This window comes from Ranitomeya imitator, chromosome 5, assembly GCF_032444005.1.
Source record: "Ranitomeya imitator isolate aRanImi1 chromosome 5, aRanImi1.pri, whole genome shotgun sequence".
Lineage (NCBI taxonomy): Eukaryota > Metazoa > Chordata > Amphibia > Anura > Dendrobatidae > Ranitomeya > Ranitomeya imitator.
This window is the reverse complement of record NC_091286.1, coordinates 355,564,170-355,636,258: the sequence shown is the minus strand read 5'-3', so window position 1 is coordinate 355,636,258 and position 72,089 is coordinate 355,564,170.

Sequence of the window (72,089 nt, the reverse complement as noted above, 5' to 3'; positions counted from 1 at the left end):
TGGAAACACCATCATGTGTTTCTCAACGCAGTGACCCAGAACACTGCTCCCATCCCTTATGGGAAATATGCAAATGCATATAGAAAAGCCACGGAGACACCATCATGTGTTTCTCAATGCAAGCAATAAATAGTCAGGTCTTAGGAAACTGGCTATTAGGAAACTGATGTACTGTTGCCGAAACGTGCATTGGGGTGGATGGCGCCACAGTCTTCACAGGTAATACTCCCAGGCTTTCATACACTTTTGGTTTACGGTCTTTGCTCCATATGATCTTTGATTATAGCTGCTTTATCTCCATGCATTTTGCTTGTGTTTTAGATATACCCTTTACTTGGCTACACGCTCTATTTTCATTTACTCTTCTGGGTACCTTTCATTGCACGATGCACTTGCACTTTTGAGCTGGCCAATATATTTTCATCCATTTACTCTGCCTGTGGCTTTGTTTGCCTAGCTATTTAACGTGGCTCCACCCTTGTTTTGGTGTTTCATTGTAATTTCCCTGTCATCTTTTCTGATTTTATATTGTGTATTTATTGCCACATCAATAAAGTTTTGTACTTTTAGTATTTTGGTCCTTTTGGTTCTTTTTTCTTGTTTTGATTTTCCTGCTTATGCACTGAACCGTTGCTACACACATCCTTACACCCCTATATATATTGACCATGTGATCAGTGATACTATTTGTGGGTATCAGCTTGGTGTATATGCTTTGTTGCCAGATAAATATAGGCTTGAGCCTAAGAGAGGACTCACGTTAGATAGGTTTCCAGCAACGAGAATTGCCTTATAGTGGCTACTTGGTATACATTAATTGGCCAATTTACGAGCTAAGAATTCTCAGCTTTTCCTATTTTCTAGAGCAGTAATGCAATTTATATTTCATACATTTCACTTTAGGACAGGATGTGACTAGGTCTTGGAGGTCACAGTGCATTGTGATGTCCTGATATTATGACAGTGCCATGACCTGTGAGGTCAAGTTATGGCAAGGAGTCCTAGTCTAGAGTGAAGACATAGATCTGTGACCGTGGAAAGAAGATACCGAATGGAGGGTAGATGATGCTTAAAGTTAAAGCAGTGAGGGTGTAAGGAGAGGTGAACAGTGAGGTGAGTTTTGCATGTTTAACATTTTGCCAACCCTCTATGGTGGCTGAAACTGGCAGCCATTTTGCTGAATTTGTGCAGATTCTGGAGAAAACAGATTTTTGTAAAATGATAGTAGAATTGATTTCCACTAAATTGGATATTTAGTCAAAACAACTTGATTTGCATATGTGCAATCTTCTTGAGATTCTTTTAGCTTTGTAAGGCTCTGAAATGTAAAGTGGCTAAAATAAGTAATCTGATCTTTCTTCAGGTGGTAGTCACTCACTTGTGTCAGAATTCTGGATTCCCTGTTCATCTTTGTTGCTTTCAAGATGGCGTCTGCTGCCTCGCTCCTGCTCATGTGATCCGCCTTCCCTGTCTTTATAACCCTAGTTTGCCTTCCAGTCCATGCTTGTGTATTCTGCTTGAAGCACAGGCTCAGTTCTGCAAGAGACTGCTCCTCTCCACAAGATCCGGTTTAGCCCTTACAGCAAACCTCTCAGTTCTCAGTGTTGCACCTGCGACAAGCTGTGTGTGTGTTTTCTGCATCTGCCTCAGCCTGCCCGCTTTGGACACGCAAGCTTGGCCTGCTTCAGCTGATTTTGTTCATGTGCAGTGGCAGTATATTTGACTGTTCTGGACTTCCTAAGAGTCTCACAGCTCTGCATTGTTTTCGGGACTCTTATTCAGAGACTGCCTGCCCTGTTGTGAACTGTGTCTTCTGATCAGCATTCCCTAGTGTGTCCCTCTCCCAAGAGACTTTGCTTGCAGCAGTACTGCATAAGAACTACTTCCAGTATCTCCCTGTTTGCTGTGTTTTCTTGAACTGTTGCTCACTTGCTGCACCTACGTCTATTTGTGTAATACACACTTGTTATCGTACTCTTGTTCAGTTGACTCATTTGTCTCAAGCCAAGAGGTTCCTGAGTGTTCCACTAGAATTGTTACAACTAGTTTAAATATACAATTTTTTTAAAAAGACGCTGACCACAAAACCATTTAAAAAATGACCAGATCGATGCCAAACAATATGCTTCAGCAAAAAAATCTTCCGCTTCAAAAACTCAGAGTACACCAGCATTTAAAAGATGCTTTCTATATATCCTTAAGAGTCTTTAGGGTGATAAACACAAGTAGAAGCTGTGCGTCCTTACCATAATCAAAAAATAGTTAAATCATTAAATCAGTAGTGTCCATTGAAGTACTTTTATTGGTCCAGAGTTTGTCTTACTGTATTGTCCATAATGGCATCCATTGTCTTTGTTGTTATTTGGATGATATGATATAAAATGCCTAAAAACATTATTTTTGGCTACAATGTCTGCAGAGATAGTAAGCCATAAAGCTATTTAGTTTGTGTAAAAAGATTAAGCTTGGCCATGAAAATAAATGCTTGGGCTATGTAAATAGGATCTGTATTAGGATTTTGCATAATGCCTTGGTTACATTTTCGTGCACACAAAAAATTACAGAAATTAGGATGAAGGTTGCAAATAAGTTTTCAGCAAATGTTTTATTAATAGAATCATGGTCTATGAATTAATCTAAGAATTTTAAATTTTGTGTTCTAGAGAAATTACTATGGTCTTAAAATTTTTGAGTAAAAGGCCAAAATTATTAGTATATACACAGGTTCTCGTTAATTTCTAGCAGCTGTTATAGATTCTCCTGGTGAAATTAATTTGCTAAGCCATGGTGGAGCTGGACTAGCCAGATGGCAAGTGGAAGAGTGACAAGCAGTAGAGCTGGATATATAAGCAAGAACGTGGATCACATGAGCTTGAAGTGATAGATGCAGCAGAGCCAACTGTGGACAGAGCCTTGATTTAGCAGATGTGAATAGGAAAGGTAACTTTATGCAGCAGAATTGAGTGTGAAAACAATATTATGAATCTGCATTGATGAGAAGAAAGGCATCTACAATGATGGAAAAGAGTGTCTGGATAACACCTTGAATCTGCAGTGATTGGTAGGCAGGCACCTTGATGCAGCTGAGTTGAGTGTGTATATAGCACCTTGAATCTCCATAGATGAGTAAACAAGTAGGTACCATGATGCAGATAGCATTTAGGAGGAGCAGAGCTAATAAGACAAATCAGGGTACATTGTTATAGCGGAACTGAATTTGCAAATAGCCACTCAGGAACAGCATGGCATACAATCTGACACGTTGTTGTAGTGCGCTGGATGTGTAGATAACATTCACGAACAACAGAGCTGAGTAGACTATCAGGTACGAAGCTGAAGCAGAGCTCAATGTGAAGATAGCACTCAGAGTAGTGTTAAGCAGACAGTCAGGCATCTTGTACTGCAGAGCTGGATGTGCAAACAGTACTCAGGAACAATTCATCTAAGTAGACAATTAGGCACCTGGTTGTGACAGAGCCCAGTAGGATATTATCTGCAATACTGAGTAACACATGGTAGTTGTGGGCGCCTGCCGGGTGCCGGCCGGCAGATCTCGGCAGGCGCACTGCACATGCACCCGACATTTTCTCCCTGAAGAAAACGCTGGCGGCCTGAGGGACATCACTGGGGCATGCAGGCGCACCAGAGGTACCGGGGGGGTGATCAGGGGACCGTGGGACCCTATTTCTCTCTCCTCTGATGTACGATCACATCAGAGAAGAGATAAATTAAATGGAAAATCTGGCTTTTCTTTTTTTTTTATGCGGTCGCTGTTATACCATTAATAACGGCGATCGCAGCACTGGGGTCGGTAAAAACCAGCCCAAATCATGTTCTCTGGGGTCTCAGTCACCCCTGGTAGTGAAGACCCTGGACAAATTCCAACTCTGGGAGGTGCTATGCACTTTTTCCACAACACCGTTAAAAAGCGGCGCTGTGTTTTAAGTACCCTTAGCTGCAGCCATAAAAAGGTGTATCGGCAGTCGTTAAAAGGGTTTTCCCATTAACATACCTAATTTTAATCAACATTTTAATCAATAGATCTTGAAATAAAAATAAATTCCACAACTGGATGCATTTAAATAAAATGTCCCTGTGCTGAGATAATCTTATAAATGTGCCCCTGCTGTGTACTGTGTAATGGCTTTGTCTAACCATACAGGGACATGGTCTGATCATACCACTCCTGGGCAAGGGGGAATCAAAAGAGTAAACAGACATTATAGCAGGGGATCGCAGCTGATTCTTTCTTTGCCACAAAAAATTCCCTAAACAAGCAGTGAAAAGTCTTGCCTCACAAATAAAATCAGATGTGATCCCCTGCTCTTCTGCTTGTATGTTCTTTTGCCTCCTCCCCTGGCCAAGAGATGTGGTATGATTAGTCCATGTTCCGTGTATGGTCAGCAGGGTCGGCGTTAGCGGCAGTCAGAACAGGCAGCTGCCTAGGGCCCCCGCTCCACTAGGGGCCCCCCAGCCAGTCGCCTGCCATCAGCACAACTCCCCCTGCCAGAGCTGACTGCCCCCCACGCCAACTCCTTCAATTATACCGGCTTTTAAGACACCGGTACAGATCAATGCAATGATGGAGGAGAAAGCGTCAGCTGTCGCTCCCTCTCCCATCATTCCCCTCTGCCTCTGACACTGTGGGTGTGTGATGATGTCACATCATGACATACCTGCTGTGTGCCAGGCAGACTGCAGCTGTTGAGACCGAAGCACTGAGTCGGGAGCAGTGCGGGGCATGAGGAGAAGTGAGGACTGTGTTTTTTTTAAATATATGAATGAGTGAGTACTGGACTGTGGGGCCATTCTGTGGGGTTACATTATATTCTTTGGGGGGCTGTATCAGATTCTATGGGGGCCTACATTATATTCTATGGGGGGCTGTATTAGATTTTATGGGGGTCTACATTATATTCTATGGGGGGCTGTATTAGATTCTATGGGGGCCTACATTACATTCTATGGGGCCTACATTATATTATATGGGGGGACTGTATTAGATTCTATGGGGGCCTACATTATATTCTATGGGGGCTGTATTAGATTATATGGGACCTACATTATATTCTATGGGGAGGCTGTATTAGATTCTATGGGGGGCTGTATTAGATTCTATGGGGCCTACATTATATTGTATGGGGGTCTGTATTAGATTCTATGGGGGCCTGTATTAGATTCTATGGGGCCTACATTATATTCTATGGGGGGCTGAATTAGATTCTATGGGGGCCTACGTTATATTCTATGGGGGCTGTATTAGATTCTATGGGGGCCTACATTATATTCTATGGGGGGCTTTATTAGATTTCTATGGGGGCCTACATTATATTCTATGGGGGGTATATTTGATTCTGTGGGGGCCTGCATTAGATTCTATGGGGACCTACATTATATTCTATGGGGGCCTGTATTAGATTCTATGTGGGGGCTGCATTATATTCTATGTGGGGGCTGTATTATATTCTATGGTTGGCTGTATTATATTCTATGTGTGGGTTGTATTATATTCTATGGGGGCTGTATTAGATTCTATGGGAGCCTACATTATATTCTATGGGGGGCTTTATTAGATTCTATGGGGCCTGTATTATATTCTATGTGGGGGCTGTATTATATTCTATGGTTGGCTGTATTATATTCTATGTGGGGGCTGTATTCTATGGGGGCTGTATTAGATTCTATGGGAGCCTACATTATATTCTATGGGGGGCTTTATTAGATTCTATGGGGCCTGTATTATATTCTATGTGGGGGCTGTATTATGTTCTATGTGGGGGCTGTATTATATTCTATGGTTGGCTGTATTATATTCTATGTGGGGGCTGTATTAGATTCTATGGGGGCCGTATTAGATTCTATGGGGGCCTGCATTAGATTCTATGGGGGCTGTATTAGATTCTATGGGGGCTGTATTAGATTCTATGGGGGCCTACATTATATTATATGGGGGCTGTATAAAATTCTATGGGGCTGTATTATATTCTATGGAGCTATTAACTATTAGTAGTGTATTATACCATATGGAGGACTGAGCAGTGTATTATAATATATGAAGGACTATGAGGGGTGTATTATACTATATGGAGGACTGATGAGTGTATTATACTATATGGAGGACTAAGCAGTGTATTTTAATATATGGAGGACTATGAGGAGTGTATTATACTATATGGAGGACTGAGTAGTGTATTATACTATATGGAGGACTGAGTGTATTTTAATATGAGGAGGACTATGAGGAGTGTATTATACTATATCGAGGACTATGAGGAGGTTTTTATACTATATGGAGGACTGAGGAGTGTATTATACTATTTGGAGGACTGAGTGTATTTTAATATATGGAGGACTATGAGGAGTGGATTATACTATATGGAGGACTATGAGGAGTGGATTATGCTATATGGATTACTGAGAGTGTATTATACTATATAGATGACTATGGGGAGTGTTTAATACTATAGGGAGCACTTTGAGGTGAGTATTATATTATATGGAGGAGTGAGCAGTGTATTTTAATATATGGAGGACTATGAGGAGTGTATTATACTATATGGAGGACTATGGGTAGTGTATAGTGATGAGCGAATATACTTGTAACTCGAGATTTTCCGAGCACGCTCGGGTGTCCTCCGAGTATTTTTAGTGCTCAGAGATTTAATTTTCTTTGCTGCAGCTGGATGATTTATAGCTACTAGCCTGCTTGATTACATGTGGGGATACCCTAGCAACCAGGCAACCCTCACATGTACTTAGCCTGGCTAATAGCTGTAATTCATTCAGCTGAGGCGATGAAAACTAAATCTCCGAGCACTAAAAAATACTCGGAGGACACCCGAGCGTGCTCGGGAAATCTCGAGTAACGAGTATATTCGCTCATCACTAGTAGTGTATAATACTATATGGAGGACTATGGGTATTGTGTAATACTATATGGAGGACAGAGGAGTGTATTTTAATGTATGTAGCACTATAGGGAGTGTATTATACTATAGGGAGTGTTATACTATATGGAGGACTATGGGGCACAATATATCATATAGAGGACTATGGGGTTTGCATTTTACAATATGGAGGACTGTGGTGCACGTTATATTATGAGGTGTATTATACTAAACAAGCAAAATGCTGCATATTCATCATTGTTCTCAGCAGCACATCGCAGGTGTAAACTGTAGATACACTGCTGATAACATGATACTGTATGGGGACAGATTGAGCTAATAGTGATTATTCCGTCCCCATCATTATTCATCAGCCGGTGTAAAGAGGTCGGGACACACGTGTCGAATGACTTCAATATTGTCGATCACACTCGTTTAGCGGCCTGAACTCAGCGCATGTAATTACAACAGAAATGCTTCTGTGTGATGTACAATATGTTAGCATTTGGGGCCTGATTTTAAACTATTGCCTATTTTTTTGAGATTCCAATAAAATCAGATAGAAACCAGGCAGAATACACTAATGCACTTCATTCAAGCCCTAGAGTTTGTAATCATAGCAAAGTGAGAGTGGAATGGAAGATGAATAAATTCTCATTGCCAACCAATCACAGTAGGTAAAATGCACCACATGATACTGTACATACCCAATAAAAACAAAGAATCAACTGCATGATAAAAAAGAGGGTTAAGACAATTACAAAGTGTAACAATTACAAACATTTGCACTTTGCTGCTCAGTCATCTCTAGTTAATCATTTTTGCAATACCCCCATTCTGATGCATCATTCTTTGCCATCACTGTAATTGCTGTTTAGTGAAATTCATTAAATACTTTAGTTTTAGAAAAAATGGTTATAAGTACAGTACCTCTAAAATGATAGTGCCAGGCTAAAATTCTCCCATATAGTAGGCTACATATTAATGAACCCATCTTTGTACACCACAAATTTATAATGCTTCCTTATTGCTCCCAATAAAATGTGTCCCCATAGTGCCTCTTCGCAGTAGTAATATTCCTTTTGTTTCCCCTTGTGAGACAGTGTCTAGGCATTGTTGTAAATGGCCAGTATGTGTCACAGAGGAGGAGGTGCTCTGCGCTGTAAGCCTGAAATGTTGCTCTGGGACCTGTAGAGCCTTGTTTTTGTTTATAAAGGGGGTCTTACAGGGTTACTCGGAGAGCTAGGCAGGACTTGCTAACCACACAAATCTCCCACCTATGTGGGTGGTTTCAGCTACATAATGTGACTGTGCTGTGGTCACATGATCTGTGTTGTAAGGTCCTGAAAGAGGACAGGCCTATGTGTGTTGGAAGGTCCTGCGAGGGGACCGGATTCCTGAAGAGCACGTGGTGAGATCATGTACCTGCAGAGTCTGTGACAGCTAACTGCATTGGGGAAAATACCAATCTTCTGAGGGTCTGGAACTGTTGGGTGGCCTGTGGAGCAAGTCATCATCCGGGACAGTGGTCCCAGTTAGGCAGCTTCCCTGGGAACATAGGACTGACAAGGAGTCAGCATGTGGAGCGGAGCTCATGGAATGTAACCCAGAGTATGGGGGACTGTGTGCACTGGCGAGGGTCACTGAATGAACTGTGCAGCCACCCACAGTAACTGGACGAAGTGAGGTCCAGCATGTTTAGAAACTGCAATCTAATGTCGTGTGTCATGGAGTAAAGTTGTGAGAGGCATTGGCACAGCGTGCGGTCACCCATGGTAACTGGACAAAGAGAAGTCCGGCGTGTTTAGTGACTGCAATTTAAAGCCGTGTACTATGAAATGCTATGGACGCTGTGGTAGGTCTGTGATTTGTAACTTATGCTGAGTTTAAATAAACCACATGGACTGTTAAAGTGAGAAACCGTTCCTGTGTGCCTTAAACCTGTTGCCAAGTGAGTGTTCCGGTAACAAAGCAAAAAATCTGTATATAGAATGTGAGTCATACAGATGATCCCACTAATAATTAATCATAACAAAGCAAAAAAGTGGAAAATAAAACATAACTTTTAATACACTAAAGTCATAAAATCACGTCACCCAAGTGAACATAAAACACAGAAGGGCTAAGTCTCAACCATATGTGATGGATTAGAGATACAAATGAGCCCAAAATAGGATTAGTAAAATTCCGACAGTAATTGCGGAACCTCTATAACTGAGACAGGGATCACAAGGTGCTGTACCCAGAAAAATGAGAAACAACACCAATCCCTATATCCTCAGGTGCATACATAGACAATAAACAATTTGCTTAGCATGTACTGTAAGAGATGCTTATTGTAACTTTTAAACAAACTAAAAGGAACGGTCTCACCAATTCCATCAGGCAGGCATAGGAGCACCAGATGTTCCCACGTCCGATAAACACTCGGGTAAAGCAAAGATGACAATCCCTATGTCAATCTCTATGAGGCTAACAATAAACTATCCCCAAGGCTCCTGCCCTTACACGGGCAGTCCACAGCTACCCCTGTATGCACATGCCCTGCACTCTCCCTTTCTTGTCGTCCCGACGCGTTTCTTCCAAGCTCAAGTCATCAGGGGACCTGCTTGTAAAGGAGGTGTTGCTAAGTGCTGGTAAAGGAGGGACAAAAAGTCCTGCCACCCTCTATCCTGTCCTGTCCTGCTCTGCTCTGCAGGACAGCATAGAGGGTGGCAGGACTTTTTGTCCCTCCTTTACCAGCACTTAGCAACATCCCCTTATACAAGCAGGTCCCCTGATGACTTGAGCTTGGAAGGAACGCGTCGGGACGACAAGAAAGGGAGAGTGCAGGGCATGTGCATACATGGGTAGCTGTGGACTGCCCTTGTAAGGGCAGGAGCCTTGGGGATAGCTTACTGTTAGCCTCATAGGGATTGACATAGGGATTGTCATCTCTGCTTTACCCGAGTGTTTATCGGACGTGGGAACATCTGGTGCTCCTATGCCTGCCTGATGGAATTGGTGAGACCGTTCCTTTTAGTTTGTTTAAAAGTTACAATAAGCATCTCTTACAGTACATGCTAAGCAAATTGTTTATTGTCTATGTATGCGCCTGAGGATATAGGGATTGGTGCTGTTTCTCATTTTTCTGGGTACAGCACCTTGTGATCCCTGTCTCAGTTATAGAGGTTCCGCAATTACTGTCGGAATTTTACTAATCCTATTTTGGGCTCATTTGTATTTCTAATCCATCACATATGGTTGAGACTTGGCCCTTCTGTGTTTTATATTCACTTGGGTGACGTGATTTTATGACTTTAGTGTATTAAAAGTTATGTTTTATTTTCCACTTTTTTGCTTTGTTACAAGTGAGTGTTCCCCAACACATACAGTGAGCACTACACTACATATGGTTCTAGACTGCAGGCAAGGGTCCAGGAAGCACGTGATTGCTGTGGATCGGCGGGTCCACGAAGATTTCAAGCTTCTGGCGGTAACTCGGCAAGGTTTCAAATTTGGCTGGAGCCATTTGGAGGTTCACAGAGCCGTCTGGAGCTGTGTGGAACTTGGCAGAGTAGTATGGAGCCATGCAGAGAGGTGCAGAACCTTGCGGAGCCGTGCAGAGCCTGACAGAGCGATGCAGAGCTTCACTGTACAGAGCCGTGCAGAGCCCTGTGGAACCAGACAGAGCCTGGCAGAGAGGTGCGGAGACTTGTGGAGCGGCTGCAGGAGCAGTAGCAGTGGCATGTGAACAGCAGCCAAAGGTGCCAGGAGAGCTAGTGTCTGCAGCAGGAGCTGTGGCAGTGCAAGCAGGAGCTGATGAGGTGTCATAAAAGGACATTGGTGGTCCAGGTCGCACAAACTCTTAAAGGGCCAGCGCAAGTCCAGAGAGATATCAGTGTACTGTGCAAACTTTGGCCTGAGTGTCTTGGGGAGTCCACGGGGTGTAACCCAGAGAGGGGTGGTGTTCCAAAAGGGGGCGGTGACCCAAACAGGGATGGTTGCCCTGAAAGAAGTGGAGTCCCAAAAGGTGCAGTGACCCAAATAGGGGTGGTGGCCAAAAAAGGGCGGCGGTGAATGCCACATTAGACTATACCGGGGAACAGCAAAGTTCATGCTATAGTTTTGATTGCTCGGCCAATGAGGTGACACGACAGTGTCCCTTCTGGCTGGAGGGAGAATGTGTGATGGACTGATAGACCCAGGGAGTTGAGTGTCTTTACTGAGGACCCTTCCTGGACCTTCAATGTTGCCTGGGACAAAGTCAAAAGTAAGTGGCACATGTGAGGATGTTAAAAGACTTTTGACAGTCCTCCTCTACATTGACGCAACTGAGATTTCCAGGTACCACGAAGTGGTGGTAGTTCCGGACTTGCTGTATCCTATGGTAATAGGTCGGGATTTGGAAGCACTGTGGGACTGGTGGACAAAGGGAGAAGTGTCTGTAGAATTAATATGTATGGGAGGGAATATTATAGAGAATGTGCCCCCTAGAGTTGACAGTCCTAAATTAGTCATGACCAAGAAAAATGGTGGATTCACCCAAATTGGCGACATGATGGTGAAAGCAATACCAGAAAATGTGACCGATGGAAGGGAGGTAGCTCCAGGAGAAGGGTCCAACACCTGTTTTAATGGGGACTGCTGGTTCCAGGATGACAGATTGAGCAGTGGTGACTCCCATTCAGATGGGTCAGACATAGGGGTGACCAGAAGGAAGGGTGCGTCTGCCCAACATACAGACATGATGTCACCTGACATGTATCACAGGATGACTGAAAGTGATGTGGTAGTTAAAGAGAGGAGCTGACACCCAGATAGCGAGCAACTTGAGGGTTCACCATACTGTGGGGTGTGACAGACTCCGGGGGTGACTGAGACTCTAAGAAAGAAAGGCAATACAACAAGGAAGGGCCTCCAGGAAGGACAAGTCCTCCCATTGCCGGAGACATAAAAGGCGCAAAGAGGTGGAACCAGTTGTACCTTGTGAAGATATGAATAAAGAAAAGGCAGTGTCTTGTGCTTTTGTTCAAGATGTGGATTCTCTTCCTAACTGTACAAGGAAGGTGAATGCATTCATGTTGCCCCTAGAAACCGCTAGGTTGGAGTCTGATAATCGGTGCAATAGGAGAAGGAATCCTGGAGAGCGCTGGTGGAGCGAGAATCCACGACGGTAACAGAGAACAGACCTATCATAGACCCGCATTTGTGGTGACAGAAAAAGGTGAGATGATGGAAGATGATGAAGGCTCCAAAGGAGAAGTTGGCAGATCCCTGTTTTCTGTAGTATTTTACAAAGAACCCAGGGTTAAAAGTTGCAGAGTGCTGAATGTCTCGTGTGCGCTGACATCATATCATTACTAATTACAAGTACAAAAGTGATTTATATGCAATTATATGTACACAAATCAGTTATTTCCAGAGAAGTTTTGCTGCAAAGTCAAATGTAACTTAGGACTCAATACTCATTACCATTCATTCACTTGATATATTTACATTAAAGCATAATGTATGTAGATCGCCCCCGTAGGGTAGTGGGGTACTCGGCACTGGGCCCTTCGGTTCTCAATGGGAATGTCACGGTGGCTGACCCAGTCCGTGGCCCTCGGGAGGTCCGTTAATAATAAGGGGGGAAAGGTCTTTAAAGGGGAAATGTTCGTGATGCCACCTGTGGTATTCGGTCAGGGTGACCGACGCTGCTTAGGGGTCCACTGGGGTGATGTTATGGCAGCTAGTTGGTATACCTTCCCACAGGTGAAGTATGTCCCCAGGGCTTCCCAGAGGTGTAGATGGTGGATGGTGTGAGGCGCAGTGAAGAACGAGGACACAAGAGTGCAGTATGTTTATCCTTTTTACTGAAGGCTTTAGCATCCACAGTCCTGAGCACCAGATCACAGGGTCGGCAGAGTCCGGTCGGTCTGAAGGCAAATCCAGAGTCCCCTTTATCCAGGTGAAAATCAGTAGCCTTCCTCTAGCACCTGGATGTTGTACTTCTCATAAGGTCCTCACAACTGTTGGTGGTGTTCTAGATGTTATGTCTTTCTTTCTGTCCCCCAGATCAGATGGATAGGAACAACTCGTATGACTGATGGCCTGAGGCTTTTTACAGGGACTGTAGCACGCCCCAGCCCCCACAAGCTGCCACTGTGCCTCCTGGGTGTAGGTGCGGATGAGCAGTGTGCAATTAACTGTCCTGCTGGTCTCTGGAGCAAGGCATGGAGATAATCGCTCCCTCAGTGTTTCGGCTACCGGATCCTGTGCCTCAGAAGGAGGCAGCCTTTGCAGGGCAGAACTCCTTCTGGTTTTTCTCTCCTTTTGCTATGACTTTGTTTCTCAGCCTCTACAATACAATTCTCGTTAGTGTTCTTCCATAGGATGCTGCCGCATGCCAGGCTGACGCACCTCCATGGCCTTCTGTCTAGGCCTCTGACAGGATCCCTCCCCTGTCAGGGACCCTCTGTCGGCAACTGCTAGATGTTCCTCCTCTCCTGTGTCTGCCTGACAGGTGCTGCCTGGGTCAAGCACAGTCAGCTTCTGACTAATTTCCTATCCATACCCCCAGTTTTACCTAATTGTGAAGAGTGCTCTAATAAATAGGAGCATAGCTCCCCCTGGTGGACAGGAGTGTCAAGTGTGTTGAATGTTTTGTGATACTTGGTAAAGTGATCTCTTTTATTGCCTTCAGACGTAACATCAAATCCCATGGTGGAAGAATTACATTACTGCAATAACCAGGACCCTGGGGCGCTGCATATGTAATTAATCATGTGATTGAAGCTTTCACAATCGGTTTCTTGAGTTGCAGCTTTGAGGGGGATATGATTCCTAAGTAGCAGACTCAGATAGTTCTTAGCTATGAACTTCTGTAAACATCAAAGTTTGTCATGGATTTTTAAAGTAATTACTTTTAGTGTTTTATTTATGATGAATTGAAAATGACTATGTTCCAGTGCTATTTTATCATTTTCATGGTTATGGAGTGCATAAAAAGTCTATCAAATTGCTGAACAAGGTTTCCTGAAATTAATTCTGCTCTATTGCCGACTTTAAATTAACTGTAGCTTGCAAATAAATTTATGTGTAATATTTACAGAGGAATGAATCAAAAAGGTAAGCAGATGAAACGAAGATATTTTTCGTTGATCTGTAATTCTGAAATTATACATAACAAAACAGATAAAAACATGTAGATAATTAAAAATGGAACATGCACACTGTGAAAAACAGGCAAAAAAATGTATCCAATGCGAAAAGTATTTTTGGGGTAATTAATATCACTGTTTGGTTTTCAGTATTGTATGACTACTTTTTACATTTGTTTGTAGGGCTATTGTCTGCATTAATTACAGAGGAGCTGTCACCAGGTCAAAACTAACAATTGTTTAGTCTTATTTTATCCCTGCTTTTCCCCTGAATATTCCTCGTTTTTTAAAATCTGTCATTTGGTTCCAGAAATATGGCGTTTTAATTTAGTATGCCCAATATGCTAAATTTTATGCTATTTACCATAAAATTGATCAGAAGGAAATTATGAAGAGAAGTCTGTAGGTAAGCCCCCCAAAGAATCCTGTGAGCAATGCCCTCTCTATAAAGACCTTAAACACTAGAGCATTAGCTAGATTTTGGAACTGTGTAACGAATTTTAGAAAACAAAAAAGAAAAGTACTCAGGTGAGTTGAGAGAATAAAAAAAGAACTGGTCACACAGACCTGATGACAGGTCCTCTGTAAATAGAATGTGTAATGTCATCAGTTAATGGGAATAGGACCTTTTTATTGTGTGCATATTTCATTTTAGAAATTATCTGCATGTTTTTATCTATTTGGGTTCAGTAATAATAAATCAAAGTAAGTTATTCAAGCTCTTCATGCTTTGGGAGGGTTGTTTATTTTTGAAGGAACCTCACTGGTGTATTGTTTAGGCCTAGCGTGTGTAGTTATATTACTCAAAGACGTGGTGTACGTAAGAACAGTGCATTTATTGTCTCTAGATATCTTTAGATATCAGTAGATTATTCATACTCAGCAGAAAAGTTGTTTTAGTAAAATTATATTAATAATATTTGACAAAGAGAGAACCCTATTGATCATTAGAGTTTACAGTGAGTAGACCCCGCTGATGATAAGAGCTTACACTTTACAGGACAGCGAGAGAAGCCCCTGACCACAAGATATTACACTTTACAGGACAGCAAGAGAAACACCTTGTTAGGGCTAGCGAAACGTACCAAATAATTAGAAGGATGGTATAAGGTGCATTCGCAGCCCGGGGTCCACCGTGCAGAGATGGAACCTGCTGCTGAGTAATGACGGACTATTTGGGGTTATAATGTGGATACACTCACGGGTTAGCTTCAACCGGTATAAAGGAAGCGAACCCTGTTGAGTCACCGGGCCGCGGTAACGCACAAAGGGCGCAAGCAAAGAGTCACAGAACTCTGTCCCAAGACTAAGGGAAAGAGTCCCTCTAGACCTCTTGCACTCGACACCGCAACTGGGAGAAATAATAATAATTTAATGCACAAGAGTGCGTGCAGTGCCGCTCTGGCGGACGCCACTAACCACCTAGACTTGGGCCAGGAAAGCGCTCTATTAGCACACAGCGCCGCACTGGCGGTCACTGCTATCAGACGCTGTATCATGTGCTAGCTGTGCGGAATAGCACTGTCAGGCGCTAGGTAGCTTCCACCATTCGCAAGCAATCAACAACACTAGGGATGGGAATGATTCGGAGCTTTCATCCATCGAAAGGCATACATCCACACACACATATTGCTAAGCTTATACTACCGCATGGCCATGCGGCCATGTGAACCTTTCATAGCGGAAGCTCTCCAGGACCTTCCTAGTTGTCCAATAGGAGCTGCTACAGGACCTGAGCATGTGACCCCCGACCTCCAATGAGATGTCAACCCTTGGGCATGCTCAGAATTAGAAAAGCAGGACTTAGTCCCAGGGATGCCTGCTTGCCCCTGATCAGTACTGGTTACAATGGCTGAGCCTAGAAGGACAGTAGTAACCTGCTGCACAGTATTAGCTTGAGCCAGACGCTGGGACCGGCATCTCTACTGAGCAGGCTCCACTGAGGCTGGAGGAGAATGGGAGACTGCAGCAGAGATGGTTTGAGATTCCCCCTGTGCAGCGGCGGGATCCCGACACTTAACATTACCCCACCTCCTTGGGCCCCCCTACGCTCGAAGGCAGCAATGAGCTGCGGAGCCCGAATGTGCTCAACAGGCTCCCAGAACCTGTCCACTGGGCCATGACCCTGCCAATCCACCAAATAGAATTTTTTGCCAAGTATAACCTTACACCCCATGATGGCGTTCACCTCGTATTCGTCCGTGTACGAACCCGATGTCCTGGCAGATGACTCGGCAAACCAGGACATGTGGACAGGCTTTAGGAAGGACACATGAAAGTTGTCGGTGATGTTTTGGCTTGGAGGAAGGGTCAGATGGTAGACAACAGGATTATCCTGTTCCAGGACCTTGAAGGGAGCAAGGTAGTGAGGCGCAAACTTAGTGGATTCAATTCGCAGCCTGATGTTACGGGCAGAGAGCCACACTAAATCGTCAGGAGCAAAGGTCAGAGCGGGGTGCCGATGTGCATCAGCGGACACCCTCATTCTCTTCTTGGAGGCCCGGATAGCATCCTGTGTGCAATCCCAAATGTCACATGCCTCCACAGCCCAGTCTGCCACCCTGGAGTTGGCGGAAGGCATGGGCATGGGTACAGGGACCCGCGAATGCTGGCCGTAATTAAGGAGGAATGGGGTCTGCCCAGTGGAGTCGGCTACGGCATTATTCAGCGCAAACTCTGCCCATGGTAGCAAGGATGCCCAGTCATCCTGCTTGGCTGAGACAAAATGTCTCGGGATGGTATGCTGAAGAGACCTTCAGCTCGATGCTGAGAAGATGACAAAGCTCTCTCCAGAGCAGAGACACAAACTGGGGACCCCGGTCACTCACAATTTTGTCTGACATAATGTGTAGGCAGAAAATGTGCTTAATAAACAACTTATGACAGCTTATGCATCACGGGTGAGCTGGTTTATATTCCTTCTCTTAATAAACAATGCCGCCAAGGCCCATGCAGAGGGTAATCGTGGAAGAGGCACCAAGTGCACCATTTTGGAAAAATGGTCGGTTACTACCCAAATAATGGTGCAACTATGGGACTGGGATAAGCCCACCACAAAGACCATCCTGACCATTTCCCAGGGCCTGTCCACCACTGGCAGGTGTGTTGTGAATTCTGTGGCAGAGCTCCCTCCTGTGGTCACAAGTGGTACTTCGGCTGATTCTCTCTGGGAGCTTCCGTTTGTGGAGGAAACTGGTACTGCTGCTTCTGAGTTTCCTCCCTCAGGTGATCTGGTGAGGTCGTTAGGTGCTTCTCTACGTAACCCCACCTAATGCTTTGATTCATGCTTCCTGTCAATGTTCCAGTGTTGGACTTGTGTTTCTCTGGATCATTCCTGTGGCCTGCTGCTCTGCATAGCTAAGTGCTTCTTTACTATTTGTTGCTATTTTTTCTGTCCAGCTTGTCTATTTGTTTTGCTGGAAGCTCTGGGACGCAAAGGGTGTACCTCCGTGCCGTTAGTTCGGTACGGAGGGTCTTTTTGCCCCTTTGCGTGGTTTTCTTTAGGGTTTTGTGTAGACCGCAAAGTTATCTTTCCTATCCTCGTTCTGTCTAGAATATCGGGCCTCACTTTGCTGAATCTATTTCATCCCTACGTTTGTCTTTTCATCTTACTCACAGTCATTATATGTGGGGGGCTGCCTTTTCCTTTGGGGTATTTCTCTGAGGCAAGGTAGGCTTATTTTTTCTATCTTCAGGCTAGTTAGTTTCTCAGGCTGTGCCGAGTTGCATAGGTAGCGTTAGGCGCAATCCACGGCTGCCTCTAGTTGTGTTTGGAGAGGATCAGGGATTGCGGTCTGCAGAGTTCCCACGTCTCGTTCTATTATTTTGGGTTATTGTCAGATCACTGTATGTGCTCTGACCTCCATGTCCATTGTGATACTGAATTGCCTTTCATAACAGTACAGGAAGCCAAAAGTACTAATGATTCTCAATAGAGGGAAAAAAGAAGTTCTGAGACCATTTTTTTTTCTTGGCTTTGTGTTTTGTCTTTTTTTTCCCCTAGACATTTGGGTGGTTCAGTACACAGGTGTAGCGATGGACATTAGAAGTCTGTCTTCATTTGTGGATCAGCTCTCGGCAAGAGTACAAAAGATTCAAGACACTATTGATCAGAAATCTATGTTAGAACCAAGAATTCCTATTCCTGATTTGTTTTTTTGAGATAGAACTAAGTTTCTGAGTTTCAAAAATAATTGTAAGTTATTTCTGGCCTTGAAACCTCGTTCCTCTGGTGATCCAGTTCAACAGGTTTTGATTATTATTTCTTTTTTGCGCGGCGACCCTCAGGACTGGGCATTTTCTCTTGCGCCAGGAGATCCTGCATTGAGTAATATCAATGCGTTTTTCCTGGCGCTCGGATTGCTGTACGATGAGCCTAATTCAGTGGATCAGGCAGAAAAGAATTTGCTGGCTCTTTGTCAGGGTCAGGATGAGATAGAGGTATATTGCCAGAAATTTAGAAAATGGTCAGTGCTCACTCAATGGAATGAATCTGCGCTGGCAGCTATGTTCAGAAAGGGTCTCTCTGAAGCCCTTAAGGATGTCATGGTGGGATTTCCTACGCCTGCTGGTTTGAATGAGTCTATGTCTTTGGCTATTCAGATCGGTCGACGCTTGCGTGAGCGTAAATCTGTGCACCATTTGGCGGTATTACCTGAGCTTAAACCTGAGCCTATGCAGTGCGACAGGACTTTGACCTGAGTTGAACGGCAAGAACACAGACGTCTGAATGGGCTGTGTTTCTACTGTGGTGATTCCACTCATGCTATCTCTGATTGTCCTAAGCGCACTAAGCGGTTCGCTAGGTCTGCCACCATTGGTACGGTACAGTCAAAATTTCTTCTGTCCGTTACCTTGATCTGCTCTTTGTCATCATATTCTGTCATGGCGTTTGTGGGTTCAGGCGCTGCTCTGAATTTGATGGACTTGGAGTATGCTAAGCATTGTGGGTTTTTCTTGGAGCCCTTGCAGTGTCCTATTCCATTGAGAGGTATTGATGCTACGCCTTTGGCCAAGAATAAGCCTCAATACTGGACCCAGCTGACCATGTGCATGGCTCCTGCACATCAGGAGGATATTCGCATTCTGGTGTTGCATAATCTGCATGATGTGGTTGTGTTGGGGTTGCCATGGCTACAAGCCCATAATCCAGTATTGGATTGGAAATCCATGTCGGTGTCCAGCTGGGGTTGTCAGGGGGTACATGGTGATGTTCCATTTTTGTCAATTTCGTCATCCACCCCTTCTGAGGTTCCAGAGTTCTTGTCTGATTACCGGGATGTATTTGATGAGCCCAAGTCCGATGCCCTACCTCCGCATAGGGATTGTGATTGTGCTATCAATTTGATTCCTGGTGGTAAATTCCCAAAAGGTCGACTGTTTAATTTATCCGTGCCTGAGCACACCGCTATGCGCAGTTATGTGAAGGAATCCCTGGAGAAGGGGCATATTCGCCCGTCATCGTCGCCATTAGGAGCAGGGTTCTTTTTTGTAGCCAAAAAGGATGGTTCGCTGAGACTTTGTATAGATTATCGCCTTCTTAATAAGATCACTGTTAAATTTCAGTACCCCTTGCCTTTGTTATCTGATTTGTTTGCTCGGATTAAGGGGGCTAGTTGGTTCACCAAGATTGATCTTCGTGGTGCGTATAATCTGGTGCGAATCAGGCGAGGCGATGAATGGAAAACTGCATTTAATACGCTCGAGGGTCATTTTGAGTATCTAGTGATGCCATTCGGACTTGCCAATGCTCCATCAGTGTTTCAGTCCTTTATGCATGACATCTTCCGAGAGTACCTGGATAAATTCCTGATTGTGTACTTGGATGACATTTTGATCTTCTCGGATGATTGGGAGTCTCATGTGAAACAGGTCAGAACGGTTTTTCAGGTCCTGCGTGCTAACTCTTTGTTTGTGAAGGGATCAAAGTGTCTCTTTGGTGTGCAGAAGGTTTCATTTTTGGGGTTCATCTTTTCCCCTTCTACTATCGAGATGGATCCTGTTAAGGTCCAAGCCATCCATGATTGGACTCAGCCGACATCTCTGAAAAGTCTGCAAAAGTTCCTGGGCTTTGCTAATTTTTATCGTCGCTTCATCTGCAATTTTTCTAGTATTGCCAAACCATTGACCGATTTGACCAAGAAGGGTGCTGATTTGGTCAATTGGTCTTCTGCTGCTGTGGAAGCTTTTCAAGAGTTGAAGCGTCGTTTTTCTTCTGCCCCTGTGTTGTGTCAACCTGATGTTTCTCTTCTGTTCCAGGTCGAGGTTGATGCTTCTGAGATTGGAGCAGGGGCTGTTTTGTCGCAGAGAGGTTCTGATTGTTCAGTGATGAAACCATGCGCTTTTTTTTCCAGGAAGTTTTCGCCTGCTGAGCGGAATTATGATGTGGGCAACCGAGAGTTGCTGGCCATGAAGTGGGCATTCGAGGAGTGGCGTCATTGGCTTGAGGGAGCTAAGCATCGCGTGGTGGTATTGACTGATCATAAGAACCTGACTTATCTCGAGTCTGCTAAGCGTTTGAATCCTAGACAGGCTCGTTGGTCGCTGTTTTTCGCCCGTTTTGACTTTGTGATTTCGTACCTTCCGGGCTCTAAAAATGTGAAGGCGGATGCTCTGTCTAGGAGTTTTGTGCCCGACTCTCCGGGTTTATCTGAGCCGGCGGGTATCCTCAAGGAAGGAGTAATTGTGTCTGCCATCTCCCCTGATTTGCGGCGGGTGCTGCAAAAATTTCAGGCTAATAAACCTGATCGTTGTCCAGCGGAGAAACTGTTTGTCCCGGATAGGTGGACAAATAAAGTGATCTCTGAGGTTCATTGTTCGGTGTTGGCTGGTGATCCTGGAATCTTTGGTACCAGAGAGTTAGTGGCTAGATCCTTTTGGTGGCCGTCTCTGTCGCGGGATGTGCGTTCTTTTGTGCAGTCCTGTGGGATTTGTGCTCAGGCTAAGCCCTGCTGTTCTCGTGCCAGTGGGTTGCTTTTGACCTTGCCGGTCCCGAAGAGACCTTGGACACATATCTCTATGGATTTTATTTCAGATCTTCCCGTCTCTCAAAAGATGTCAGTCATTTGGGTGGTCTGTGATCGCTTTTCTAAGATGGTCCATCTGGTACCCTTGTCCAAGTTGCCTTCCTCCTCTGATTTGGTGCCATTGTTCTTCCAGCATGTGGTTCGTTTGCATGGCATTCCAGAGAATATCGTTTCTGACAGAGGTTCCCAGTTTGTTTCGAGGTTTTGGCGAGCCTTTTGTGGTAGGATGGGCATTGACTTGTCTTTTTCCTCGGCTTTTCATCCTCAGACTAATGGCCAGACCGAACGAACCAATCAGACCTTGGAAACCTATCTGAGATGCTTTGTTTCTGCCGATCAGGATGACTGGGTGTCCTTTTTGCCTTTGGCTGAGTTCGCCCTTAATAATCGGGCCAGCTCGGCTACCTTGGTTTCGCCATTTTTCTGCAATTCTGGGTTCCATCCTCGTTTCTCTTCAGGACAGGTTGAGTCTTCGGACTGTCCTGGTGTGGATACTGTGGTGGACAGGTTGCAGCAGATTTGGACTCATGTAGTGGACAATTTGACCTTGTCCCAGGAGAAGGCTCAACGTTTCGCTAATCGCAGACGCCGTGTGGGTCCCCGACTTCGTGTTGGGGATCTGGTTTGGTTATCTTCTCGTCATATTCCTATGAAGGTTTCCTCTCCGAAGTTTAAACCTCGTTTCATTGGTCCTTATAGGATTTCTGAGGTTATTAATCCTGTGTCTTTTCGTCTGACCCTCCCAGATTCTTTTTTCATACATAATGTCTTCCATAGGTCATTGTTGCGGAGATACGTGGCACCTATGGTTCCATCTGTTGACCCTCCTGCCCCGGTTTTGGTGGAGGGGGAATTGGAGTATATTGTGGAGAAGATTTTGGATTCTCGTGTTTCAAGACGGAAACTCCAGTATCTGGTTAAATGGAAGGGTTATGCTCAGGAGGATAATTCCTGGGTTTTTGCCTCTGATGTCCATGCTCCCGATCTTGTTCGTGCCTTTCATGTGGCTCATCCTGGTCGGCCTGGGGGCTCTGGTGAGGGTTCGGTGACCCCTCCTCAACGGGGGGGTACTGTTGTGAATTCTGTGGCAGAGCTCCCTCCTGTGGTCACAAGTGGTACTTCGGCTGATTCTCTCTGGGAGCTTCCGTATGTGGAGGAAACTGGTACTGCTGCTTCTGAGTTTCCTCCCTCAGGTGATCTGGTGAGGTCGTTAGGTGCTTCTCTACTTAACCCCACCTAATGCTTTGATTCATGCTTCCTGTCAATGTTCCAGTGTTGGACTTGTGTTTCTCTGGATCATTCCTGTGGCCTGCTGCTCTGCATAGCTAAGTGCTTCTTTGCTATTTGTTGCTATTTTTTCTGTCCAGCTTGTCTATTTGTTTTGCTGGAAGCTCTGGGACGCAAAGGGTGTACCTCCGTGCCGTTAGTTCGGTACGGAGGGTCTTTTTGCCCCTTTGCGTGGTTTTCTTTAGGGTTTTGTGTAGACCGCAAAGTTATCTTTCCTATCCTCGTTCTGTCTAGAATATCGGGCCTCACTTTGCTGAATCTATTTCATCCCTACGTTTGTCTTTTCATCTTACTCACAGTCATTATATGTGGGGGGCTGCCTTTTCCTTTGGGGTATTTCTCTGAGGCAAGGTAGGCTTATTTTTTCTATCTTCAGGCTAGTTAGTTTCTCAGGCTGTGCCGAGTTGCATAGGTAGCGTTAGGCGCAATCCACGGCTGCCTCTAGTTTTGTTTGGAGAGGATCAGGGATTGCGGTCTGCAGAGTTCCCACGTCTCAGAGCTCGTTCTATTATTTTGGGTTATTGTCAGATCACTGTATGTGCTCTGACCTCCATGTCCATTGTGATACTGAATTGCCTTTCATAACACAGGTGGTAAAGTAGCCCAGTAGGCCGTTGTCGAGGAGATTTATTCTTGGTGCAGGAGACACACGCCTGAATATAGTCTCCGACGTCACGGGCCGTATGCGGCCACCAGTATGTCCTCGCCAGAAGCTCAGATGTCCTCTTGGTCCCACAATGTCCACCCACCCTGGACGAGTGAGCCCAAGATTAACAGAAATAATAATAATTTAATTCACAAGAGTGCGTGCAGTGCCGCTTTGGCGCCTTATACTACCGCATGGCCGTGCGGCTATGTGAACCTTTCATGTGTAGCTTTCACCATTCGCTAGCAGTCAGCAGCAGTAGGGATGGGAATGATTCAGAGCTTTCATCCATCGACAGGCATACATCCACACACACATTACTAAGTTTCTACTAGCGCATGGTGATGCAGGCATGCAAACTTTTCATAGCGGAAGCTCTCCAGGATCTTCCTAGTTGTCCAATAGGAGCTGCTACAGGACCTGAGCATGTGGCCCACCGACTTCCAATGAGAGGTTGTCCCTAGGGCATGCTCAGAAGAAGAAAAGCAGGACATAGTCCCAGGGATGTCTGCTCGCCGCTGATCAGTACTTGTTACAATGGCTGAGCCTGGAAGGACATCAGTGACCAGCTGCACAGTGTCAGCTAGAGCCAGACGCTGGGACCGACGTCTCTGCTGAGCAGGCTTCACTGCAGCTGGAGGAGAATGGGAGAACACAGCGGAGATGGTTCGATATTCCTCCTGTGCAGCAGCGGGAACTTGACACCTAACACACCTTGACCACAAGAGATTACTCTTTACAGGACAGGGAGAGAAACACCTTAACCATAACAGCTTTCATTTTACAGGGGAGAGAGAGCTCCCTGCTGACCATAAGATCTTCCACTTTACAGGTGAGACAGAGAAGACCCTGTTGACCATAAGAGCTTACATTTTACAGGGGTGGGAGGGTACCCTGCTGACCATACAATCTTCCACTTTTCAGATGAGACAGAGAAGACTCTGTTGACCATAAGAGCATACAATTCTTACACTATACAAGTGGGGGAGATATAGAGATGACCCCGCTGACCATAAGAGCTTACACTATAAGATAAGCACAATTGAGAGAGAAAGACCCCGCTGATGCTTCTGCAGTGTGGGAAATAGTGCCGGATAAGATTTTTTGTGAATAGTGAATCAAATCTCAAAATTATGAAATTCACATGAAACAGTGAATTTCAGCAATTTAATTAACAATAACATAGCCAAAACCCAATTCTGAAACCATACGTATATACTCGAGTATAAGTCGAGAATTTCAGCCCATTTTTTTAAGCTGAAATTACCCCTCTCGGCTTATACTCGAGTCATACGTAGTAGAGAAGAAGCTCCTATACCGCACTCTCGTACATACCTGATGTCCTGACGGATGTAATTTATATTTTTTCTCCAATAAAGACCACAATCTTCACAGCCAATTTGGGGTGAGTGCCGCATATTTTCTTCTTCTCTACTACGTATGGTTTGCTTGTTGGATATTTGTGCAGAGCACCGGTTCCCTCGGTGATTATGGTGCCTGAATACACAGCTGTCCGTCTATAAGTCCTGTGTTTTGGATGCGCTCCACCCTAGTGCCGTTCTACTTCATATTTGTAAAGTAATTTATACTCGAGTCATACCCAGGGGTTGGCAGGGGAGGGGAAGCGGCAGCTGTGTAATAATACTCACCTGCTCCTAGCGCGGTGTCCCTGATTCTCTGGCATCGGCAGCTTCTTCCTGTATTGAGTGGTCACATTGTACCGCTCATCTACTATATAATTGTCTAAGGGTCACTTCCGTCTTTCTGTCTATCTGTCCTTCTGTCTATCATGGATATTCATTGGTCGCGGCTTCTGTCTGTCTTTGTCTAGTCGCTGATTGGTCTCGCCAGCTGCCTGTCATGGCTGCCGCGACCAATCAGCGATGGCCACAGTCCAATTAGTCCCTCTCCTGCAGTCAGCGCCCGGCGCCCGCTCTATACTCCCCGCAGTCACCGCTCACACAGGGTTAATGCAAGCGGTAATGGACCACATTATGCCGCGGGTAACTCACTCCATTACCGCCGCTATTAACCCTGTGTGACCAAGTTTTTACTATTGATGCTGCCTATGCAGCGTCAATAGTAAAAACATCTAATGTTAAAAATAATTTTAAAAAATCAAAAAATCATCATATACTCATCTTTCGCAATGCTCCGGTGACCGCTCCATGCAAGCGGCAGGTTCCGATGCCAAGGATGGTATGGGAGAAGGACCTGCCATGACGTCAAGGTCATGTGACCGCGACGTCATCACAGGCCCAGCGCTCCTGCGCGAGAAGAACCTGCCATGACGTCACGGTCATGTGACCGCGAAGTCATCACAGGTCCTGCGCGCATGTGCGAGAAGGACCTGCCATGACATCACGGTCATGTGACTGAACTACAAGGGGCCCTCGGAAGGTGAGTATATGTTTATTTTTTATTTTTTAACCTGTGACATACATGGGTGGACAATATACTATGTAGCTGGGCAATATACTACGTGACTGGCCAATATACTACATGGCTGGGCAATATACTACGTGGCTCTGTGCTGTATATTACGTCGCTGTGCAATATACTACGTGGCACTGTGCTGTATACTATGTCACTGGGCAATATACTACATGACTGGGCAATAAACTACGTGACTGGGCAATATACTACGTGACTGGGCAATATACTACATCACTGGACAATATTCTATGTAACTCAGCAATATACTACATGCCTGGGCAATATACTATGTCACTGGGCAATATACTACGTGGCTGGGCAATACACTATGTGGCTGGGCAATATACTACATGACTGGGCAATATACTACGTGGTTGGGCAATATACTACGTGGCTGGGCAATATACTACGTGGGCTGTGCAATATACTACGTGGCTGGGCAATATACTACGTGGCTGGGCAATATTCTACTTGACTGGGCAATATACTACGTGGCTGGGCAATATACCATGTGGGCTGTACAATATTCTACATGGTTGGGCAATATACTACGTGACTGGGCAATATACTACGAGGGCTGTGCAATATACTACGTGGACATGCATATTGTAGAATACCCGATGCGTTAAAATCGGGCCACCAGCTAGTTACAGTATTGAATATAGACCCCACTCCACTTCCATAGGGGTAGAGCTGCATATTCATTACTGTAATGAGCGGTACCATGTGACCGTTCACTACAAGAATAAGCTGCCGGCACCGGAGAACCAAGGACACCGTGCCAGGAGCAGGTGAGTATAATACGGTGCACGATATTCACCTGCTCCCTGTTCCACCGCCGATGCCGCTCCGTCTTCCCTCTCCTCTGCAGTGACGCTCAAATCAGAGGGCGCGATGATGCGATTAGTGTGCGCGCCGCCCTCTGCCTGAACAGTAAGTGCAGAGGACGCAGAAGACACAGCGGCGCTGTCAGAGGAATGCGGAGCAGGTGAATATAGCAAGCGCCGGGGTCCTAAGAGGTGAGTAGGTCATTTTTTTTTATCGCAGCAACAACATATGGGGCAAATGTCTGTATCGAGCATTTTATGAGGCCATGTGCAGCATTATATGGGGCAAATATCTGTATTGGCCATGTGCAGCATTATATGGGGAAAATATCTGTATGGGGCAAATATCTGTATGGGCCATGTGCAGCATTTTATGGGGCAAATATCTGTATGGAGCATCTTATGTGGCCATGTGCAGCATTATGGGGGAAAATATCTGTATGGGGCCATGTGCAGCATTATATGGGGCAAATATCTGTATGGAGCATCTTATGTGGCCATGTGCAGCATTATATGGGGCAAATATCTGTATGGGGCCATGTGCAGCATTATATTGGGCAACTATCTGTATGGAGCATCTCATGGGGCCATATCAGCATTTGTGCAGCATTATATGGGGCAAATGTCTGTATGGAGCATCTTATGGGGCCATAGTCAACATTTGTGCAGCATTATATGGGCATATTTTAATATGGAGCATCTTATGGGCCCATCATAAACTGTATGGAGCATTATATGGGGCGTATTTTGTATGCAGCATCTTATGGGGCCATCATGAACTGTATGGAGCATTATATATGGCTCCTGATTCAATATAGATATTCAAAAACACTTAACCTACTGATGTCTCAACTAATTTTACTTTTATTGGTATCTATTTTTATTTTTGAAACTTACCAGTAGCTGCTGCATTTTCCACCCTAGGCTTATACTCGAGTCATTAAGTTTTCCCAGTTTTTTGTGGCAAAATTAGGGGTCTCGGCTTATACTCGGTTCGGCTTATACTCGAGTACATACGGTAATTCAATTTAAAAGAGGTGCCTGACTGTTTTTTTTCCCTCTTTCCTCACAGAAAACAAGTGATTACAGAGCCATTCCAAGTATTCCTGTGTATGGGGAATTTGTAAAAAAAAACAGCTGTAAGCAAAACAAGCTGAAGCTGGGATCAGGCTTTTGAACCAGCACCTACACCTACCTGGTGCAATAACTGTTGTGCCAAACAGGTGGGAACAATCCCACTGGGAGCATCTAATCCATCAGTTTTTGTTAAACTCAGAATGGAAATAAGCACCTACCTTGACATGAATGTCAGACATATGTACCATCGAAAAAAGCAGAGCTGATTACCTGCTCGGGCCTCCAAAACAAATGCACTGGCAGGGTACAGCGGACCCAATTAATGACTACTAAAACACAGGTGCAGCAATACCGATGAAACAACGACTTTCAATCCAGTGTTGGCTGTTTTATTATTTTAGTGCACGAAAGGATAAAAGATACTAGTCTGTATGTGGCATTATTTACATAGGCTATGCAGAGCATCTGGCTTACAGCCTATTACTGGCGCACATACAGGCAGATTTCCTATAGACTTACATTGGGCTCAGTGCTCAGGTCGAGTACTCAAGTATTCCAATTTCCTCATCCCGAGCAACAAGCACCCGAGCATTTTAGTGCTCGCCCATCACTAATTCAGACCCTTTGCTTAGTATTGAGTAGAAGCACCCTTTCGAGCTAGTACAGCCATAAGTCTTCTTGGGAATGATGCAACAAGTTTTTCACACCTGGATTTGGGGATCCTCTGCAATTCGTCCTTGCAGATCCTCTTCAGTTCCGTTAGGTTGGATGGTGAACATTGGTGAACAACAATTTCCAGGTCTCCCCAGAGATGCTCAATTCGATTTAGGTCAGGGCTCTGGCTGGGCCAGTCAAGAATGGTCAAAGAGTTGTTCTGAAGCTACTCCTTTCTTATTTTAGCTGTGTGCTTAGGGTCATTGTCTTGTTGGAAGGTGAACCTTCAGCCAAGTCTGAGGTCCAGAGTACTCTGGAAGAGGTTTTCATCCAGGATATCTCTGTACTTGGCTGCATTCATGTTTCCTTCGAAGGCAACCAGTCGTCCTGTCCCTGCAGCTGAAAAACACCCCCATAGCATGATGCTGCTGCCACCACCATATTTCACTGCTAGGATTTTATTGGGCAGGTGAATGCATTTGTCTTTGTTGAAAGCAATGCTAAAGTTGAGAAACACATCAAAAACACTATGTGTGAACATAGCCCAAGGTATTGAGAAGCATTTTTGTTTTTGGTTATTTATTTTGCCTTATATACAAGTTATTACCCTGGAAAAGATGTTCCTTAACATATTTCCCAGGAAAATCCATTTAGGTTTCGTTTTTGTATGTTTTATTGTGAGTTTGTAAAAGTGGCGTAAGACTCTGACAACATTGTTCACAGCAGTGACCTGGGAGTCAGAAATGCTTCCAGGGGCCTTCCTGTTGTGAATTCTGTTGTCGGGCTCCCTCCTGTGGTCATGAATGGTACGTCGGCTGGTTCTGTCCATGGACTTCCTCTGGTGGGTGTTTCTGAGTTTCCTTCCACAGGTGACGAGGTTAATTCGTTAGCTGCTGCTCTATTTAACTCCACTTAGATCTTTGCTCCATGCCACCTGTCAATGTTCCAGTATTGGTCTAGTTCACTCCTGGATCGTTCTTGTGACCTGTCTTCCCATCAGAAGCTAAGTTCCAGCTTGTATTTCTTTGGTTTGCTATTTTTCTTTCCAGCTTGCTATTTAATTTGTTGTCTTGCTTGCTGGAAGCTCTGGGACGCAGAGGGAGCGCCTCCGCACCGTGAGTCGGTGCGGAGGGTCTTTTTGCGCCCTCTGCATGGTCTTTATTGTAGGTTTTTGTGCTGACCGCAAAGTAACCTTTCCTATCCTCAGTCTGTTCAGTAAGTCGGGCCTCACTTTGCTAAATCTATTTCATCTCTGTGTTTGTATTTTCATCTTTACTCACAGTCATTATATGTGGGGGGCTGCCTTTTCCTTTGGGGAATTTCTCTGAGGCAAGGTAGGCTTTATTTTTCTATCTTCAGGGCTAGCTAGTTTCTTAGGCTGTGCCGAGTTGCATAGGGAGCGTTAGGCGCAATCCACGGCTATTTCTAGTGTGTTTGATAGGTTTAGGGATTGCGGTCAGCAGAGTTCCCACGTCCCAGAGCTCGTCCTTTATTATCAGTAACTATCAGGTCATTCCGTGTGCTCTTAACCACCAGGTCCATTATTGTCCTGACCACCAGGTCATAACAGTACAGGTGGCCCAAAGTACTAATGCATCTCAATAGAGGGATAAGAGAAGTTCTGAGACCATTTTTTTTTCTTTGCAGTGTGTTTTGTCTCTCTTTTCCCCTTTACCTCTGGGTGGTTCAGGACACTGGTGTAAACATGGACATTCAAGGTCTGTCCTCTTGGATGGATAATCTCACTACAAGGATACAAAACATTCAAGATTTTGTGGTTCAGAATCCGATGTCAGAGCCTAGGATTCCAATTCCTGATTTGTTTTTTGGTGATAGATCTAAGTTCTTGAATTTCAAAAATAATTGTAAATTGTTTCTTGCCTTGAAACCTCGCTCCTCAGGTGACCCTGTTCAACAACTAATGATCATTATTTCTTTGTTACGTGGTGACCCTCAAGACTGGGCATTTTCCCTTGCGCCAGGAGATTCGGCATTGCGTGATGTTGATGCGTTCTTCCTGGCGCTTGGATTGCTTTATGATGAACCTAATTCAGTGGATCAGGCAGAGAAAATCTTGCTGGCTCTGTGTCAGGGCTTCATCCAGCGGAGATATATTGTCAGAAGTTTAGAAAGTGGTCTGTGCTCACTCAGTGGAATGAATGTGCCCTGGCAGCAATCTTCAGAAAGGGTCTCTCTGAAGCCCTTAAGGATGTCATGGTCGGGTTTCCCATGCCTGCTGGTCTGAATGAGTCTATGTCCTTGGCCATTCAGATCGATCGACGCTTGCGTGATCGTAAAGCTGTGCACCATTTGGCGGTACTATCTGAGCATGGGCCTGAGCCTATGCAATGTGATAGGACTTTGACCAGAGCTGAACGGCAAGAACACAGACGTCGGAATGGGCTATGTTTTTACTGTGGTGATTCCACTCATGCTATCTCCAATTGTCCTAAGCGCACTAAGCGGTTCGCTAGGTCTGCCACCATTGGTACGGTACAGTCTAAATTTCTATTGTCTGTTACTCTGATTTGCTCTTTGTCATCCTATTCTGTTATGGCATTTGTGGATTCAGGCGCTGCCCTGAATTTGATGGACTTGGAGTATGCTAGGCGCTGTGGTTTTTTCTTGGAGCCCTTGCAGTATCCTATTCCATTGAGAGGAATTGATGCTACGCCTTTGGCCAAGAATAAGCCTCAGTATTGAACCCAATTGACCATGTGCATGGCTCCTGCACATCATGAGGATATCCGCTGTTGGGGTGGTCTGCAAGTCAGACCCTCAGGGATATTGGATGGCTGCCAAATGGGTGAGGTTTCTCCAGAGAATGACGGACAGAGACAGGGATGAATCTGTATCTAACCGCAAGCCTTTAATTCCAGAAAGGACCTTCAGTTATATACACTTTTGAGTAGGCGTATACATCATGTACTGCACAAATCAACAGTTTATTACATATGAGATCATTCTTAATCCATCATGTTTATCCCTAATAAGGGCAGAACTGGAGACAGGTGATCCTTGCACAAGAGGGTATTTGGGTTCAACACATGTCGTGTTGGAGGTCCTAAGTCCCATCTAGATTGTCCTCACCCGTAAGCAGCTTTAATCAATAGTCAGCAGTATCGGTCTGAGTCAGGGAGATCATGCCTGGGCATATTCAGAGTCATATGAATGAATTATGAGAATACATTAAGGTGGTCCCTGATTTCCCTATCACCGCTTTCTGGTGTTGCATAATCTGCATGATGTGGTCGTTTTGAGGTTGCCATGGCTACAGGTTCATAATCCAGTATTGGACTGGAAATCTATGTCTGTGTCCAGCTGGGGTTGCCAGGGGGTACATGGTGATGTTCCATTTTTGTCTATTTCGTCTTCCACTCCTTCTGAAGTTCCAGAGTTTTTGTCGGATTATCGGGATGTATTTGATGAGCTCAAAGCCAGTGCCTTACCTCCTCATAGGGATTGCGATTGTGCAATTAACTTGATTCCTGGTAGTAAGTTACCTAAGGGCCGATTGTTCAATTTATCTGTGCCAGAACACGCCGCTATGCGGAGTTATATAAAGGAATCCTTGGAGAAAGGCCATATTCGCCTGTCGTCATCACCGTTAGGAGCAGGGTTCTTTTTTGTGGCCAAGAAGGATGGTTCTTTGAGACCTTGTATTGATTACCGCCTTCTTAATAAAATTACAGTCAAATTTCAGTATCCTTTGCCGTTGCTGTCTGATTTGTTTGCTCGTATTAAAGGGGCTAGTTGGTTCACCAAGATAGATCTTCGAGGGGCGTATAATCTTGTGCGTATTAAACAAGGCGATGAATGGAAAACATCATTTAATACGCCCGAGGGCCATTTTGAGTACCTAGTTATGCCATTCGGGCTTTCCAATGCTCCATCAGTATTTCAGTCCTTTATGCATGACATCTTCCGAGAGTACCTGGATAAATTCCTGATTGTGTATTTGGATGATATTTTGGTCGGCTGGTTCTGTCCATGGACTTCCTCTGGTGGGTGTTTCTGAGTTTCCTTCCACAGGTGACGAGGTTAATTCGTTAGCTGCTGCTCTATTTAACTCCACTTAGATCTTTGCTCCATGCCACCTGTCAATGTTCCAGTATTGGTCTAGTTCACTCCTGGATTGTTCTTGTGACCTGTCTTCCCATCAGAAGCTAAGTTCCAGCTTGTATTTCTTTGGTTTGCTATTTTTCTTTGCAGCTTGCTATTTAATTTTTTGTCTTGCTTGCTGGAAGCTCTGGGACGCAGAGGGAGCGCCTCCGCACCGTGAGTCGGTGCGGAGGGTCTTTTTGCGCCCTCTGCGTGGTCTTTTTGTAGGTTTTTGTGCTCACTGCAAAGTAACCTTTCCTATCCTCGGTCTGTTCAGTAAGTCGGGCCTCACTTTGCTAAATCTATTTCATCTCTGTGTTTGTATTTTCATCTTTACTCACAGTCATTATATGTGGGGGGCTGCCTTTTCCTTTGGGGAATTTCTCTGAGGCAAGGTAGGCTTTATTTTTCTATCTTCAGGGCTAGCTAGTTTCTTAGGCTGTGCCGAGTTGCATAGGGAGCGTTAGGCGCAATCCACGGCTATTTCTAGTGTGTTTGATAGGTTTAGGGATTGCGGTCAGCAGAGTTCCCACGTCCCAGAGCTCGTCCTTTATTATCAGTAACTATCAGGTCATTCCGTGTGCTCTTAACCACCAGGTCCATTATTGTCCTGACCACCAGGTCATAACACCTTCCCCATAATGTTCCCATGTTCCCATGTCATTTGAGCACTGTTCCCATTGATTTCCGCAATTTATGGTCCCTCTATAGCCCCCGGGGGGGGGGTAAAAATGCTCTAGTTTCCCCCAGACTTACATTGGGCTCATTGCTCAGGTAGAGAACCCGAGCATTCCACTATGCTCGACCCGAGCAACAAGCCCCCGAGCATTTTAGTGCTCGCCTATCACTATAGATGATAACTGTTTAACCACTGGGGGTCCAGTGTTGCGGACGTCCACTGATATAAATGGTGAGGTGGAGAAGATGGCATAGATTTAATGCTGAATTGTCAGAAGTTTTAACTTGAGGAAGAGGTAAAATGGGAGGTCAAGGCCTTCAGGATCCTGAACTTGCTTTGAGAGGGGTGAAACATTGGGGCGGTTAAATAATTTATTTATTATTATTAAATCAAACTAATTAAATATTCAGATAAATAAATAACATATAATTTTAGTATGAATACACTTTACAGTTGGTTTGCATGCTTTGGTGGTGGAATTGGAAAGAGGGTGCCATTCATCTCATCTGCCTAGGGCACCAAAATACTTTGTCCCAGTCCTGAAAAGACCAATAAAGGAAGGGGAATTGACAGCCTTCATATTTGGAAAATTCTACCTCTAGGCGGAAAAGCTGTCTCATAGCAAAAGCATAGCTCAGCCCTAAGGAAGGAATACACTGATTTGATGAAGCAAGTATCCCACAGAGATCTACCTGTTCACATTTTTCAGTCAATATTTAACTGTGAGGGTAGGTGCACATGTTCAGGATTTTTTGCGTTTTTTCACTATAAAAACACGAAAAAAAACGCAAAAAAAACGCTTACATATGCCTCCCATTATTTTCAGTGTATGCCGTATTTCTTGTGCAAATGTTGCATTTTTTCCCGCGAAAAAAAATCGCATCGCAGAAAAAAAACAACATGTTCACTAAATTTGCGGAATCGCGGGGATTCCGCACACCTAGGAATGCATTGATCTGCATACTTCTCGCATGGCGCTATGCACACCATGCGGGAAGTAAGCAGATCGTGTGCGGTTGGTACCCAGGGTGGAGGAGAGGAGACTCTCCTCCACAGACTGGGCACCATATAATTGGTAAAAAAAAAAAAAGAATTAAAATAAAAAATAGTGCTATACTTACATTCTGATGGCCCCGGAGTCTTCCCGCCTCTCATCGGTGCATGCTTTCTCTTCCGTTCCTATAGATGCTCTGTGTGAAGGACCTGCGATGACGTCGCGTTCATGTGATCGTGACGTCGCAGTCATGTGACCGTGACGTCATCGCAGGTCCTACACACAAAGCAACAACTGAGGAGATCGGGGGCCATCAGAGGGTGAGTATAACATTTTTTTTTTAATTTTTCTTTTATTTTTAACATTCTATCCTTTACTATTGATGCTGCATAGGCTGCATCTATAGTAAAATGTTGGTCACACTTGTCACGCACTATGTTTGACAAGTGTGACCAACCTGTCAATCAGTTTTCCAAGCGATGCTACAGATCGCTTGGAAAACTTTAACATTCTGCAAGCTAATTGCGCTTGCAAAATGCTAAAAAAAAACGCGGAAAAAACGGGACAAAACGCGAAAAGAAGCATGCGGATTTCTTGCAGAAAATTTCCGGTTTTCTTCAGGAAATTTCTGCAAGAAATCCTGGTGTGGACATAGCCTGAGGGTAAGCCAAAACACCAATGGCCTGTTTTTAATTACTTGCCTCCTTATTATTAGCAAAGAGACTGTTCCATCCCTTTTCCTTTTATCTATTATGAGACAATGTGTGTGTAATTAGAGAGGACAGGAGGCCCATTGTTACAGAAAGCTCAGCCACCTTGAGGCAAATTATACACCACCAGAGCACAGCCCACTGCCACAACATAAGAGGTTATTGCAAAAGGACCTGCAAATTTCAGGAAATTCAACTCAAAATCAATTTTCAGTGGATTAATTCAATCATCTCTAGGGTTAATACTTAGTATTTACTGAATAACCAAATGCTAGTGATAAAAGAGTTCAAGTTATAATATAACAGTTTTTTCTCTTATTAATCATGTTAAGATTCCCTTACTCCTTCCATTTAAAAAATAATAATTTTGTATTGAGAATACTGAACACAATTTCTTGGAAATCACTTCTTAAATGTCAGTCTCTTCCGTCATTCTGAATTGGTTTGCTGCAATATTTCAGTAATAACATAAAATAAATGAATTCTTGCTTTACTTGATGATTTCCCCTGTGAAATAATTGAGGTGAGATTGAGAAATACACATTGCAATTGATAGCAATGAGATAAGAGGTCTTAGAAAGCCTTTTATTTATATCTACCATTTTCATAATCTAGAATTGGATTCTATTATGTTCTGTTAATTTCCCATAAGCTATACTATGTCAATTCAGTTCAGCATGATAACCGATACAAAATCTTTTATTGTGTAAATAGTTTTATTCTGTGGTCTGGTTTTCCTGTTTTTTTAAAGCTAATATTTAATGCTGATGCATTTCTCTATCGGCAGATAAGTTTTCTCCACTCTTCTAACTTTGGAAAACGAGCATGATGTTTTCAAAATGTAAGTAAAAAGAAAGGAAAATTAAAATTTGCTACAAAAAGCAAAATGCATGCTAATAATATTGCTTGGAGTATTATTAGCATTTCTATACTATTCATTTCCCCAGATACTTATAGTTTATGCAATTAGTAAATATATCAACTCTGTATGGATAACCCTATACTTCCACATAATCAGTACTATAATATGTCATATATCCACATTGCTTGTAAGTTATGTGTAATAATTAGAGGTTAACATTCAATAGAATTTATTTATGCAATTTATATATCGGCAACATATTCATCAGGGCATACACTGATTGCTAGATCTCAGATCAGCCGGAAATGTCGCGGATCTGATATGTTTAAACATATACTGGAATCAATTCAGTTCATTGGCCCGGCTGAGAACGCGGTCTCAGTGACCAGCGGTGACCTCGATGACGTCACCACTTGTCACTGATGCTGTGCTTGCAGCAGCTCATTTCCCAGTGGTTCTCAGCCCAGGTTGAAAACTGTTTATCCCCCAGACATGGATTGCGGCATGTCTGGGGGATAAACAGTTATATCAATCACAGTTATATTCACCTAACGCCCATTCCATTGAAGAGAGTGGCCAAGTGCCAGAATAGGCGCATCTTACAGATGTGCCTTTTCTGGGGTGGCTGGGGGCAGATGTTTTTAGCCAGGGGGGGCCAATAACCGTGGACCCTCTCCAGGCTATTAATATCTGCCCTCAGTCACTGGGTTTCCCACTTTGGTGGAGAAAATTGCGCGGGAGCCCACGCCAATTCTTTCTGGGATTTAACCCTTTAATTTAATAGCTACAGACCCCAAATTTGACACAGAGACACTTCTTACATTGCTAAAGAGGAATATGTAATAAAAGAATGGATATGAGATGGTTTACTGTATGTAAATGATGTCTCATATCCTGTCGGGTTTGTGAAGGAGATAGGAAAAGCCGGCAATTGAATTACCGGCTTTTCTGCCATCTAGCGCTGAATTAAATATAAATTTATATATGTGTGTCTCACTGACATATATATATATATATATATATATATATATATATATATATATATATATACCTATACTATGTGTACACATTTATTCTACCTATTCTATTCTATTCTGTCAGTGTGATTTTACTGTACACCGCACTGAATTGCCGGCTTTTCTATAGAACACCGCTGCGTATTTCTCACAAGTCTCACGCATGGTCTCTGTGTAATCCGTAATTTTCTCGCCCCATAGACTTTCATTGGCGTATTTTGTGCGCAATACACTGACAAACGCAGCATGCTGTGATTTTCTACGCCCAAAACATACCGTATATTACGGATGCGTAATATACGGCAGATAGGAGCTGCCCCATAGAGAATCATTGGGCCATGTGCAATGCGTATTTTCTGGACGTATTTTGTGCGCTCATACGTCCGTAAAACTCGCTAGTGTGACGCCGGCCTTACTTGTGTTGTAAGCATTTACACCTCTGTTCTCTCAATCCAGTGGGAGGTCCTATCGGTGACTGACAGCTACAGTATCTCTGTGTGCACACTAATACTAAAAATCCTACAAAAAAAAAAGATTTAGATTATTAAAATACAAGTTATCCTGAATCTTATCTTACAAAACTATACATCAATATTCTCAGCTCCCCCTGCTCTATAACATGCTGCCTGGAGTTTGGACTGCATTTTAATGGTGACAGGTTCCCTTTAAGTGCTGTTACCTGTATGCTGCTTCCACTGGACGTTATGTATTTATATTAGAAAAGGAGCCATGCAGACAGGTATAAAAATGAAGACTAACTCAGGCACACTTGCAATATACTATTTTCCATCTAAGACAGATTTATTAATCAGATTTTCATTTAAAGAGATGGAGATGAAGGAGACAGAGAAGCGGTTTAAGGTTTGATAAACTCTTTTGATGCTTTGTTAATTAAGTGCAATGATTTCTAGATATGGCTTTTGCAGGCTAAAGATCTTTGGATTTAATTAAATAGGAGCGCTGCCTACACACTCATAATAATTGTGTGGATGCTATTACTGCTGTGGACAGTAATGTATTTATGCTGACAGCCGAGTAGTTAAACAATTCATTCGGCATATATCAATAAATTATTAGAGAAAACAAAAAAAAAAGGATGTTTCCTTTTTTTATCTGTTTAATAGATCCCAGCGGGACAGCAAAGTTGGTTTTCATGTTTGTTTTATATGTTGAAACCAAAAAGGAGAAAAAAGGGTCACTAGAGATTAAAGGAATGATCCCAGTCAGGGAGGTTAAAAGTTATTTCTTGTCTTACAAACCAAGCTAATGTTCAATTTTTAATTTCTTTTCAACTACAGTTTAAAAGAAACTGTCAAATGCTTTGAAATTTATACATTATTTCATTGTATTTTTTTATTTAATTTCTATGTTCATAATTTAGAACTGTTTATCCAAGGTTTTCATATGCTAGACACCCCTGGAGTACATTGGATATTCTGATCACCTTTGTTTGTACTAATAAGTAGAAGGACATAAACCATTAACTTCTGGTGACAAGGGTCTGAATTCTACTTTGGAACTTACTTTGTTCGGCCCCGGATCCAACATGAAAAATTTGGGGCATCGGTGCATGTGTTTCCTCCCCTGGATTCTGTGATTCTTTGGAGCAGACATCTGATGCCGATGGAATAGAATGTGTGAACAGTTCTTCAGAATGACCCATCTGAGGTTCCCCATAGTCAGTTGGGCGTTTGGAAATTTTGGATATGGAGGGAAACAAGGGTGATTAGGATGCCACCTCTGAGTATTGTACTGTATGTGATGTTAATGTGAAGCAAGAGGAGAAGAGACCACTTGATGCAATGCTTGCTATTCACTGTAGCACGTGCTCTTTCTGTGCCTTATCTACAAGGCGTACCACTGGCAAAGAAAGGGGGTTGAGTGACCCGGCCAGTAACAGATGTTGCCAGTGGTCTTTGGATAGGACGAGCGATATCGATTTTTAAGTGGAAATCTGATTTGCTACTGAAACAGTTTTAGCACAAACCATTTGGAGTAGCAAATTGGCCCTTCAGTCTGCAACTCAACATTAGTTCTAATAATCATTAAGTGGAAATCTGACCTTCTGATTTTTCACTAAAACACAGTTTTAGCACAAATGATTTGGAGTATCAAATGGGGCACAATTGTTGCACAATCTACTTGGATGCTGGAAGATCAATTGCACACAGGACAGGATCCTATCTACGGTATTTAACAGACAAGTTCACTTTCGGCACCAGCACTAGCAAAGGAATGACCTCTCTTTACTGTGACACTGAGCAAATGGCACCAGCAAAACAAGATGTCCGTTTTTTTATATGGCCAGGGACATGTGACTTCGGCAGCCAAGCACAGATGACCTTGTGGATGATTTCTGTGTCCTGCTTGGTTGCCTGAATCAACACACAAAAAGTTAAGGAAAAAGGAAAAGAAAAAGCATTCACTGCACCTGTAATCTCTTCACACGCTCCTCTAATCTCTCTATAACTCCCCTATGTTCTCCCATCACCCTCGTTCATCAAACAGCACCACAGCCAAAGTAAAAGCAGAAGCATTAGTGGAAACAAGATGAGTTATCGAACTGTGACTGCTTTTGCTGACTTTGAGTAAAAATACTCATGAAAGCGAACACAAATCTGAATGTGCTACATTCATAGTGAATTTGAAATTGGCAAAAGTTTTCCAAATACGTTCGAGCATCTCTACTCTCCATTACTAAGCTGGAGGCTTGATATCACTCGACAATACAAAGTTAATATCAACCGCACAGATATGAACCCCAGTTGCCACAGTAACAGGGGAGTGGGAAAGTGCCAGTATTGGCGCATGTAATAGTTGCACCTTTTCTGGGTGGTTGCAGGCTGCTATTTTTAGGCTGAGGGGGTCATTATTCATGGCCCCTTACCAGTTTGAGATTACTAGCCCCCAGCTGTCTACTTTAGCTTTGCTGGTTGTCAAAAGTTGGAGGGACCGCACGCATTTTTTAAAATTATTTATTTAAATAACTAAAAAAATCAGAGGACCCCTTTATTCTTGATAACCAGCCTTGCAGTAGCTGACAGCTGAGGGTTGCAGCCCCCAGCTGTCAGTTTTGTCTGGCTGGTTATCAAAAATACAGCATAACCCATGCCGTTCTTTTTTTAAATATTTATTTACTGTGCAGGTGCTGGTTGATGAATACTCCCATCACCCGCTGCCTGCTCTCGCTGTTATAAGCAGCAGGCATAGGCTGATTGAAGCAGTAGTTTCATCAGTTTTTTACCTCTAATCACAGCTGGGGGCTCATGCTGTCATTTGACAGCATTGCAACCCTGGCTGTCTGACCGGAGGTAGTGATTTTACTGCTGATCAGAAACGGTGTTTGCCATGCTGTCATGCACACGACAGCATTGGAAGCACTGGTTGTTCAGGCCCCCCATTCAAGTGAATGCGCTCTGGGTTCAGGTCCGGGTACTGTTCTGGTACCTTAACCCAAACTTTTTGTAACTGTCCAGCCAAAGCCGTTGGACCCGAACATCTAGTTGTTACCGATATCTGGTGAGAATTTCATGCCAATAGCACCCTTGAAAATACATTTACTTATTTGCTCAATACATATATTTATATCACACTTAATAATTTATTATTATTATTATTTTTATGTTGTGTTTATTTTTACCTAGCAATGTTTTCTGAACTTAGTATAGCTATAATTATAGAACAAACACAACAAAAATCACAATGAACAAGCAAACATGTTTATAGATGTCTCCACTTGACAGTAAAAAAAAGGCATATGCTGCATCTGAACAGTATTAGCAGTTTGGAAACATGACAAAAATAGTGTACAGAAGGTGATAAGCGCTAGTGAAAATAATAGGCTTTGTCTAGCAGCTGTTACAAGCAAAATCATGTTTTCCCATATTCTAGCAATTAGTTTTAAACTTACATTTCCAGAAAATTAAGAATTTTTGTATTTTAGTAACTTCGAAAATACTGTACTTTTCCCTATGCTATTTTAGATCAGAGCACAGTATTAACTAAAATTCTGAATACTACTATAATTGTAATTCAAAATTGAAATTTTCATTCATGGAAGGAAATAAGCTGGCATATTGCTGCAATTATCAGTTTATTGCATTTGCTTGCAAAAAAAAGATTAGCAAAATGAAACTGCCCAAGGTAACCAGTGAAAGTCCATCTGTGGATATGGTGAATACATTCCAAGGAATGCAAGATATCCATAACTTGTTATTAAAAAGGAAAAAAATGTTACGTTATATACTGAGCACAAAGTGCTGCTTCAAATGCTGCAATAGTTTCATGGGCACATAATAAACTCTTCATATGCTCTTCAATTGTTTTTGCAAATTGTCCAAAGGGCATCTGTTCTCAGCATTACCATGTATGCATTTGAAGAAAAGCTTATAGCTAGATTACTACTTTTCATAAACTTTTTTGTGAGTACTTCTTTACTTTAGATGCATTAACCCCTAAATAAGCCAGACCGTATTCATGATTAAAGTATTGTATAGGAAATTCTGTTGCCACCACATTATCATTCACAAATTCCTACAAATAAATTATTAAATTTAGGTATATGTGAAATATAAAAAACAACTTGTACAACACTCTATTTTTTAAGGTAACATTTTGATAATATAATAGATCTTAAATGTGAACTATTCAGGATAAAATTGGAACTGAAATTTGACACATTTAAAAGCACACAGGCCCATGTGGGTCCCAATTTCCTCAGATAAGAGTCTCTAATAATATTACCCACTTGTCTTTGGAAGAAATAAAGATTTTCTGAAAGACTAATATCACCAATAATACTGTTCTATAGTTATGCGCGAAATCGCCGGGTTCGCGGAACGTGCATTAAAAAGTTCAGTTTGGGTCCGAACCAGTCCATGAACTTGACCCTGGATCCAAACCCAATAGAAGTCAATGGGGACCCAAACTTTGGTGCTTTAAAATGGCTGTAAAATAGTCAAAGTCAGGGCTAGGGGGCTGCTAAAGGAAGCTAAAATGGGGTAAGAGCAAGACTATTATTCTTCAAACAACTGTCGATAGGGAAATTACTTAAAATAACAGGATTAAAAAAGGGAAAGGATAATAATCTTGAGGTAGACGTGGTGTAGGTCGAAGAGGCAAGGGGAGGTATTCAACACTGCTTTGTGTGCTTTTTTTTGTTTTTTTTTAGTAAACTTACTTAAAAAACATACAATAAAAAAAAGAAATCTAGAACCAGAAAGTGGAGGTCCAAATGGAAAAGGAGGTTGAAGTGTGGGTGGAAGAGGTGTAGGGAGGGGAAGATAGCCCACACTGGTTTTGTGTTTTGTTTTGTTTTTTTTTGGGGGGGGGCGGGGCAGTGTAATAATCTGCTGACCACTTTCTCTCTGTATATGGATATCAAAAATAACTCCGGCACACTGAAAGTTTCTAAGTGAATGGTGTGATTTATTATATACTTCAGAAGAAAGATAATACCCCGCTCACGTTAGCAGCGGGATATGTTATTAAATATTATCTTTCTTCTGAAGTATATAATAAATCACACCATTCATTTGGAAACTTTCAGTGCGCCGGAGTTATTTTTGATATCCATATACTATTTTTTTTTTCTCCAGAGCACCTTTTTCAACTGTGAACACCCCTTATATACTCTTTCACTTTCTCTCTGTATACAGGCCGTGCAATACTCTGCACTTTTGTGAGGTGAAAAGGAAAAGGAGAGCATCAAATAGGAGACATGGCTGTGTTGCTGTTGGTGGTGGTGTAGCTGATGCAGGGAGAGAAAGGACATGGTCAATCTATGCCTGCTCCAAGACAGTGTAATTTATTAGGCTAGAGTTCCGTTGAGTCATTGACCAAATAGCGTGGCCAGAATAAATAGAGGTGGTTTTTGATTAGATGGCTAAGAGTGCATTCAGTTCCTTTGCTTTACCTTCCATCCAATCTCCTGCTGACAGTCCAGATTGTGCACCTGTAGCTCATGGGCATCTGTCTTCCACGTCACCTCATTGCAAATCAAGCAAGCAGTCTGCTTTTTGATAAATCTGCTGGCAGTTGCTCCATTGGCTATCCATCTGGGACTGCCCCACAAGTTCAAGAGACTGATGCCCAACCACCTCTTCTGTTTGAGCATTAGCACGTGGAAGATGTAGTGCAAACAGTAGTGTTGAGCGATACCTTCCGATATCGGAAAGTATCGGTATCGGATTGGATCGGTCGATATTCAAAGAATATCGGATATCGCCGATACCGATACCCGATCCCAATGCAAGTCAATGGGACCAAAATATCGGAATTAAAATAAACCCTTTCTTTCCTTGTAGGTTCATTCTACATGAAGGAAAACAACTAAGAATAATGCAGGATGTATTTGGGGAGGTGTCGGAGGCATTAAAGGCATAGAGGTTTAGCCCAATCAAATAGAATAGCATGATTTTTTTTTTTTTTAAAGACGTTCGGAGTGACAAAGATATTGACTATGTAAATTTTTTTTTATTTTGTCAGATATTGATGTTTCACTATTCCACGCCCTTCCCCTTCTTTTTTTTACTTTTCCCACACTTTCATCTTCATCATCATCAGCATCTTTGACATCAACTTCTTCTTCACCTTATTCATCTTCTTCTTCATCTTCTACATTTTTTTTTATTACATTCTTCATATTCATTTTATTCAACTATTATTATTCTTCCTATTCTACTTCTTCATCATATTCTCATTTGTGACAGGCATTCCCGTAGTTGTTATCTATAAAAGTTTGAAGATTACAGCTTCCGTTCTGCCTGTCACAAAAGAGTTACATTTGTCCGCGTTCAGTTTGGCCTGCAGCATCAGGCTTTATCCAGGGGCACCACGAGGAGGAACGGACTCACTCCCATACACTGCTTAGTCTTCTTCTGCATATAATTTAGATAATATCTTTTGCTCTGATATTAAGTGTTATGCTTAATGTTCTTCTGCTCTTTGTTCTGCAGCCTCTTGTTCTTCTGCTTCTCGGTCTTCCATGTCGTCGTCTCCAGGGTCGTCGTCTCCAGGGTCGTCGTCCCCGCCGTCTTCATCGTCATCGGGGTGGTCTTCAGGGTCGTCATCTCCAGGGTCGTCGTCATCTCACTGGTTGTCGTCTCTGGTGTCGTCGTCATCTTAGGGGTGGTCTTCCAGGTCGTCGTCTTTAGGGTCTTCAACTTGGAAATGTAGCAGAAGGTACAAGAAGGCTGAGAAAATGCCAAGAACCAGCTGATGGAACTGGAACTCGGATGGCTACCCGAAGGTTCAAGAGCCTATGGAACTACCGAGGACCAGCTGACGTTACTGGAACCCGGTTGCTAAGCAGGAGGTACCCGTGCCTGAAAGCACTACCAAGGACCACCTGACGTTGGTGGAACTTGGATACCCAGAAGGAGGCACCTAAGCTAAAGGCTCTGCCCGGAACCAGCTGACGGTACTGGAACCAGGATGGGGAGCAGAAGGTACAAGAGCAAAAGACACTGCCGAGAACCAGCTGACGGTGCTGGAACCAGGATGTGGACCAGAAGGTCCACAGGAGAGGAAAGAGCAGCTAGGCCGCGAGGCAGCCGCAGTTACCGAACCCCAACAGTCCTACAGGGGGAGCTTGGCCTACTGGCACTACAGAACCAGCCTTGACTGCCAATTCACGCAGCCCACATAGGAAGCTCCTAAACTGGAGGCACCCTGGAGTTGGCTAACCCGACCGCAACACGACGGGGCAATGCATAGGCGTCTCAGTGAGCTTGACACTACCCGGAAACAGCTGACGGTGCTGGAACCAGGCTGGGCACGAGGGAGTACCCGTGACAAAAACACTGCCGAGAACCAGCTGGCGGTGCTGGAACCCGGATGCGTTGCCCCAGTGTGCAAGAGCCAATGGCACCGAGGACCAGCTGACGGTGCTGGAACCCGGTTACTAAGCTGTAGGTGCCTGCGCTTAAAAGCACTACCAAGGAACGCCTGGCGTTGGCGGAACTCGGATACCCAGGAGGAGGCACCTAAGCCAAAGGCTCTGCCCAGAACCAGATGACGGTGCTGGAACCAGGATGTGGACCAGAAGGTCCACAGGAGAGGAGAGAACATCTAGGCCGTGAGGCAGCCGCAGTTACCGAACCCCAACAGTCCTACAGGGGGAGCTTGGCCTACTGGCACTACAGAACCAGCCTTGACTGCCAATTAACGCAGCCCACATAGGAAGCTCCTAAACTGGAGGCACCCTGGAGTTGGTTAACCCGACCGCAACACGACGGGGCAATGCATAGGCGTCTCAGTGAGCTTGACACTACCCAGAAACAGCTGACAGTGCTGGAACCAGGCTGGGCATGAGGGAATACCCGTGACAAAAACACTGCCGAGAACCAGCTGGCGGTGCTGGAACCCGGATGCGTTGCCCCAGTGTGCAAGAGCCAATGGCACCGAGGACCAGCTGACGGTGCTGGAACCCAGTTACTAAACTGTAGGTGCCTGCGCTTTAAAGCACTACCAAGGACCGCCTGGCGTTGGCGGAACTCGGATACCCAGGAGGAGGCACCTAAGCCAAAGGCTCTGCCCGGAACCAGCTGACGGTGCTGGAACCAGGATGTGGACCAGAAGGTCCACAGGAGAGGAGAGAACAGCTAGGCCGCGAGGCAGCCGCAGTTACCGAACCCCAACAGTCCTACAGGGGGAGCTTGGCCTACTGGCACTACAGAACCAGCCTTGACTGCCAATTCACGCAGCCCACATAGGAAGCTCCTAAACTGGAGGCACCATGGAGTTGGCTAACCCGACCGCAACACGACGGGGCAATGCATAGGCGTCTCAGTGAGCTTGACACTACCCGGAAACAGCTGACGGTGCTGGAACCAGGCTGGGCACGAGGGAGTACCCGTGACAAAAACACTGCCGAGAACCAGCTGGCGGTGCTGGAACCCGGATGCGTTGCCCCAGTGTGCAAGAGCCAATGGCACCGAGGACCAGCTGACGGTGCTGGAACCCGGTTACTAAGCTGTAGGTGCCTGCGCTTAAAAGCACTACCAAGGACCGCCTGGCGTTGGCGGAACTCGGATACCCAGGAGGAGGCACCTAAGCCAAAGGCTCTGCCCGGAACCAGCTGATGGTGCTGGAACCAGGATGTGGACCAGAAGGTCCACAGGAGAGGAGAGAACAGCTAGGCCGCGAGGCAGCCGCAGTTACTGAACCCCAACAGTCCTACAGGGGGAGGTTGGCCTACTGGCACTACAGAACCAGCCTTGACTGCCAATTCACGCAGCCCACATAGGAAGCTCCTAAACTGGAGGCACCCTGGAGTTTGCTAACCCGACCGCAACACGACGGGGCAATGCATAGGCGTCTCAGTGAGCTTGACACTACCCGGAAACAGCTGACGGTGCTGGAACCAGGCTGGGCACGAGGGAGTACCCGTGACAAAAACACTGCCGAGAACCAGCTGGCGGTGCTGGAACCCGGATGCGTTGCCCCAGTGTGCAAGAGCCAATGGCACCGAGGACCAGCTGATGGTGCTGGAACCCGGTTACTAAACTGTAGGTTCCTGCGCTTAAAAGCACTACCAAGGACCGCCTGGCGTTGGCGGAACTCGGATACCCAGGAGGAGGCACCTAAGCCAAAGGCTCTGCCCGGAACCAGCTGATGGTGCTGGAACCAGGATGTGGACCAGAAGGTCCACAGGAGAGGAGAGAACAGCTAGGCCGCGAGGCAGCCGCAGTTACCGAACCCCAACAGTCCTACAGGGGGAGCTTGGCCTACTGGCACTACAGAACCAGCCGTGACTGCCAAATCACGCAGCCCACATAGGAAGCTCCTAAACTGAAGGCACCCTGGAGTTGGCTAACCCGACCGCAACACGACGGGGCAACGCATAGGCATCTCAGTGAGCTTGACACTACCCGGAAACAGCTGACGGTGCTGGAACCAGGCTGGGCACGAGGGAGTACCCGTGACAAAACACTGCCGAGAACCAGCTGGCGGTGCTGGAACCCGGATGCGTTGCCTATTCAAGATTGTCTTCCTAGAGCCCCAACTAGCGGAGTTGGAGCAAAGGGTAAGCAGGGGGAGCATAGTGTAGGCCGAAGCCTGCACTGGAGGCAGCTTTGTGTCTGCGTTGCGTTTGCAGGACACGTTGCCGGCTACACAGCGGGGGAACAGCTGGCGTTGCTGAACCCCACTGACACATTGGCTGGTGTTTTTCTCTGTGCAGCTAGCACTTCCTGGCAAAAACTGGCAGTGTGAGAGCCCAGGGTCAGCAGGAGGAGGAGAGGAGCAGAGTGTAGGCCGAAGCCTAATTGAACCAATTTCAAAGGTAACCTTTAACCCACCCTCAGGTGTTACAATGTAGAACAGCCACACCTTGTGCAGCAGTAATGCTCCACAAGTGAAAGGTTGCTCTTTAAATTTAGCTCATTGCACACACAGAATGAAAGACGTACACAATTTTGCCCATTGTACAGTAGAACTGTATTGGAGACGTGACTTGTCTTTTTAAGGAGACGCAGCACAGGTGTCCAAAAATAACGCCTTGGTGCTGGGCGCAGCCTTTTGAGCGTTGTTATTTGCTGTACAGGAGTCTGCGCTCTTGTTATCCCTTGGCCATGCGCTGTGAGCGCTGCCTGTCTTCTGACCTCATTTCATGTTGGCTGGTGCGGTTATCGATGGCCATGAATCCCAGACCCACAGTGTCTTTTCATAAAGTCACACTGCAGGGCTGGGATTCATGGCCTTGCGCAGTAAATATGTTTGCCGCTCACACATGTCCTTACACCTGCTTCAGACTGGGCGGCCTCAGCTGATCCCTTATCGCATGCCACGGCCATGAGGCCGCACAGTCTGAAGAAGGCGGAAGGAGATGAGTGAAGACTGGCGAACATATGCACTGCATATGCCCATCAATCACACCCTCGCAGTCAAAATATATGAGACAACGAGGGGCGTAGTGTCGGGCAGGGCGGACGCACAAGCACAAGCAGCCAACCAATGATGTCAGAAGACGGGCAGCGCTAACAAGGGGGGTGCTGCGTATCCTTAACAAGGAAAGTCACACCTCTGGGACAGTGTAATGGTCTCCAATGAGACACATTTTGTAGGTGTTGAGTTCCACGTGGGCAAGGAGAAAAAGTCAGCCACCTTGTACAAATGCAGCATTACTGCTGTACAAGGTGGCTGTTATACATAGAAACACCTGGGGGTGGGGGGCAGGGTCCCTTTAATTTCAGTTCAGGTGCCTGCGTGGCGTTTGCAGGTCACGTTGCCGGCTACACAGCAGGGGAACAGCAGGCAGTGCTGAACCCACTAACACATTGGCTGGTGTTTTTCTCTGTGCAGCTAGCACGTCCGGGCCCCAACTGGCGTTGTTAGAGCCCAGGATCAGCAGGAGTAGGAGAGGAGCAGAGTGTCGGCCGAAGCCTGCACTGGTGGCAGCTTTTGTTCTGTTGTGCCAGCGTGGCTTGTGCTGGACACGTTGCCGACTACACAGCAGGGGAACAGCTGGCGGTGCTGAACCCCACTGACACATTGGCGGGTGTGTTTCTCTGTGCAGCTAGCACATCCGGGCCCCAACTGGCGGTGTTAGAGCCCAGGGTCAGCAGGAGGAGGAGAGGAGCAGAGTGTAGGATGAAGCCTATTTGAACCAATTTCAAAGGTAACCTTTAACCCCCCCTCAGGTGTTACAAAGTACAAGAGCCACACCTTGTGCAGCATTAATGCTGCACAAGTCAAAGGTTGCTCTATGAATTTGACTACTTGCACACGCTGAATGAAACAGGTAAACAATTTAGCCCAGTATACAGTCAAACTGCAGTGAAGGCGTGATTTGTCTTTTTAAGGAGACGCAGCACTGTTGTCAAAATTTACACCTAGGTGCTGGGCGCAGCCTCCGTTGTTATTTGCTGTACAGGAGTCTGCGCTCTTGTTAGCCCTTGGCCATGCGCTGTGAGCGCTGACTGTCTTCTGACCTCATTTCATGTAGGCCGGTGCGGTCAGCGATGGCCATGAATCCCAGACCCACAGTGTGTTTTCAAAAATTCACACTGCGGTGCTGGGATTCATGGCCTTGTGCAGTAAATATGTTCGCCGCTGACACATGTCCTTACACCTGCTTCAGACTGGGCGGCCTCAGCTGATCCCTTATCGCATGCCGCGGCCATGAGGCTGCACAGTCTGAAGAAGGCGGAAGGAGATGAGTGAAGACAGGCGAACATATGCACTGCACATTCCCATCAATCACACCCTCGCTGTCAAAATAAGTAAGACAACGAGGGGCGTTGTGTCGGGCAGGGCGGACACACAGGCACAGCCAGCCAACCAATGATGTCAGAAGACGGGCAGCGCTACCAAGGGGGGTGCTGCGTATCATTAGAAAGGAAAGTCACACCTCAGGGACAGTGTAATGGTCTCTAATGAGACACATTTTGTACGTGTTGAGTTCCACGTGGGCAAGGAGAAAAAGTCAGCCACCTTGTACAAATGCAGCATTACTGCTGTACAAGGTGGCTGTTATACATAGAAATACCTGGGGGTGGGGGGCAGGGTCCCTGTAATTTCAGTTCAGGTGCCTGCGTGGCGTTTGCAGGTCACGTTGCCGGCTACACAGCAGGGGAACAGCTGGCGTTGCTGAACCCCACTAACACATTGGCTGGTGTTTTTCTCTGAGCAGCTAGCACATCCGGGCAAAAACTGGCGGTGTTATAGCGCAAGGTCAGCAGGAGGAGGAGAGGAGCAGAGTGTAGGCCGAAGCCTGCACTGGTGGCAGCTTTAGGTCTGTTTTGCCAGCGTGGCTTGTGCTGGACACGTTGCCGGCTACACAGCAGGGAACCAGCTGGCGTTGCTGAACCCCACTGACACATTGGCTGGTGTTTTTCTCTGTGCAGCTAGCACTTCCGGGCAAAAACTGGTGGTGTTAGAGCCCAGGGTCAGCAGGAGGAGGAGAGGAGCAGAATGTAGGCCTAATTGAACCAATTTCAAAGGTAACCTTTAACCCACCCTCAGGTGTTACAATGTAGAAGAGCCACACCTTGTGCAGCAGTAATGCTACACAAGTGAAAGGTTGCTCTTTAAATTTTGCTCATTGCACACGCAGAATGAAAGACGTACACAATTTTGCCCATTGTACAGTAAAACTGTAGTGGAGGCGTGACTTGTCTTTTTAAGGAGACGCAGCACAGATATCCAAAAATAACGCCTTGGTGCTGGGCGCAGCCTCCAGAGCGTTGTTATTTGCTGTACAGGAGTCTGCGCTCTTGTTAACCCTTGGCCATGCCCAGTTAGCGCTTCCCGTCTTATGACCTCATTTCATGTTGGCTGGTGCGGTTAACGATGGCCATGAATCCCAGACCCACAGTGTCTTTTCATAAAGTCACAGTGCGGGGCTGTGATTCGTGGCCTTGTACAGTAAATATCTTTGCCGCTCACACATGTCCTTACACCTTCTTCAGACTGGGCGGCCTCAGCTGATCCCTTATCGCCTGCCACGGCCATGAGGCCGCACAGTCTGAAGAAGGCGGAAGGAGGGGAGTGAAGACAGGCCAAGATATGCACTGCTCGTGCCCATAAATCACACCCTTACAGTCAAAATATATGAGACAACGAGGGGCGTTGTGTCGGGCAGGGCGGACGCACAGGCACAGGCAGCTAACCAATGATGTCAGAAGACGGGCAGCGCTACCAAGGGGGGTGCTGCGTGTCATTAAAAAGGAAAGTGACACCTCAGGGACACTGTAATGGTCTCTAATGAGACACATTTTGTACGTGTTTGTTGAGTTCTACGTGGGCAAGGAGAAAAAGTCAGCCACCTTGTACAAATGCAGCAGTACTGCTGTACAAGGTGGTTGTTATACATAGAAACACCTGGGGGGGGCAGGTTCCCTTTAATTTCAGTTCAGGTGCCTGTATGGCGTTTGCAGGACACGTTGCCGGCTACACAGCAGGGGAACAGCTGGCGGTGCTGAACCCCACTGACACATTGGCTGGTGTTTTTCTCTGTGCAGCTAGCACGTCCTGGCAAAAACTGGCGGTGTTAGAGCCCAGGGACAGCAGGAGGAGGAGAGGAGCAGAGTGTAGGCCGAAGCCTGCACTGGTGGCAGCTTTTGTTCTGTTGTGCCAGCGTGGCTTGTGCTGGACACGTTGCCGACTACACAGCAGGGGAACAGCTGGCGGTGCTGAACCCCACTGACACATCAGCGAGTGTTTTTTCTGTGTAGACAACACTTCCAGGTGACAACTGACAGTGTTGAAACCCAGGGAATCAAAGAGGAGCAGAGTGTAGGCCGAAGCCTGCACTGGTGGCAGCTTTTGGTCTGTTGTGCCAGCGTGGCTTGTGCTGGACACGTTGCCGGCTACACAGTAGGGGAACAGCTGGCGGTGCTGAACCCCACTGACACAATGGCGGGTATTTTTCTCTGTGCAGCCAGCACTTCCGGGCCCCAACTGGCGTAGTTAGAGCCCAGAGTCTGCAGGAGGAGCAGAGTGTAGGCCGAAGCCTAGTAGAACCAATTTCAAAGGTAACCTTTAACCCCCCTCAGGTGTTGCAAAGTACAATAGCCACACCTTGTGCAGCACTAATGCTGCACAAGTCAGAGGTTGCTCTATGAATTTTGCTCATTGCACACGCAGAATGAAAGACGTACACAATTTTGCCCATTATACAGTAAGACTGTATTGGAGGCGTGACTTGTGTTTTTAAGGAGACGCAGCACAGGTGCACAGAAATAACGCCTTGGTGCTGGGCGCAGCCTCCTGAGCGTTGTTATTTGCTGTACAGGAGTCTGCGCTCTTGTGATCCCTTGGCTATGCGCTGTGAGCGCTGCCTGTCTTCTCACCTCATTTCATGTTGACCGGTGCGGTTAGCGATGGCCATGAATCCCAGACCCGCAGTGTCTTTTAATAAAGTCACACTGCAGAGCTGGGATTCGTGGCCTTGCGCAGTAAATATGTTCGCCGCTCACTTATGTCATTACACCTGCTTCAGACTGGGCGGCCTCAGCTGATCCCTTATCGCATGCCGCGGCCATGAGGCCGCACAGTCTGAAGAAGGCGGAAGGAGATGAGTGAAGACAGGCGAAGATATGCATTGCACATGCCCATCAATCACACCCTCGCAGTCAAAATATATGAGACAACGAGGGGCGTTGTGTCGAGCAGGGCGGATGCACAGGCACAGCCAGCCAACCAATGATGTCAGAAGACGGGCAGCGCTACCAAGGGGGGTGCTGCGTGTCATTAAAAAGGAAAGTGACACCTCAGGGACACTGTAATGGTCTCTAATGAGACACATTTTGTACGTGTTGAGTTCTACGTGGGCAAGGAGAAAAAGTCAGCCACCTTGTACAAATGCAGCATTACTGCAGTACAAGGTGGCTGTTATACATAGAAACACCTGGGGGGGGGGCAGGTTCCCTTTAATTTCAGTTCAGGTGCCTGCATGGCGTTTGCAGGACACGTTGCCAGCTACACAGCAGGGGAACAGCTGGCGGTGCTGAACCCCACTGACACATTGGCTGGTGTTTTTCACTGTGCAGCTAGCACGTCCGGGCAAAAACTGGCGGTGTTAGAGCCCAGGGTCAGCAGGAGGAGGAGAGGAGCAGAGTGTAGGCCGAAGCCTGCACTGGTGGCAGCTTTTGGTCTGTTGTGCCATCGTGGCTTGTGCTGGACATGTTGCCGACTGCACAGCAGGGGAACAGCTGGCGGTGCTGAACTCCACTGACACATCAGCTAGTGTTATTTCTGTGTAGACAACACTTCCAGGTGGCAACTGACAGTGTTGAAACCCAGGGAATCAAAGAGGAGCTGAGTGTAGGCCGAAGCCTGCAGTGGAGCAAGTTGAAAGGGAACCTTTAACCCCAGGCATTTGTTGCTGATAGAGCCATTTTGTATAGCAGTAATACTGCACATGGAAAATGGTGGCTCCTAAAATTATGCTCCTTGCAAACGCTGAAGTACACACTCATATAATGTGTCCCCTCACACCGTTAAACCGTCCCGGAGGTGGGTCTTTCCTTTGTAATGTGACACAGCACAGCCGTCATTCCAACCCCCTTGGTGCCGTGCGCCACCTCCTCAACGTTGTTTGGTTCTGTCACGGAGCCCGCGCTGTAATGTTATCCCTTGGCCATGCACAGTTAGCGGTGCCCGCCTTCTGACATCATTTAGGTGTCATGCTGGCAGTGCCTGTGCGTCAAAGCTGCCCGAGATCCAACCTCGCAGTGTCATCTAATGTAATTCCAATGCGGGCCTGGGATCCATGGGCATGCGCAGTGCATATCATCGCCTCTTACTCCCCTCCTTCCTGCTTCTTCAGACTGTGCGGCGTCACGGCCGTGGCATGCTATTAGGGATCAGCTGACGCCGCCTAGTCTGAAGAAGCGTGAAGAAGGGGAGTGAGAGGCTAGTATATGCACTGCGCATTGCCATGGATACCAGGCCCACTGTGAGATCACATTAGACGACACTGCGAGGTGGGATTTCGGGCAGCGTGGACGCACAGGCACAGCCAGGACAACAACAAATGATGTCAGAGGACGGGCAGCGCAAACTGTGCATGGCCAAGGGATAACATAACAGCGCAGGGTCCATGACAGAATCAAACAACGCTAAGGAGGCAGCGCACGGAGCCAAGGGGGTAGGAATGACGGCTGTGCTGCGTCACATTACAAAGGAAAGTCCCACTTCCGGGACGGTTTGACGGTGTGAGGGGACACATTACATGAGTGTGTAGTTCAGTGTTTCCAAGGAGCATAATTTCAAGAGCGACCTTTTCCTTGTGCAGTATTAGTGCTGCACAAGGGGGCTCTTTCAGTAACAAACGCCTAGGGGGGGGGGGGACAGGTTGCCTTACATTTTTGTTGTGCCAGCGTGGCGGTCGCATGACACGTTGCTGGATACACAGCTGGGGATCAGCTGACGTTACTGAACCCCAACAACAGAGAAGCGACTGTTGACTGTGCAGACAGCACTTTCAGGCACCAACTGGCGGTGTTAGAGCCCAGGGACAGCAGGAGGAGCAGATTGGAGGTATTGCCGCACACACAGCTGGGGATCAGCTGACGTTACTGAACCCCAATAACAGAGGAGCGACTGTTGACTGTGCACACAGCACTTCCAGGCACCAACTGGCGGTGTTAGAGCCCAGGGACAGCAGGAGGAGCAGATTGGAGGTATTGCCGCACACACAGCTGGGGATCAGCTGACGTTACTGAACCCCAATAACAGAGGAGCGACTGTTGACTGTGCACACAGCACTTCCAGGCACCAACTGGCGGTGTTAGAGCCCAGGGACAGCAGGAGGAGCAGATTGGAGGTATTGCCGCACACACAGCTGGGGATCAGCTGACGTTACTGAACCCCAATAACAGAGGAGCGACTGTTGACTGTGCAGACAACACTTCCAGGCACCAACTGGCGGTGTTAGAGCCCAGGGACAGCAGGAGGAGCAGAGGAACAGAGTGTAGGCCGAAGCCTGATTGGAGCAAGTTGAAAGGGAACCTTTAACCTTCCCCCCCAAGACATTTGTAGCTGAAAGAGCCATCTTGTGCAGCACTAAGGATGCAAAAGGAAAAGGTTGCTCTTTTAATTATGCTCCTTGCAAACACAGAAGTAAACAATAAAAATGTGTCCTCTTATACCGTAATACCGTCCCGGAGGTGAGAATTTCCTTCGTAATGGGACGCAGCACAGCTGTCATTCCTATCCCCTTGGTGCCGTGCGCTGCCTCCTCAGCGTTGTTTTAAGCTGTCACGGAGCCTGCGCTGTTCTGTTATCCCTTGGCCATGCCCAATTTGCGCTGCCTGTCTTCTGACATAATTTGGTGTCAGGCTGTCAGTGCCTGTGCGTCCACGCTGCTCCAGATCCCACCTCGCAGTGTCGTCTAATGTAATCCCACTGCGGGCCTTGGATCCATGGGCATGCACAGTGCATATCCTCGCCTCTCACTCCCCTCCTTCCCTCTTCTTCAGACTGTGCGGCGTCACGGCTGTGGCATGCTATTAGGAATCAGCTGACGGCGCACAGTCTAAAGAAGGCGGAGGGAGATGAGCGAGAGCCCGAGGGGAAGATATGCACTGCGCATGCCCATGGATCCCAGGCTCGCAGTGTGATTCAATCAGAAGACACTGCGAGGCGGGTTCTCGGGCAGCGCGGGCGCACAGGCGCAGCCAGTCTGACACCAAATTATGTCAGAAGACAGGCAGCGCAAATTGGGCATGGCCAAGGGATAACAGAACAGCACAGGCTCCGTGACAGCTTAAAACAACGCTGAGGAGGCAGCGCATGGCACCATTGGGGTAGGAATGACGGCTGTGCTGCGTCACATTACGAAGGAAAGTCCCAGCTCCGGGACGGTATAACGGTATCAGTGAACACATTTTATAAGTGTTAAGTTCTGCGTGTGCAAGGAGCTAAACTAAAAGAGCTACCTTTTCCTTGTGCAACATTACTGCTGCACAAGATGGCTCTTTCAGTAACAAACGCCGGGGGGGGAGGGGGACAGGTTCCCTTACATTTAGGTTGTTGTGCCAGCGTGGCGGTCGCAGGACACATTGCCGGCTACACAGCTGGGGATCAGCTGACGTTACTGAAACCCAATAACACTGGGTCGTATGTTTTGACTGTGCAGCCTGCACTTCTGAGCCGCAACTGGCGGTGTTGGAGCACAGGAATAACAGTTCAGGTGGTAGAAAGATGAACACATCAGGATACCTGGATGACACCCAATTACTTAATCAGGCAGAGGATAGGCAAATTCCTGCGAGATCCAGGCCTGGTTCATTTTCAGGAAAGTAAGCCGGTCAACGTTATCGGAGGATTGTCGCATGCGACGGTCTGTTAGTACACCACCTGCGGCACTAAAGACACGTTCCGATAAGACACTAGCCACAGGGCAAGCCAGCACCTCCAATGCATACTGGCTTAGCTCTGGCCATGTATCCAGCTTAGAGACCCAAAGCTTGAACGGGGAAGAGCCGTCTGGGAGTACAGTAAGAGGGCAAGCCATGTAGTCTGTCACCATCTGACGGAACCGTTGCCTCCTGCTGACTGGAGCCGCCGGTGATGGTGTAGACATTTGGGGCAGGCACACAAAAGTTTGCCACAGTTGTGCCTTGGGCAGAGGCACTGCTTCTGCTCCCTCTTTGTGCAGAGCCCCCCCCCACTGCCTCGACGCACTGAGCTGCTTTGTAAAGCACTAGCAGCACTCCTCTCAGTTGGACTGGAGAAGATGATGGAATTCACCAGTGTGTCGTGGTACTCCCGCATTTTACGCTCCCGGGTCAACGCTGGGATGAGGTTTTGGACGTTGTCCCGGTAGCGTGGATCGAGGAGGGTGAACACCCAATAATCAGGCATGTTGAGAATGTGGTCGATGCGGCGGTCGTTTCTCAGGCACTGCAGCATGAAATCAACCATGTGCTGCAGACTGCCAACTGCCTCAGAAACGCTGTCCCCTGCTTGAGACATGATCTCTGCCCGCTCGTCATCACCCCACCCTCGCTGTACACACTGACCACTGGACAATTGTGTAACTCCCTCCTCTGGACGGAGCTCTTCCTCCTCCATTGACTCCTCCTCATCCTCCTCACAAAGTGGCCCCTGCGTACCCCTTTGTGAGGAACCACGTGGCGCTGACTCTACAGAAGCTGATGGAAAAGGTGACTCCTCATCCTCCACCTCTTCCACAACATCATCCCTTAACGCTTGCAAAGTTTGTTGAAGCAGGCAGATAAGGGGGACAGTCATGCTGACTAGTGCATCATCTGCACTTGCCATCCGCGTGGAATAATCAAAAGGACGCAAAACCTGGCAGACGTCCTTCATAGTGGCCCACTCTGTGGTTGTGAAGTCTGATCGGCGCTGACTGCGACTTTTTGCGCCTGATGCAGCTGGTACTCCATTACTGCTTGCTGCTGCTCACACAACCGCTCCAACATATGTAACGTGGAATTCCACCTGGTAGGTAGGTCACATATGATGCGGTGTTCCGGAAGGCGGAATCGGCGCTGCAGAGGAGCAATGCGGGATCTTGCCAAGCTGGAACGCCGCAAGTGAGCACACTCTAGGCGGACCTTGTGCAGCAGTGCATCAAGATCCGGATAGTCCCTCAGAAAACTCTGCACAACCAAATTGAGCACTAGAGTTGAGCGACCTTGACCTTTTTAGAGTCGAGCCGGGTTTCGCGAAATCCGACTATCTCAAAAGTCGGGTCGAGTGAAATCGGCCGATTATGACGTAAAGTCGGGATCGACCGAAACACGAAACCCAATGCAAGTCAATGGGGCAGCATAGTCGGCAGTGAGTGGGGGCCAGGAAAACACCTAGAGTGCCCATTTTAATGTCAAAACCATCCATTCTTCTTAATGAAGCTTGTCAAGCGTAATTTACCTTATAATAATTGGAAGGCATTTGAAATTGGGGTTCATTTGGCTAAAGTTGTGGTGGGTAGGGCTGGTTCAAGTAATTAGTGGGCCCAGGAAATCTGGACCACGTCACGGCAGTGGAGCAGGGAGAGGTAAGTATTTCAACTTTGCAAGTGCTGTGAACCTGAGCAAGCAGGGGGGGCCCACTCGTTGGCATTGGCACTGGCACAGGGCCCCTCAAAGTACAGCGGTGTGTTTGCACGGCGGGGGCGCCTCCCACCGGCAGCAACACTTTTGCGTACTATGAGAGGCCCTGTGCCAGTGACGTCGCCAACTAGTATTCCTCCCCCCACCTGATGAAGGAACCTGCACTTTCATCTGCACCTTCCTCTTTGTCCCCGTGTAAGGTGGTATGGTATGCGGGAAGAGCAACCTGACTTTCAGCAGGGTCACAATGTTGTTGTGTAGCGTGCACGGGAAATGTTGCGTTATGGGTCAATGTACCAGCAGACTCATCTATCACTGGCTGGGCAATGGGCAGGATGAGGAGGAAACACAGATATAGGCCCAAAGAATAAAGTTGGCTAAATGCAGTTCAAAATTGGTAACAGAGGAATAACCAGGGGGCATTGCAGTGGAGGACAACTGGAATGAGAGGCTGACACAGAGAGTAGGCCCAAATCAGTAAGTAGTCGAAATGCAGTTCAAAATTGGCAACCGTAGTAAACAGGCGGCACAGCTTTGTTCAGTGGAGGAGAACAGCAAGGAGTGGCAGACACCGATAGTAGGCCCCAACCCAACTAGTAGGCCAAATGCAGTCTAACATTAACAACTACTTAACGAGCGCCTGAAAACGGAATTTCAGGACAGGAAACCAGGAGAACAGCAAGGAGTGGCAGACACCGATAGTAGGCCCCAAAGCAACTAGTACGCCAAATGCAGTTGTTCCGTTTAACCACAATTTAATGAGAGCCTGAAGATAGAAGTTCAGGAAAGGCAACCTGGGGAACACCTTGGAGTGGAACACACCATCTCTCTACACCCCATACCCAATTTGTAGGCCTAATGCAGCGTAGTTTCCAACAACTACTAAACGAGAGCATGATGATCGAAGCATTGGCGAGGAAACCTGGGGAACACCTTGGAGTGGAACACACCATCTCTCTACACGCCATACCCAATTTGTAGGCCTAATGCAGCGTAGTTTCCAACAACTACTAAACGAGAGCCGAAAGATCGAAGCTCAGGAAAGGCAACCTGGAGAACACCTTGGAGTGGAACACACCATCTCTCTACACCCCATACCCAATTTGTAGGCCTAATGCAGCGTAGTTTCCAACAACTACTAAACGAGAGCATGATGATCGAAGCATTGGCGAGGAAACCTGGGGAACACCTTGGAGTGGAACACACCATCTCTCTACAGTGGAACACACCATCTCTCTACACTCCATACCCAATTTGTAGGCCTAATGCAGCGTAGTTTCCAACAACTACTAAACGAGAGTCGGAATATCGAAGCTCAGGAAAGGCAACCTGGAGAACACCTTAGAGTGGAACACACCATCTCTCTACACCCCATACCCAATTTGTAGGCCTAATGCAGCGTAGCTTCCAACAACTACTAAACGAGAGCCGGAAGATCGAAGCTCAGGAAAGGCAACCTGGGGAACACCTTGGAGTGGAACACACCATCTCTCTACACCCCATACCCAATTTGTAGGCCCAATGCAGCGTAGTTTCCAACAACTACTAAACGAGAGCATGATGATCGAAGCATTGGCGAGGAAACCTGGGGAACACCTTGGAGTGGAACACACCATCTCTCTACACCCCATACCCAATTTGTAGGCCGAATGCAGCGTAGTTTCTAACAACTACTAAACGAGAGCATGATGATCGAAGCATTGGCGAGGAAACCTGGGGAACACCTTGGAGTGGAACACACCATCTCTCTACAGTGGAACACACCATCTCTCTACACCCCATACCCAATTTGTAGGCCTAATGCAGCGTAGTTTCCAACAACTACTAAACGAGAGCCGGAAGATCGAAGCTCAGGAAAGGCAACCTGGAGAACACCTTGGAGTGGAACACACCATCTCTCTACACCCCATACCCAATTTGTAGGCCTAATGCAGCGTAGTTTCCAACAACTACTAAACGAGAGCATGATGATCGAAGCATTGGCGAGGAAACCTGGGGAACACCTTGGAGTGGAACACACCATCTCTCTACAGTGGAACACACCATCTCTCTACACCCCATACCCAATTTGTAGGCCTAATGCAGCGTAGTTTCCAACAACTACTAAACGAGAGCCGGAAGATCGAAGCTCAGGAAAGGCAACCTGGGGAACACCTTGGAGTGGAACACACCATCTCTCTACACCCCATACCCAATTTGTAGGCCCAATGCAGCGTAGTTTCCAACAACTACTAAACGAGAGCATGATGATCGAAGCATTGGCGAGGAAACCTGGGAAACACCTTGGAGTGGAACACACCATCTCTCTACAGTGGAACACACCATCTCTCTACACCCCATACCCAATTTGTAGGCCTAATGCAGCGTAGTTTCCAACAACTACTAAACGAGAGCCGGAAGATCGAAGCTCAGGAAAGCCAACCTGGAGAACACCTTGGAGTGGAACACACCATCTCTCTACACCCCATACCCAATTTGTAGGCCTTATGCAGCGTAGTTTCCAACAACTACTAAACGAGAGCCAGAAGATCGAAGCTCAGGAAAGGCAACCTGGGGAACACCTTGGAGTGTAACAAACCCTCTCTCTACACCACGGAAGGGCTGATTCTTAGGAAGGAAGGCTGTCGGAAAGAAGCAGCGTGCGTCCGAGGGTGATTATATTCTTATTAGGTATATACTCACCCTCGGACGCGCCCTGCTTCTTTATTTGTAATGAATGTTTATTTGCAATGTGGTTTTGACTTACTCTATTTTTTTGGTAAATAATGATTTTATTATTTTCATTGTTTTGCATCTTCTTGGCAATAATATAAAGAAGACGCGACAGGACAACACTCGGTGGATGCCATATCGGTGTTTAAAATTGAAAAAACCTTTCAGTTAACTACTTGCAGGAGAAAGTTATTGTAGCTGGTGGCCATTTTTAGTACTGTACCAGATTTTTGTTGTATGTGTTTGTTTTTAATGTTAAAATGTCTGCATTTGATATCTCTCCAGTATTTTCTTTTTTATAAGCAAAATACTTATTTTTATATTTTCTGATGTTGGTTCCAGGGGTACACGGGCAGCAGTGGTGTGGTCAGTGGAGGCCTAGTGGAAGGAGTGACCGCAGACAGGCATCGAAGGCCTAAAATAATAACACATGGCTGTAGGCAATTTTAAATTGGTTCCAGGGGTACACGGGCAGCAGTGGTGTGGTCAGTGGAGGCCTAGTGGAAGGAGTGACCGCAGACAGGCATCGAAGGCCTAAAATAATAACACATGGCTGTAGGCAATTTTAAATTGGTTCCAGGGGTACACGGGCAGCAGTGGTGTGGTCAGTGGAGGCCTAGTGGAAGGAGTGACCGCAGACAGGCATAGAAGGCCTAAAATAATAACACATGGCTGTAGGCAATTTTAAATTGGTTCCAGGGGTACACGGGCAGCAGTGGTGTGGTCAGTGGAGGCCTAGTGGAAGGAGTGACCGCAGACAGGCATCGAAGGCCTAAAATAATAACACATGGCTGTCGGCAATTTTAAATTGGTTCCAGGGGTACACGGGCAGCAGTGGTGTGGTCAGTGGAGGCCTAGTGGAAGGAGTGACCGCAGACAGGCATCGAAGGCCTAAAATAATAACACATGGCTGTAGGCAATTTTAAATTGGTTCCAGGGGTACACGGGCAGCAGTGGTGTGGTCAGTGGAGGCCTAGTGGAAGGAGTGACCGCAGATAGGCATCGAAGGCCTAAAATAATAACACATGGCTGTAGGCAATTTTAAATTGGTTCCAGGGGTACACGGGCAGCAGTGGTGTGGTCAGTGGAGGCCTAGTGGAAGGAGTGACCGCAGACAGGCATCGAAGGCCTAAAATAATAACACATGGCTGTAGGCAATTTTAAATTGGTTACAGGGGTACACGGGCAGCAGTGGTGTGGTCAGTGGAGGCCTAGTGGAAGGAGTGACCACAGACAGGCATCGAAGGCCTAACATAACAAAAATGTCAATACAATGGTATTGTCAGTGGCAGGCATTGAAGGATGTCAGCGCATAGACTAAACATTGGTGGAGCTGTGAGATAATTTTGCAAGTGGTAGAGCACTGTTTGAGCTGGGGGGGAACTGTCTTGTGGCCGGCGGTACAGGCCCAGGGCCCCTCATATTACAACGGTGTGTCTGACGTTGGGTGCGCACCACCACCGCCAGAGACACTTTATTGTACTATGAGGGACCCAGTGGCAGTGCCGTCGACCAAAAGCGGGCACACCCACCTCTTCAGACAAACTGCACTCTCACGGGTGCTGTCGCCAAGTGTCGATACCACGGCCCCGTGTGGGGAGTTTGGCCATTTAGTGAGGTGTAAACATGTCGTATGCTGGACAATCAGGTGCAGAAAATTACGAGATTGGAAAAGGCATTCAGAATAGTCCACAGGCAAGACCTTTTCATAGGAAAGCTAGGTGTCAGCCGGGCAAGGTGGGGCAAAAGATTTCGAAATCCAGTTGTGGTTCATTTTAATGAAGGTTAGATCATCTACATTTTGGGTAGCCAGACGAGTCCTTTTTTCTGTTAGTATTGAACCTGCAGCACTGAATACTCTTTCTGATAGGACACTAGCTGCCGGGTAAGCAAGCTCCTGCAATGCATATTCTGCCAATTCTGGCCAGGTGTCTAATTTTGATTACCAGTAATCAAATGGGAATGACGGTTGAGGGAGAACATCGATAAGGGATGAAAAATAGTTTGTAACCATACTGGACAAATGTTGTCTCCTGTCACTTTGAATTGATGCTGCAGTACCTGTCCTGTCTGCGGTCATAGCAAAATCACTCCACAACCTGGTCAGAAAACCCCTCTGGCCAACGCCACTTTTGATTTCTGCCTCTCTAACTCCTCTGGTCTGCTGGCCCCTGCAGGTCGTGTGAGAACGATCACGGGCGCTGTGGGCAGGGAATGCCAGAAGCAAACGGTCAACAAGAGTTGATTGTTTGGTTGCTAATATTAGTTCCAAGTTCTCATGTGGCATTATATTTTGCAATTTGCCTTTATAGCGAGGATCAAGGAGGCAGGCCAACCAGTAATCGTCATCATTCATCATTTTAGTTATGCGTGTGTCCCTTTTGAGGATACGTAAGGCATAATCCGCCATGTGGGCCAAAGTTCCAGTTCTCAAATCTGCGGTTGTGCTTGGTTGAGGGGCAGTTTCAGGCAAATCCACGTCACTTGTGTCCCTCCAAAAACCAGAACCCGGCCTTGCCGCACCACCAATTTCCAGTGGCCCCGGAAAAGCTTCCTCATTAAAAATATAATCATCCCCATCATCCTCCTCGTCCTCCTCCTCCTCTTCGCCCGCTAACTCGTCCTGTACACTGCCCTGGCCAGACAATGGCTGACTGTCATCAAGGCTTTCCTCTTCCTCAGCTGCAGACGCCTGATCCTTTATGTGCGTCAAACTTTGCATCAGCAGACGCATTAGGGGGATGCTCATGCTTATTATGGCGTTGTCTGCACTAACCAGCCGTGTGCATTCCTCAAAACACTGAAGGACTTGACACATGTCTTGAATCTTCGACCACTGCACACCTGACAACTCCATGTCTGCCATCCTACTGCCTGCCCGTGTATGTGTATCCTCCCGCAAAAACATAACAGCCCGCCTCTGTTCGCACAGTCTCTGAAGCATGTGCAGTGTTGAGTTCCACCTTGTTGCAACGTCTATGATTAGGCGATGCTGGGGTAGGTTCAAAGAACGCTGATAGGTCTGCATACGGCTGGAGTGTACGGGCGAACGGCGGATATGTGAGCAAAGTCCACGCACTTTGTGGAGCAGGTCGGATAACCCCGGATAACTTTTCAGGAAGCACTGCACCACCAGGTTTAAGGTGTGAGCCAGGCAAGGAATGTGTTTCAGTTGGGAAAGGGAGATGGCAGCCATGAAATTCCTTCCGTTATCACTCACTACCTTGCCTGCCTCAAGATCTACAGTGCCCAGCCACGACTGCGTTTCTTTCTGCAAGAACTCGGACAGAACTTCCGCGGTGTGTCTGTTGTCGCCCAAACACTTCATAGCCAATACAGCCTGCTGACATTTGCCAGTAGCTGCCCCATAATGGGAGACCTGGTGTGCAACAGTGGCAGCTGCGGATGGAGTGGTTGTGCGACTGCGGTCTGTGGACGAGCTCTCGCTTCTGCAGGAGGACGAAGAGGAGGAGGAGGGGGTGCGAACGGCTACAGCCAATTGTTTCCTAGACCGTGGGCTAGGCAGAACTGTCCCAAACTTGCTGTCCCCTGTGGACCCTGCATCCACCACATTTACCCAGTGTGCCGTGATGGACACGTAACGTCCCTGGCCATGCCTACTGGTCCGTGCACCAGGTGCACCTTTGTGCTCACAGATTGCCTGAGTGCATGGACGATGCGCTCTTTAACATGCTGGTGGAGGGCTGGGATGGCTTTTCTGGAAGAAAAGTGTCGACTGGGTAGCTCGTAACGTGGTACAGCGTAGTCCATCAGGGCTTTGAAAGCTTCGCTTTCAACTAACCGGTAGGGCATCATCTCTAACGAGATTAGTCTAGCTATGTGTGCGTTCAAACCCTGTGTACGCGGATGCGAGGCTAAGTACTTCCTTTTTCTAACCATAGTCTCATGTAGGGTGAGCTGGACTGGAGAGCTGGAGATCGTGGAACTAGCGGGGGTGCCGGTGGACATGGCAGACTGAGAGACGGTGGGAGATGGTATTGTTGCCGCCGGTGCCCTAGATGCAGTGTTTCCTACTACGAATCTGGTGATTCCCTGACCCTGACTGCTTTGGCCTGGCAAAGAAACCTGCACAGATACTGCAGGTGGTGCGGAAAATGGTGGCCCTACACTGCCGGAAGGGATGTTGCGTTGCTGACTAGCTTCATTGGCCGAGGGTGCTACAACCTTAAGGGACGTTTGGTAGTTAGTCCAGGCTTGCAAATGCATGGTGGTTAAATGTCTATGCATGCAACTTGTATTGAGACTTTTCAGATTCTGTCCTCTGCTTAAGGTAGTTGAACATTTTTGACAGATGACTTTGCGCTGATCAATTGGATGTTGTTTAAAAAAATGCCAGACTGCACTCTTTCTAGCATCGGATACCTTTTCAGGCATTGCAGACTGAGCTTTAACCGGATGGCCACGCTGTCCTCCAACAGGTTTTGGCTTTGCCACGCGTTTTGGGCAAGATACGGGCCCGGCAGATGGAACCTGTTGCGATGTTGATGCCTGCTGCGGCCCCTCCTCCTCCGCTTCAGAACTGCTGCCGCCTGCACCCTGTTCCCCCAATGGCTGCCAATCGGGGTCAAGAACTGGGTCATCTATTACCTCTTCTTGTAGCTCGTGTGCAACTTCGTCTGTGTCACCGTGTCGGTCGGTGGTATAGCGTTCGTGATGGGGCAACATAGTCTCATCAGGGTCTGATTCTTGATCATTACCCTGCGAGGGCAATGTTGTGGTCTGAGTCAAAGGACCAGCATAGTAGTCTGGCTGTGGCTGTGCATCAGTGCACTCCATGTCAGATTCAACTTGTAATGGGCATGAACTGTTAACTGCTTCACTTTCTAAGCCAGGGACGGTATGTGTAAAGAGCTCCATGGAGTAACCCGTTGTGTCGCCTGCTGCATTCTTCTCTGTTGTTGTTTTTGCTGAAGAGGACAAGGAAGCGACTTGTCCCTGACCGTGAACATCCACTAACGACGCGCTGCTTTGACATTTACCAGTTTCACGAGAGGAGGCAAAAGAGCTAGAGGCTGAGTCAGCAAGATAAGCCAAAACTTGCTCTTGCTGCTCCGGCTTTAAAAGCGGTTTTCCTACTCCCAGAAAAGGGAGCGTTCGAGGCCTTGTGTAGCCTGACGACGAACCTGGCTCCACAGCTCCAGACTTAGGTGCAATATTTTTTTTCCCACGACCAGCTGATGCTCCACCACTACCACTACCCTCATTACCAGCTGACAATGAACGCCCCCGGCCACGACCTCTTCCACCATACTTCCTCATTGTTTTAAAAACGTAAACAAACTAACGGTATTTGTTGCTGTCACACAAATTACACGGTGAGCTATAACTTCAGTATGATTTAGCTACCCCTTTACAGGTGAGTGAGACCACAACGAAAATCAGGCACAATGTTACACACTCTGTTGTTGGTGGCAACAAATGAGAGAGATGCCACATACGCAGGACTGTCACTGAAGCACAAATGTAAATATTAATCTCCCACTGATTTGATTTTTTTTTTTTTTTCAGGGAGACTTTAGGAAAAAAAAATAATAGAATAAAAAGATTTTTTCAGGAAGAATTTAGAAACCAAATAAAATAAAATGATTTTTTCAGGGAGAATTTAGAAAACAAATAAAACAAAAAAATGCTTTCTATGGCCCACTGAGTGAGAGATGACGCACACAGGAGTCAGGAGTGGCACACAAGTCCAGAGGCCAATATTTATCTCCCACTGATTGATGTAGTGATTTTTTCAGGTAGATTTTGGAACCCAAATCAAGCTAAAAAAATAATAGGCTTTCTATGGCCCACAATTGGAGAGAGAGAAAGAGATGGCACACCCAGGAGTCAAGACTGGCACACAAGCAGAAAGGGCAATATTAATCTCCCACTGATTTTTTTTTTTTTTTCAGGGAGACTTTAGGAAAAAAAAATAATAGAATAAAATGATTTTTTCAGGAAGAATTTAGAAACCAAATAAAATAAAATGATTTTTTCAGGGAGAATTTAGAAAACAAATAAAACAAAAAAAGGCTTTCTATGGCCTACTGAGTGAGAGATGACGCACACAGGAGTCAGGAGTGGCACACAAGCCCAGAGGCCAATATTTATCTCCCACTGATTGATGTAGTGATTTTTTCAGGTAGATTTTGGAACCCAAATCAAGCTAAAAAAATAATAGGCTTTCTATGGCCCACAATTGGAGAGAGAGAGAGAGAGATGGCACACCCAGGAGTCAAGACTGGCACACAAGCAGAAAGGGCAATATTAATCTCCCACTGATTTTTTTTTTTTTTTTTCAGGGAGACTTTAGGAAAAAAAAATAATAGAATAAAATCATTTTTTCAGGAAGAATTTAGAAACCAAACAAAATAAAATGATTTTTTCAGGGAGAATTTAGAAAACAAATAAAACAAAAAAAGGCTTTCTATGGCCCACTGAGTGAGAGATGACGCACACAGGAGTCAGGAGTGGCACACAAGCCCAGAGGCCAATATGTATCTCCCACTGATTGATGTAGTGATTTTTTCAGGTAGATTTTGGAACCCAAATCAAGCTAAAAAAATAATAGGCTTTCTATGGCCCACAATTGGAGAGAGAGAGAGAGATGGCACACCCAGGAGTCAAGACTGGCACACAAGCAGAAAGGACAATATTAATCTCCCACTGATTTTTTTTTTTTTTTTTTTTTCAGGGAGACTTTAGGAAAAAAAAATAATAGAATAAAATGATTTTTTCAGGAAGAATTTAGAAACCAAATAAAATAAAATGATTTTTTCAGGGAGAATTTAGAAAACAAATAAAACAAAAAAAGGCTTTCTATGGCCCACTGAGTGAGAGATGACGCACACAGGAGTCAGGAGTGGCACACAAGCCCAGAGGCCAATATTTATCTCCCACTGATTGATGTAGTGATTTTTTCAGGTAGATTTTGGAACCCAAATCAAGCTAAAAAAATAATAGGCTTTCTATGGCCCACAATTGGAGAGAGAGAGAGAGATGGCACACCCAGGAGTCAAGACTGGCACACAAGCAGAAAGGGCAATATTAATCTCCCACTGATTTTTTTTTTTTTTTTTTAGGGAGACTTTAGGAAAAAAAAATAATAGAATAAAATGATTTTTTCAGGAAGAATTTAGAAAGCAAATAAAATAAAATGATTTTTTCAGGGAGAATTTAGAAAACAAATAAAACAAAAAAAGGCTTTCTATGGCCCACTGAGTGAGAGATGACTCACACAGGAGTCAGGAGTGGCACACAAGCCCAGAGGCCAATATTTATCTCCCACTTTTTTTTTTTTGTTCCAGGGAAAATTTATAAACCCAATAAAAAAAATAATAAATAGGCTTTCTATGGCCCACTATCTGAGAGACAGAGAGAGATGGCACGCTTAGGACTGGCACACAAGCCCAAAGGCCAATATTAATCTCCCTTTTTTTTTTAAGGGAGAATTTATAAAACCAAAAAAAAAAAAATAAATAGGCTTTCTATGGCCCACTATTTGTGAGAGAGATGGCACGCTCAGGACTGGCACACAAGCCCAGAGGCCAATATTAATCTCCCACTTTTTTTTTTTTTCCAGGGAAAATTTATAAACCCAATAAAAAAAAATAAAAATAAATAGGCTTTCTATGGCCCACTATCTGAGAGAGAGAGATGGCACGCTTAGGACTGGCACACAAGCCCAAAGGCCAATATTAATCTCCCACTGATTGATTTATTGATTTTTTCAGGTAGAATTTAGAACCCAAATAAAGCAAAAAAAAAAAAATGGGCTTTCTATGGCCCACTGAGTGAGTGATGATGCACACAGGAGTCAGGAGTGGCACACAAGCCCTGATGCCAATATTTTTCTCCCACTGATTGATGTAGTGATTTTTTCAGGTACATTTTAGAACCCAAATCAAGCAAAAAAATAAATAGGCTTTCTATGGCCCACTATTTGTGAGAGAGATGGCACGCTCAGGACTGGCACACAAGCCCAGAGGCCAATATTAATCTCCCACTTTTTTTTTTTTGGTTCCAGGGAAAATTTATAAACCCAATAAAAAAAAAAATAAATAGGCTTTCTATGGCCCACTATCTGAGAGAGAGAGATGGCACGCTTAGGACTGGCACACAAGCCCAAAGGCCAATATTAATCTCCCACTGATTGATTTATTGATTTTTTCAGGTAGAATTTAGAACCCAAATAAAGCAAAAAAAAAAAAATGGGCTTTCTATGGCCCACTGAGTGAGTGATGATGCACACAGGAGTCAGGAGTGGCACACAAGCCCTGAGGCCAATATTTTTCTCCCACTGATTGATGTAGTGATTTTTTCAGGTAGATTTTAGAACCAAAATCAAGCAAAAAAATAAATAGGCTTTCTATGGCCCACTGACTGAGAGATGGCACACACAGGAGTCAAGAGTGGCACACAAGCCCTGAGGCCAATATTTTTCTCCCACTGATTGATGTAGTGATTTTTTCAGGTAGATTTTATAACCCAAATCAAGCAAAAAAATAAATAGGCTTTCTATGGCCCACTGAGTGAGAGATGACACAGACAGGGATGGCACTCTAGCAGAAATGTCAATCTTAATCTCCCACAAAAAAACAAAACAAAACAGGGAGTGTCCTTCCATTACTATCTCCCTGCAGTAATCTCAGCCAGGTATGGCAGGCAGCAATAAGGAGTGGACTGATGCACAAATTAAATAAAAAGTGTGTACAAACAAAAAAGATAGCTGTGCAGAAAGGAAGGAACAAGAGGATTTGTGCTTTGAAAAAAGCAGTTGGTTTGCACAGCGGCGTACACACAGCAATGCAGCTATCAGGGAGCCTTCTAGGGCAGCCCAATGAGCTACAGCGCTGAGGGGGAAAAAAAAAAAATGTAGCTTCCACTGTCCCTGCACACCGAAGGTGGTGTTGGGCAGTGGAAATCGCTACAGCACAAGCGGTTTGGTGGTTAATGGACCCTGCCTAACGCTATCCCTGCTTCTGACGAAGCGGCAGCAACCTCTCCCTAAGCTCAGATCAGCAGCAGTAACATGGCGGTCGGCGGGAACTCCCTTTTATAGCCCCTGTGACGCCGCAGACAGCAAGCCAATCACTGCAATGCCCTTCTCTAAGATGGTGGGGACCAGGACCTATGTCATCACGCTGCCCACACTCTGCGTTTACCTTCATTGGCTGAGAAATGGCGCTTTTCGCGTCATTGAAACGCGACTTTGGCGCGAAAGTCGCGTACCGCATGGCCGACCCCGCACAGGGGTCGGATCGGGTTTCATGAAACCCGACTTTGCCAAAAGTCGGCGACTTTTGAAAATGAACGACCCGTTTCGCTCAACCCTATTGAGCACATGTGCCAGACATGGGATGTGAGTGAGGTTGCCAATGGCCAAAGCTGCCACCAGATTTCGGCCATTGTCACACACTACCATGCCTGGCTGGAGATTCGCTGGCACTAACCACACATCGCTCTCCTGCTTGATGGCATTCCAGAGCTCCTGCGCTGTGTGGCCTCGATTCCCCAAAGGAACTAGTTTCAAGACGGCCTGTTGACGTTTGGCCACGGCTGTGCTCATGTCGGTCGTAACAGGTACACGATCACGGGTCCATGTGGAGGTGGACTGTGACGGCTCCTGCAGCGATGATTCTGAGGAACTTGTGTATGAGGAGGAGTCAATGCGTACAGACTGGATTCCTGCAATCCTTGGAGTGGGCAGGACACGTCCTGCGCCACTCGCACGATCTGTACCTGACTCAACAACATTAACCCAATGGGCAGTGAGGGAAATGTATCGCCCCTGTCCATGTTGACTGGTCCACGCATCGGTGGTGAGGTGGACCTTGCTACTGACGGCGTTCAGTAGCGCGTGTTTTATGTGTCCCTCCACATGCTTGTGCAGGGCAGGGACAGCTTGCCTGCTGAAGTAAAAGCGGCTGGGCACCTTGTACTGTGGGACTGCCAATGCCATCAAGTCACGGAAGCTGTCAGTCTCCACCAGCCTGAATGAGAGCATTTCCAGGGACAGAAGTTTGGCAATGCCTGCATTCAGAGCCTGTGCTCGGGGGTGGTTGGCCGAGAATGCCCGCCTTTTCTCCCATGCCTGTACTACCGATGGCTGTAGAGTAGACTGGGAGTGTGAGGATGACTGGGAATGTGGTGCTGTGGGTGGAATTACACTAGGTCTCTGGACAACAGTGCCAGAGGTTCTTCCATGGCGATCCTGGGAGGAAGCCAAACCAGCTGTGCGTGAGCTGGAGGAAGAGGCAACACGAGCTGAAGAGGTGGTAGCTGCTGCTGTTGGTTGGCCTAGGTCTTCAGTGTGTTTTTGTAACTCCACCGCGTGCCTGGTCCGCACATGTTTCCACATATTTGTGGTATTGAGGTTGCTGACACTTTTATCTCTTTTGACTTTCTGATGACACAGCTTGCATTTGACAAAACAAATGTCATCTGCAACTGTGTCAAAAAAGGACCAGGCACTGCAAATCTTGGGAGCGCCCTTTTTGGCTTTTGAAAGAGACAGGCTCCTAACGGGTGCCAAAGTGGAGGCTACAGGCTCTGCAGTCTTCCCCCTCCCTCTCCCTCTTTGGCCCGTAAGGGGAATCTCTTCCTCAGAGCTGCTCCCACCACCTTCCTGTTCCTCACGCCACGATGGGTCAACGACCTCATCATCTCCACTACCCTCTGCCACCAACTGCTCCTCCTGGGTAGTTTCCGCAGCACAGTACGCACCAGAAAGCGGCACCTGAGTTTCATCATCAGATGCGTACTGCGCTGTGGTCACTGCAGGCACTGGCCCACCCGCCTCTTCAGAGTCAGAGAGACAAAGCTGTTGGGCATCACTGCACACTGCCTCTTCTTCCATTTCTCCAATGCTGCTTGGCTGGCCCCCTGTTTCCAAGCCAAGAGATTCAGAGAACAGAAGTAGAGACGGCTCCTGTCCTGGGCTCTCTGACTGCCTGGCCAATTTGGCAGGTGGTGAAGAGACAGATGGCTGCTCTCCAGTGGTCTGTGCCTGAGAGGATGTGGCACTAATTGAAGTCGATGCCGATGTGTTAGCTGCCATCCATCCGACAACGGCTTCAATTTGATCTTCACGCAGCAGCGGTGCACGGCGCTCTCCGACAAAGCTGCGCATGAAGGACTGTTCCCTGCTGAAACTGAGTGATGATGAGTCACCGGTGCCGGCAGCAGGCACAGAATCACCACGTCCTCTCCCTGCTCCTCTCCCTGCTCCGCGCCCACGCCCACGTGCCTTACTCCCTGCCCTCTTCATCTTGGTTGACAGATAAAGATAAGCAGAAAAGTACTAAGGCCTTAGTGTGCTTATTCCTGAAATGCTCCTCCTAACAGGTGTAAGAAACGCTAATGTTGTAAAGTGTGGACTAGACTTTATTATTGATAAAATGTGGCCTACACAAGTGTTAAGTGGTGTTTGGTGAACTTTCCTTTTTTTTGTCTGCAGATCGGGCTACAGAGCGACTTTAACTCACACGGGGACCGTGCAGACAGCCGTAAACGGCGCTGCAAGGGCCAAAAACACTCCTCTAGGTTATCCTATGTTGTGTTTTTCCACTATTTAGCTGGATACAGGTGGAAAGACACTAATAGGAAATTTAAAAAAAAAATTTCAACAGGCTGCACTATTTCAAAAAATGGACAAGTTATTTAACGGTATGAGGCAGTAACGCACCCTGAGCTGAATACAACCGGCTGTGGCTGCACACAGACTACAGGGCGAGCTGCGCTCACACGGAGACCGTGCAGACAGCCGTAAACGGCGCTGCAAGGCCCAAAAACCCTCCTCTAGGTTATCCTATGTAGTGTTTTTCCACTATTTAGCTGGAGACGGGTGGAAAGACACTAATAGGAAATTTTTGGAAAAATTTTCAGCAGGCTGCACTATTTGAAAAAAAGGAAAAGTTTTTTCACGGTATGAGGCAGTGACTTACCCTGAGCTGAATACAACCGGCTGTGGCTGCACACAGACTACAGGGCAAGCTGCGCTCACACGGAGACCGTGCAGACAGCCGTAAACGGTGCTGCAAGGCCCAAAAACCCCCCTCTAGGTTATCCTATGTAGTGTTTTTCCACAATTTAGCTGGAGACGGGTAAAAAAACACTAATAGGAAATTTTAGAAAAAATGTGCAGCAGGCTGCACTATGAGCAAAAAAGGACAATGGATAGAACTGTATGAGGCAGTGTGAACCCCCCCTGAGCTGAATACAACCGGGTATATGGCTGCACACAGACTACAGAGTGAGCTGCACACACACACACACACACACACACAGACCTTGCAGAACGCTGTTAAAACAGCGCTGCAAGGCAAGAGCAAGGTGAACACACAGCGTTTGCTAAATTAGCCTTGGAAAAGCAAAATAAAGCAATTAGCTATCTCAACTGGCCCTCAGTTAGAACACAGCGTCCTGTCCCTAACTGAAATCACAGCAGAGTGAGCGCAAAATGGCGGCAGCGTTTTTTATAGTGCAGAGTGACATCATTTCAGCAGCCAATCACAGCCTTG